Source organism: Oreochromis aureus, linkage group 22, assembly GCF_013358895.1.
Source record: "Oreochromis aureus strain Israel breed Guangdong linkage group 22, ZZ_aureus, whole genome shotgun sequence".
In the NCBI taxonomy this organism is placed as follows: domain Eukaryota; kingdom Metazoa; phylum Chordata; class Actinopteri; order Cichliformes; family Cichlidae; genus Oreochromis; species Oreochromis aureus.
In genome coordinates this window covers 23,483,903-23,548,876 of record NC_052962.1, presented here as the reverse complement: position 1 = coordinate 23,548,876, position 64,974 = coordinate 23,483,903, and the positions used below count along the sequence as shown (strand labels likewise).

Sequence of the window (64,974 nt, the reverse complement as noted above, 5' to 3'; positions counted from 1 at the left end):
CCCCCACACACACACACGCCATCTCACATCATCTATAATTGACTGAGACTCTCCTCCAGACACTCAATTCCTTTAACTTCCTTTAACTTTAAATATGTTTATATTGTCCATTCTGTAAAATAGTCAGATGTCTATTCATATTAATGTACAGAATTCACCTGCTGCTGCTTCTACTGCACATTCACCCAATGTATATACTATATATATATTTATAATGTTATCCTCTACCCCCCCATGTTTTTGCACATGTCGAGGAGCGTGTCAGGATACATTTCACTGTGTGTTATACTTGTATAACTATGCATGTGACAAATAAAGAACCTTGAACCTTGAACCTTGAACTTGTATTATGAGTCTGTGGTCTGGGAGAGAGCCCTATAACTCTGTCTGCAAAATACAGGATATAATGACCAATGTTGGGCAATTAATTATATAGTTACTACTTCAAAAAAGTAACTCAGTTCAAAGTTTTTTGCAGCTATTTATTTTTTTTAATGCAGCCAAGGCGTTTTTTTAAATAAACATTTCAAACTATTTACAGAACAATCAGCTGTTCTGCATCAAATCTGATGCCACACAAATTATTTGTGCCACTCCAAAAAATCATTTCTGTCCACTATGAGATGAAGGAGAACAACAGCCTGATACCTGCAGGCCTGACAACAGGAGATGTATCACTCCTGTAACACCTGTAACATTCAGCAGTCGCCTCATTGTTCTGACACACCAACAAAACTACTGACTACACTACACACTAACTACACACTAACAGTGTTGGGAAGGTTACTTTTAAAATGTATTCCACTACAGAATACTGAATACATGCCCCAAAATGTATTCTGTAACGTATTCCGTTACGTTACTCAATGAGAGTAACGTATTCTGAATACTTTGGAATACTTAATATATTATCATGCTGTTTACAACTACATGAATGTCCTATTGCTGTGATTTATTACTGTTACTGAAGGTCCGCGGCTCAAACGTAGTAAAGGGACCTCTGGCTAATACGTCGGGTTCGTGTCGGGCTGGTAGCCGAAAACTAGCTTTACTTTGTTGTCTGGGTCAACTTTGCTTGCGGGAGACAGAGAGAGTTGAAAGGCTTCTCCAACGGAACTTATTTTTTCCGGAGGAAAACACGAACACAGTGTACAGTTGAGTCTTAATAGCTTACTTACAGCTGGGCTCGTCAGGCACTCTTCTTGGCTGCTGTGGTTATTATTATATTTACATGCTTCCAGCTCCCGTTTTTGCTCCGTGACAGCTCGGACTTTTCCTTTCTCTCCCTCCCTCGCCACAGACACATAACGGGTATGGTAGTCCATTCTCCCTGCAGCACGGACTACACTGCCCATCAGGCTACATGCTTTAGGGCCATGCCTGTAGCATTCTGCCTTTTAGCTTAGCACAACAACAACAACAACAAAAAAGCGCTCTCTCACCCAGGAAACACGCAGAGAGAGAGCGTCACCCTGTAACCATGGCAACCGTAACGCTGCCGCCTGGAACAACAGAACATAGCTGTCAAACAAACCCAAACAGTCCTGACCATGACAATATGAAACAGGGAAGTACCGCTGTGTATTCCATTTATTTCAACAAAGTAACTGTATTCTGAATACCACCTTTTAAACGGTAACTGTAACGGAATACAGTTACTCATATTTTGTATTCTGAATACGTAACGGCGGTACATGTATTCCGTTACTCCCCAACACTGCACACTAACTACACAAGATTTGCGCTAAACGTCTCAAATCTCTCACATCTCAGAACACTGCCGTCACTCCTAAAACTTCCCCCCGTTTCTTAACAACTAGATGCCACGTTGCCATATCATTTTTTGATTGGTCGACACGGTACTTTTTTTGACCAATAGGAAAGGGTGGGGGGGGTTTTGGTTTTGTTTTTGCTCACAGGCGGAGAGTGCTTTCGAGCGCTTTTCCTTATAAAACCCGCTTTTTACCGCTTTCTTCCGCAGTAAATATAAACAACGATAGTATTCAGGAAGAAAACCAAACATTGCAGATATTTTTATCATAACTCTGGTTTTACGTGGCCTATCAACACAATTTAAAAACTGGTATAAAGTCCACACTTTTTCCGTCTGTCCTGCAGTGGCGTGTCCAGCGGGGTGGCCTGGGGGGGCACAGGCCACCCCCCCAACCAGACTGGCCACCCCAGGTGCCACCCCGAAGCTAAAACAATAAAATTCAATGAAATATCAAATGTACGATTATGTTTTCACAGTGAAGCTCAGATATCCGAGTGTAAGTGAATGCAGCATCGGCTTCTGCACTATGAGCATCATGTTAGCAAAGGTAGGAGAGCCAAGCACGAAAGACGGCACCGCAGAAAAAAATTTTTCGGTGACAGATTAACATTGCTGGACTGGCCATCGGGCATACCGGGCATTTGCCCGGTGGGCTGATGACTTCTTTATTTATTTATTTTGTAACGGCATGAACAATGAGAGGTGGTGGATTGTCCAGATGCTGGCCGATGTGTAAAAATAACTCAGTTGTTTGGTGGTCGCTATGTCGGAGCTTCCACAGAGGCCAGCAGGTGGATGAGGGAAGGGGAGGCAGGAGGAGGAGAGACCCGAGGCGGCCGCCAGTCCGAGTGTCAGGTGAACTGAACTTCAGGTAAGAAGTTATGACCTGCAGTCTATCTGAGTCAGATATAAACCAAGTTTAGGTGGAGTTTATTTTCGTTATGCTGACTTTTTACAGTCAGTTACAATAACTCGTACTGCGTGCTAGCTAGCATGACGGAGTTTCTATACAGCTGGGTGGGTGCTATGATGTTACTGATAGTGAACTTTATTTTATTCATAAGGTTAGTTAGTAGAGTTGCCAACTGTCCCCAAAAAAACGGAATCGTCCCGCATTCAGAGAAAATATTACACATTTCGTATTGAGCTGAGAAGAGACGCAGTTTGTCCCGGACTTTAACTATAATGAAAAAAAGACACAAAGCTGGAGTTATTCTGTCTTTATGCTGCACAGCTGCCTCTTCTCCTCTCATTCTCTCCCCTCTCTCTCCTGTTCCTACTTCAATCATGAAACTGATCAATGATCAGCTGATCGGCTTTTCTCTCGTTTTTTTATCGCCCACTTTGCGCCAGAAAGAGGAAACTGGCGGATGTCGCGCTAAACAACAGCAGCACGTTTAAGCTTGATCAGCTGTTAGAATTTAATATTAATTTCTAGTATCAGCTGATGTTTGCTGGACCCACAGCTGTAAAAGCTGCTGGTCATGATATCGGTTTGGATATGTGGTGAGAGGGAAACATGAAGATGAAACCAGGAGATGTCCTTACTGAATCATCAGAGCTGAACAGGTGATGGAGAAACAGGTTTACCTTTTAGATGACATGAATGGAGGGAAGTTATGAACTGTTTCTGAGAGACAAATAACACCAGGATCCTTTTCTAAGTAGCTGACAGCTGGTAGCTGTGCAGGGGCGGGTCTAGCAAAGTTATGCCAGGGGGCCAGGTAGGGCATTAACAGGGAAAGGGGGGCACAAAGAAATACTTTTCTTTCTTATTCTCCTTTAAAATATCTAGCTTTTATTAAATAATTATCTGAATCTTGCGAACAAAGTTTTTATCTGACATAAATTGTATAGAGATCATACATATACCAACAAGACAGTGTACATCACTGTCACAACAGCGTTTGTTTTCATTCAAAGCCTTTATGGCTTTAATACCTGGTGGGCCGGTCTGTAGTCAAAATGCCCGATTTTTTGTCCCAGTCCAGCCCTGCAGGTTAATACTGGCAGTGTCACCATGCCAGCTGACTGTATTTCATCATCAGCCAGTGTTGTTCTTTATACATCAGTATTACCAAAGTTACCATAAGGCAGCATAGAAAGTATTTACTTGCTTTCAGGTTTCATTCAAATGTTAGTCTTTTCATTTGTTTCCCCACCCTTTTCCTGTTCCAAAATCAAACACCAGTTTGTAAGAAGATTATCTTCTTTTTTTAATAGGCAGATAAAGTTTTGCATTGGCTAATTTGCCAATTGTTTGTTAAAAATGTTCGTATTTTAATATTCAAAAATGTTTTTGCCCAAAACATATGTGCCCTATATGTCAGTAAAAATACTACGCAAATATTGCTGTCCTTGAATGCTGAATAAACACTGACAAAGCACTGAGTGTATCTCTTGTACATTATCAGCGCAGTATCTAAAAACTTTGCACCGTAGTGGTTAAAATCTCATTCTAATAAGTTAAAAGCGCATTTGGTTATTAGGTTTATAGGGTTATTAAATTATGGTTAATGGTTGGTAGAATTTTTTTTTAACATTATCTGCCAATTACATCTGCCACCCTTCTCCAAATCTGTGCCCCTACCTGGCCCCCCCAACAAAGAATTTCTAGACACGCCACTGCTGTCCTGCTCACATCTCCAATGGTTGTACACTGTAACGTGCGGTGGAGATGAAGCCAGCCGCGGAGGTGTGCAGGTGGATAGCGAATGAGCAACAGCTTCTGACTTTCCAAAAGTACTCATTTATTTACAATATCAAAAATAAAAGTGTCACCTCTACCACACATTACTAACGAGCACACTAGTCCGCGTACACACGGGAGCATCCATTACAGGGAGAGTACGAAGAAGAACAAAAAGGGGGTGACACACCAGTCATGAGACAGAAGGCGCCGCCATGTGGTGATACACTGCATTACAACAGCAACTGTTACAACACGTCATTAATGTGGCTTCACTCCACGTCAGCCACGCCGCTTTGCTAGCTAAAACACCGGTGTCGGCACATAAGGACGCTGTCATAGCCTGCCAACAACGTTGATTGGCTGGGTATATACGAATGTGAATCGCATTATTGGTTGGACTATAGGATAAGGTGGCATCGTTCTAATCCCATACAGGAGCAGCCAGTCACTTACTGACTAACACTGCAAAACAGAATTGTTAAAGTTTTAATTTTAATTTCAATTCAGGTTAGATTTTTTTTGTGCGCAACGCAGATTTTCTGTGCGCAGAGACCGTGCCAGCAGTGCGCAATTGCGCACGTGCGCAGCTTAGAGGTAACATTGGTTTCCACACCACTGAAGTCGTTTTACCTCTCTTTTCAACCAACGGCATTCTTTCTTCAGCAGCCATTATCCTCTCCTCTCCAAATAACTTCTGCTTAGCTTTCCGAGCTTCCCTCGGGTCCTCTTAATTGTTGTGACGCGTGTTCGAAACGCAGAGAGGTACACTCGATTTGCCACACGGAGCAGCGCGAGAGTAAAGCACGAGGGAGGTGCTAATAATCGGCTCAGTCATTTTTAATGATCGTTGAAAACCCCAGATCGTAATCTAGATTAAAATTCGATTAATTGAGCAGCCCTAATTTAAATAAAAAAAACAACAACATGTCTATGCAGATGCCCAAAGCTTAACAACACAACCGCTATAACAATTTAACTTTTGTACAACTAGATTTTCATATACTTACTTTTAAAAGTGTTTTCCTCTCCTGCTTCAACAACCATCGTTATCAAAAACAAATCTCCTCTGTGACCCGCAATGAAGGACGCATTTCTCGCCACATTTTGAGTACTTGAATTCGGACAGCCCTCGTCGTGTCGCTGTGATGTCATTGCATCCAAATACGGCATTTTAAGCATCCTTCCTCTGAATTCGGACACAGTTATGAAGTGGCTTTTGAGGGGCCTGGAAAGTTTAAAAGCTCTTGAAATTTGGCCCACACCTCCAATGTGATGACGGCTTTCTTGTTATGTGATCATTTTCATGGAACATTGGAAAATGGCTCCACAGTGCCCCCTACAAAATTTCAAAACATCAGCCCCTGCTCTGCGTTTCATCTATGAGTCTGAAACCTGGTAAGCTTATGTAAGATATAAAGATGTACAAAAAAGTCTCTTGGAGCAGTATTCCAAATCCAACAGGAAGTCAGCTATTTTAAAATTAAAGTGTACCGTAATTCCTGGACTACAGAGCCCACCTGATTAAAAGCCGCATTCTCTAATTTTAGAAAGAAAATCAATTTTGTACTTTGTACCGGCCGCACCGGATTTTAAGCCGTATGTGTTTCATTTGTAATATGAGATATTTACACAGAAATATTACACGTGAGGATTTTTAATGTTTAATTTAATCCGTAAGGTGACATAAACATGGTAACATAAACTTTATGGTAACATACAAAAATACATACTGCAAATGCTTTTTTTCCGCGAACAGCGCCTGTAACACGGCTACCTTTAACGTACTATCAGTAACACACAAATTACGTTGCTTATGTTTTTTTTACGGAACAGTGCACAAACAACATTACAACGTCTCTTAACAACCGGTAGAAATATATGCTGTAAATATACTACTTATCAATTTTATTGGTCTACTGTTACCAGGCAAAATGTTTTTGGCCGCATGAAAAAAAATATGCATCATCATGTCAGTATAAGCCGCAGTGTTCACAGTGTGGGAAAAAAGTAGCGACTTATTACCCGAAAACTACTGTAATTTTTCAGGCCTCGTACTTTGACGAACTCTTCCTTGGGATTTCATCAAAATGACGTGATCTCTGGTGCATGGAACCTAAAGACCTTTGTGATGCTAATTTGCGAAGTTTTTTATGTTTAGGGAAACGGGATGGTCATGGCGGCACGTGGAGTTTCAATCACTCGCCAAAGAGCAGTAATCTGCTGTCACTCAAAAACACAATGTCCAATCTCTCCCAAACGTCGCAGGCATGAGTCGAGAGTCTATGGCGCCCCATAAGAGTCAAGCTCAGAAATGTTTAAAAAAGCGATTTGTCAGTAATGGTTAGACAGTGTTGGGAAGGTTACTTTTAAAATGTATTCCACTACAGAATACTGAATACATGCCCCAAAATGTATTCTGTAACGTATTCCGTTACGTTACTCAATGAGAGTAACGTATTCTGAATACTTTGGATTACTTAATATATTATCATGTTGTTTACAACTACGTGAATGTACTATTGCTGTGATTTATTACTGTTACTGAAGGTCCGCGGCTCCGAACAGTAGTAAAGGGACCTCTGGCTAATACGGTGGGTTCCGTGTACCGCGGTCAAGTGAGCCCTCACTTACGAAGTCACAGTCAAGCTAGCCGCCCCGCCAGCCGCACCTAAAATGTGGTTGCACTACTCTTACGTATATTACGGTACGGATGAAGACCTGCTTAGAAACGCAGTCTTTTGTGTCCTAACACTATTTTACTTCAATATCCACTCCCAGTTTTGGTTCATCTCCACTTTTCCCCTTGTGATCCACAGCCAAGATTACTGTACGAATCAGCGAAAATTAACAATAACATTTACCCAATATACAGAACTGTATTTTTAATATCTTCGTCTTTGACCTCAGATTACATAAAAACTGTAAGAGGTGACACAGATATCTCACTGGATTCTGACTCTGGGTGACCCCCACTCTTCACCCTGTGATCCACAGACAAATTTACTGTACGGTTTTTGAGAAAAGTGATAGTAAACTTTATGCAATTTACTCTACTGTACTCTATATATTCCAATTTTTGACCTCAGATTACAGGAAAACTGTAAGAGGTGACACAGATATTTCACTGGATTCTGACTGTGGGTGACCCCCACTCTTCACCCTGTGATCCACAGACAAATTTACTGTACGGTTTTCCTGAAAATTGATAGTAAACTTTGCACATTTTACTCTACTGTACTCTATATATTCCCATCTTTGACCTCAGATTACAGGAAAACTGTAAGAGGTGACGCAGATATTTCACCGGATTCTGACTCTAGGCCATCTCCACTCTTCACCCTGTCATCCACAGACAAATTTACTGTACGGTTTTTGAGAAAAGTGATAGTAAACTTTGCTCAATTTACTCTACTGTACTCTATACATTCTCAACTTTGACCTCAGATTACAGGAAAACTGTAAGAGGTGACGCAGATATTTCACTGGATTCTGACTCTGGGTGACCCCACTCTTCACCCTGTGATCCACAGACAAATTTACTGTACGGTTTTTGAGAAAAGTGACAGTAAACTTTGCTCAATTTACTCTACTGTACTCTATACATTCTCAACTTTGACCTCAGATTACAGGAAAACTGTAAGAGGTGACGCAGATATTTCACTGGATTCTGACTCTAGGCCATCTCCACTCTTCACTCTGTGATCCACACCCAAATTTACTGTACGGTTTTTTTTAGAAAAGTGATAGCAAACTTTGCACAATTTACTCTACTGTACTCTATATATTCCAATCTTTGACCTCAGATTACAGGAAAACTGTACGAGGTGCCGCAGATATTTCACAGGATTCCGACTCTAGGCAACCCCCACTCTTCACCCTGTGATCCACAGACAAATTTACTGTACGGTTTTTGAGAAAATTGATAGTAAACTTTGCACAATTTACTGTACTGTACTCTATATATTCCCATCTTTGACCTCAGATTACAGGAAAACTGTACGAGGTGCCGCAGCTATTTCACAGGATTCTGACTCTAGGCAACCCCACTCTTCACCCTGTTATCCACAGACAAATTTACTGTACGGTTTTTTTGAGAAAATTGATAGTAAACTTTGCTCAATTTACTCTACTGTACTCTATATATTCTCATCTTTGACCTCAGATTACAGGAAAACTGTAAGAGGTGACACAGATATTTCACTGGATTCTGACTCTGGGTGACCCCACTCTTCACCTGTGATCCACAGACAAATTTACTGTACGGTTTTGAGAAAATTGATAGTAAACTTTGCTCAATTTACTCTACTGTACTCTATATATTCTCATCTTTGACCTCAGATTACAGGAAAACTGTAAGAGGTGACACAGATATTTCACTGGATTCTGACTCTGGGTGACCCCCACTCTTCACCCTGTGATCCACAGACAAATTTACTGTACGGTTTTTGAGAAAATTGATAGTAAACTTTGCTCAATTTACTCTACTGTACTCTATATATTCTCATCTTTGACCTCAGATTACAGGAAAACTGTAAGAGGTGCCGCAGATATTTCACCGGATTCTGACTCTAGGCCATCTCCACTCTTCACCCTGTCATCCACAGACAAATTTACTGTACGGTTTTTGAGATTGCTGTGTTAACAGAGTATGACAGAGGCTAAGAAAATATACGGCCTACAATAATATGAAATTTAAGCAACAAATTAAAAATTTCCACATTTGCTGTCATTGCCATGTGTTCAGTAGAGCATTAAGTAGTCATAAAAAAAAAACCATATCTTTGAAATATCATCAGTAAAAGAAATACTCTCACTATGTAAGACATGTTAGCAAATTCAGTTAATAAATACTGTATCAAATCTATACAGATGTTTAAAGGCATAATGCAAAGCATGTTTGTTTCTTATGGCTCACAAATGTGTTTTCCTTTAACATAATTTACATTTCATTTGTACAGTTTCACAGACGAAACAATAAAATAAGTTTCCTGAACTGTTCTTCATGGCCAAGATTTTGAATCCTTTTGAGGGTGATGCATTATCCATGAAGGTGGGCAATTTGTTCATTGACCTCTGACCCTCGCTGACTCTGATGCCTCCTAATTCTGCTTCCAGCCTTGATGATTAATTTGTTCTTCCTTTTGGCATCCCTGTCACTGATGCTGTCACCAGTTGTCCACCAGTCTAATCTGCAATTCCGTGAACCCAGAATTACCTGTATCTTTGTAATGTTTCCAAAATATACACTATATGTTGATGGGCATTGTCCCACTTTTTTTCCTTTACAAGTAATAATCTCTATGGTTTTAATGACAATTCATATACAGATTGTGGAGGACTTTTTATTCAACACTAAAATAGTTCCTCATCAGCAGACTGTAGTACAATTTCAGCCTACCGTTAAAAACCCATCCAATGCAGCGTTATCAGAGAAATTATGCAAATGATATGTTTGCATGTACTAGTAATCTATTTATCATTTACCATGATTCCTGCTCTGATGATTACTTTCTTCTCCTTCTGTAATTTTAATAGATAAAGGATGTTGAACATTAAGCTCCAAACAGGATGAATGAGGAAGACCACAGAGGAGAATCATGGATGTAGTGAAAGAATACATGCAGATGGTTTTTTTCATGGTCGAGGAGCAACTTCTGATACTATCTTAACACTAGGTTTACTAAACCTGCGCAAATTTGCGTAACTTCCCTAAACCCAACACCCCCTAGAATTACTGGGTTTTTTATTTTCCGGTGCAAGTCCTGAGGTGTTAAGCACCCCTGCTGAGATTTTCACAGGTCGTCAGCTCGTTTCTCCTCCAGCTTTTGTTGTGCAAACCACCCATTATCCTCGAGGCCTGGCACATTTGCATTTGCTCACTCAGAGTTGCTCAGACCCAAGGCAGGCCAAACCTCTGTGTTACAACTTTCCGAAATGCCTGCCGTGCTGACCTGCAAATATAAAAGACACACATTCACAGCTTCCTTTACTCTTAGCCCAGATCTTCCATTGTTCCATTGTCACTGTGGATATGAGGGAGTGGCATTGCTTGACTACAGCACAGTGCTGTGCATAAAAGCAGACTGATCCAGGCGGGAGAATCATTTCTTGTTTGCATTTCTGAGAACACTTCAGGAAATGGACGAAGCAGATTCTGATGGAGGAGAGGTTTCATTTGTCCAGCAGGCCACTGATGCCTTCTCAGAAGAAGCTGAAAAGGAGACGGAACAAGAACCCAACATGCCTCCACGGAAGAGGCCCCGTGGTACTGGGAAGCCCAGCCAGAGCCACACAGCAAAAGACGGCACTGTGTGGGTTGAGGAGGACATTGGAATGCCCACTGCAGTAGCAAATCGTTCGTGCTTCACTGCGCAAGCTGGGTCCACAGAGTCTGCTGAGGTTTGTCACTGCCATAGTAGATATGATATTTATATAAACCCATTTAGAGTTAGGTTGATAAACTAAATTTACCATTTTCTATTTGTTTATCTTCCGACAGCGTAAGATTACAAGTGTGCTCCAAAGCTTCCTTTGCCTGTTAGACGTGGGAATGCTGCAGACCATCAGAGAGTGCACGGTACATCAAGCCCGCAGAACAGAGCCGGACCGGAGTAATTCTAGTGTTAAACAATGCCTTTTATTAGAACATAAGCATTTAAATGGAGTAATTGTATTTGAATTAGTTAAATATGAGTGGGCAACTCAGACCATGACAAGACTGCATTTGCTCTAAGAAATTAATAAAAAATTTTAGACATATTGTTGTCATTATTTTTAATCTTCAATTTTATGTTTTTTCTTTAAGATAGTATCAGAAGTTGCTCCTCGACCATGAAAAAAACCATCTGCATGTATTCTTTCACTACATCCATGATTCTCCTCTGTGGTCTTCCTCATTCATCCTGTTTGGAGCTTAATGTTCAACATCCTTTATCTATTAAAATTACAGAAGGAGAAGAAAGTAATCATCAGAGCAGGAATCATGGTAAATGATAAATAGATTACTAGTACATGCAAACATATCATTTGCATAATTTCTCTGATAACGCTGCATTGGATGGGTTTTTTAACGGTAGGCTGAAATTGTACTACAGTCTGCTGATGAGGAACTATTTTTAGTGTTGAATAAAAAGTCCTCCACAATCTGTATATGAATTGTCATTAAAACCATAGAGATTATTACTTGTAAAGGAAAAAAGTGGGACAATGCCCATCAACATATAGTGTATATTTTGGAAACATTACAAAGATACAGGTAATTCTGGGTTCACCGGAATTGCAGATTAGACTGGTGGACAACTGGTGACAGCATCAGTGACAGGGATGCCAAAAGGAAGAACAAATTAATCATCAAGGCTGGAAGCAGAATTAGGAGGCATCAGAGTCAGCGAGGGTCAGAGGTCAATGAACAAATTGCCCACCTTCATGGATAATGCATCACCCTCAAAAGGATTCAAAATCTTGGCCATGAAGAACAGTTCAGGAAACTTATTTTATTGTTTCGTCTGTGAAACTGTACAAATGAAATGTAAATTATGTTAAAGGAAAACACATTTGTGAGCCATAAGAAACAAACATGCTTTGCATTATGCCTTTAAACATCTGTATAGATTTGATACAGTATTTATTAACTGAATTTGCTAACATGTCTTACATAGTGAGAGTATTTCTTTTACTGATGATATTTCAAAGATATGGTTTTTTTTTATGACTACTTAATGCTCTACTGAACACATGGCAATGACAGCAAATGTGGAAATTTTTTAATTTGTTGCTTAAATTTCATATTATTGTAGGCCGTATATTTTCTTAGCCTCTGTCATACTCTGTTAACACAGCAATCTCAAAACCGTACAGTAAATTTGTCTGTGGATCACAGGGTGAAGAGTGGGGTCACCCAGAGTCAGAATCCGTGAAATATCTGCGTCACCTCTTACAGTTTTCCTGTAATCTGAGGTCAAAGATGGGAATATATAGAGTACAGTACAGTAAATAGTGCAAAGTTTGCTATCACTTTTCTCAAAAACCGTACAGTAAATTTGTCTGTGGATCACAGGGTGAAGAGTGGAGATGGCCTAGAGTCAGAATCCGGTGAAATATCTGCGTCACCTCTTACAGTTTTCCTGTAATCTGAGGTCAAAGATTGGAATATATAGAGTACAGTAGAGTAAATTGAGCAAAGTTTACTATCAATTTTCTCAAAAACCGTACAGTAAATTTGTCTGTGGATCACAGGGTGAAGAGTGGGGGTTGCCTAGAGTCAGAATCCTGTGAAATATCTGCGGCACCTCGTACAGTTTTCCTGTAATCTGAGGTCAAAGTTGAGAATGTATAGAGTACAGTAGAGTAAAATGTGCAAAGTTTACTATCAATTTTCAGGAAAACCGTACAGTAAATTTGTCTGTGGACCACAGGGTGAAGAGTGGGGTCACCCAGAGTCAGAATCCAGTGAAATATCTGCGTCACCTCTTACAGTTTTCCTGTAATCTGAGGTCAAAGATTGGAATATATAGAGTACAGTAGAGTAAATTGAGCAAAGTTTACTATCAATTTTCTCAAAAACCGTACAGTAAATTTGTCTGTGGATCACAGGGTGAAGAGTGGGGTTGCCTAGAGTCAGAATCCGTGAAATATCTGCGGCACCTCGTACAGTTTTCCTGTAATCTGAGGTCAAAGTTGAGAATGTATAGAGTACAGTAGAGTAAAATGTGCAAAGTTTACTATCAATTTTCAGGAAAACCGTACAGTAAATTTGTCTGTGGACCACAGGGTGAAGAGTGGGGGTCACCCAGAGTCAGAATCCAGTGAAATATCTGCGTCACCTCTTACAGTTTTCCTGTAATCTGAGGTCAAAGTTGAGAATGTATAGAGTACAGTAGAGTAAAATGTGCAAAGTTTACTATCAATTTTCAGGAAAACCGTACAGTAAATTTGTCTGTGGACCACAGGGTGAAGAGTGGGGGTCACCCAGAGTCAGAATCCAGTGAAATATCTGCGTCACCTCTTACAGTTTTCCTGTAATCTGAGGTCAAAGATGAGAATATATAGAGTACAGTAGAGTAAATTGAGCAAAGTTTACTATCAATTTTCTCAAAAACCGTACAGTAAATTTGTCTGTGGATCACAGGGTGAAGAGTGGGGGTCACCCAGAGTCAGAATCCAGTGAAATATCTGTGTCACCTCTTACAGTTTTCCTGTAATCTGAGGTCAAAGATGAGAATATATAGAGTACAGTAGAGTAAATTGAGCAAAGTTTACTATCAATTTTCTCAAAAACCGTACAGTAAATTTGTCTGTGGATCACAGGGTGAAGAGTGGGGGTCACCCAGAGTCAGAATCCAGTGAAATATCTGCGGCACCTCGTACAGTTTTCCTGTAATCTGAGGTCAAAGATGAGAATCTGTAGAGTACAGTAGAGTAAATTGAGCAAAGTTTAATATCAATTTTCTCAAAAACCGTACAGTAAATTTGTCTGTGGATCACAGGGTGAAGAGTGGGGGTTGCCTAGAGTCAGAATCCAGTGAAATATCTGTGTCACCTCGTACAGTTTATATGTAATCTGAGGTCAAAGATGAAGATATTAAAAGTACAGTTCTGTATATTGGGCAAATGTTATTGTTAATTTTCTCTGATTCGTACAGTAATCTTGGCTGTGGATCACAAGGGGAAAAGTGGAGATGAACCAAAACGGAGTGGATTGTGAAGTTAAATAGTGTCAGGACACAAAAGATTGCGTTTCTAAGCCAGTCGGCATCCATACCGTAATACGCGTAAGAGTAGTGCAACCACAATTTAGGTGCGGCTGGCGGGGCGGCTAGCTTGACTCTGACTTCGCAAGTGAGGGCTCACTTGACCGCAGTGTTCCGTGTCGGGCTGGTAGCCGAAAAATAGCTTTACTTTGTTGTCTGGGTCAACTTTGCTTGCCAGAGACAGAGAGAGGAGTTGAAAGGCTGCTCCAACGGAACGTATTTTTTCCGGAGGAAAACACGAACACAGTGTACAGTTGAGTCTTAATAGCTTACTTACAGCTGGGCTCGTCAGGCACTCTTCTTGGCTGCAGTGGTTATTATTATATTTACATGCTTCCAGCTCCCGTTTTTGCTCCGTGACAGCTCGGACTTTTCCTTTCTCTCCCTCCCTCGCTCACAGACACATAACGTGTATAGCAGTCCATTCTCGCTGCAGCACGGACTACACTGCCCATCAGGCTACATTCTTTAGGGCCATGCCTGTAGCATTCTGCCTTTTAGCTTAGCACAACAACAACAACAAAAAAAGCGCCTCTCACCCAGGAAACACGCAGAGAGAGGGAGCGTCACCCTGTAACCATGGCAACCGTAACGCTGCCGCCTGGAACAACAGAACGTAGCTGTCAAACAAACCCAAACAGTCCTGACCCGCGACAATATGAAACAGGGAAGTACCGCCGTGTAATCCATTTATTTCACCAAAGTAACTGTATTCTGAATACCACCTTTTTAAACGGTAACTGTAACGGAATACAGTTACTCATATTTTGTATTCTAAATACGTAACGGCGGTACATGTATTCCGTTACTCCCCAACACTGTGGTTAGAGCACCACCTAGTGGGACGACTATGATCATCATTGATCATAGTCGTATTTATTTGGGGTGGATTTGTTTCTTTTAAAGCAACGAACATCTGGGACCGCCGGGGGAGAGCAAGCCCTCAGGTGATAGTTGCATTGCGACCTTTTTATTGTGATGTTTAAGGCCTATTGCAAACCCTTTGTGTTTTCTTTTAAAATAATAAACTGTAACATATCTTGCTTATACTTACCCTCTTGTCCCGTTTATTCTGGGCTCGTTCCTGTAAGAGCTTTGGGGCTGAAAGTTTGCACAAGTAGTACAGAGGCCCTTATCGGTTACTCGGTGGCTTTCACTCACTACATTTATCTTATGTGAACAGTAAGATATTATTTTCCTCGCATTACTATCTTTCCTGTTTCACACAGAGCACATGGTGATATTGCCGACAGGTCACTGTTATCGAAATACATTGCCCATTCCTTTTTAAAATAATTAATAAAGTTTTGTTTTTCAAGTAATGATGTTTGAAATCTCCAGCTTCTAATTAGTGGTGTGACTCTTTTTGTGTGTGTCAGACAGACAGACGCAGGTACATAACCACTGATTGTGATGATAGTCATTGGGCTTGTTTTGCAGCCACAAGACTTGGGCACCTTGCAGTCATTAAGTTGACTAAGAACTCATCTGTATACCAAAGTATTCTAGAGTCAATTGTGAAGCCAATTGGCTGAAACTGGATCATGCAACAGGACAATAAATGTAAAATCAGCAGCAAATCTCCAACAGAATAAATGAAAAAGAAAAGACTCAAAGTGTTACAATGACACAGTCAAAGTCCAGACCTCAGCCAGATAAAAAAAATATTGTAGTGGCACTTTAAGAAGGCTGTGCAAAAACAAATGCCCACAAACCTCAATGCACTGAAGCAACATTGTAAAGATGAGTAGGCCAAAATTCCTCCACAGCAATGCAAGAAACCGATAAAGTCATACTAAATAGATAAAGTGATTACTTCAAGTTATTGCTGCTAAATGTGGTTTTACAAATACTGAATCATGGGTTTGTATATGCAGCAGTGCAACACACACTATTCAACTATGCAACAAAAGCTATGAAATAAACAGGAATGCAATATTATGCCCCAAGTATTAATTCATTCTCAGTCTTACAGGAGTTACTTAAATGTTACACATGCAAAGTCATGTGCAGTTATGTGCTGTATGTCCATGTCCTTTATGTTTTTCTAGGAAAATACATCACATACAACAAAAACAGAGTTTGAATGATAAAAAAAACTTTGGTATGACCACCTTTATTCTTTGGCATATTAGGGAAGCTTTCTAGTCAATTCTTTAAGTAGTCTTCAGGATTAGCTCTCCAGGTCTCTTTAATGACATTAAAAACATTTTGTGTATTGTTTTTCTCTCTATTGTCCATCACAGTTGTTGCAATATACCTTCCCCCTCTAATATTTGTGTAATTTAGTATAGCAGACTTTTCTCCTTGCTTATATCTTAAGAATGACTTCTTTATAGCTTCCTTCCACTGAGAATATTTCTAATGAGACTTTGGAGCCACTCAAAGGCCAGGGACACCTTCAGAAAGTCTGAAGAACTATTGCTCAAGACTGAAAAAAGTCTGGCTGTTTGGAAGCAAAATATGAAGAAATGAAGGTCGACTTAAGACTTCTGCACAGCACCTTATTTTTGCACGATAACAAGCGAACAAGGCAGAGTAGCTAATTCAAACAATCAAAAAAGTAAAGCGGTTAAAATAAGCGTTGAACACGTCACCACTTTTCTAAGTAAACATATTTCTAAAGGTGTTATTGATGTGAAATTCTCACCAGATGTCAGTAACAACCCATCACATCCACACATGAAATGTTTCTTCATGCATTCAATACTTTCTCCCTGTGTCATTTCTGAATATTACACATATCTTAATTCATTGTGTGATTCTTTTTTTTGTTGCGCATGTGGACTGAGTGGGTTGTTACCAACATATGGTGGGCAGAAAAACGTCTTTAGAAATATATTTACTTAGAAAACCGGGGATGTGCTCTGTACTTATTTTACCTGCTGTGTCTCTGTAAAGTTATTGGAGACTACGTTGAAACCTGAGTTAAAGCAAGAATATGTGACTTCAAACTACAATTACAGGGTAATGGAGTTGGCTAAAATGTAACATAATAGCAGCACAAGCAGAAACGTGTCATAAAGTCAATAAACTGATTCAATAATGGCCAGGGGTATCATAACATCACTGTAGGCCTTCAGGCTATTAAAGCTTCAGAAGGAAAAAAAAGACCCCAAATGATTCAAGGCTTGGGGCTCAAATGAGTTGCTAGTATTAAAGTAACTTCATGCAACATGTGTTTTGCCAAATTGAAACCCAGAGTGTGTTAAATTTAAGGATGTATGATATAAGGATGTTTTGCTTAAGAAGTTCACTTTTTATTAGTGAGATCAGGCTTGTGTTCTTGCTTCTTTCAAAAGTTTCTTCAGTGCAACTTCAAAAAGCCTCCTCTGGTAGATATTTTCAGTTTTGCATCTCTGTCAGCGTTGGTGACATACTTCCTGTCAGAACTTGCAGTGGTATTGCTCCTTTCCTGAAGACACTTTAGGAAACTTAGAAGATACTTCAGCTGCAAAGCATGAACTCTGCTGATAGAAACATTTTGATTTTCGAGGCAAACATTCTTGTTATCATAAGCCTTCCAAAGATTCTGCAATTGCTCAGTACTGGAACAAATAGTTCTCCCAGTTAATGTAAGAATGCACAAAATGCAACTTTAGTCTTTCAGAGAGAAAAAAAGATTTATTTTATTTTGGAGTTCAGTATAAGTTTGACTTCACTGTCATATATTTGTGTTTATATCTTCTTTAAAACAGCTGTCAAGGGACACTTCCTGTCACCGAACAGCAGCTCTCTCAGCTGGCCCCAAGGTGGCGCTCGGATCCTTATTTTCTGGAGACAAAGTACTCGTGGCACATCTCAGTGAGGCAGCAGACCATCCTGACAAACTCACCAAAGTCCACACTGTTGCTCTTGTCTCTGTCCAGATCATTGAAGATGCGGTCTATTGCTGCCTTGTCATTGGCTTTCTGTAGTGGAGAAAAGTGTTAGCTTGAATGTAGACACTAAGTGATCATAAAATAAAGAACTGCTCAGCCTACTTCTGCTCAAATAGTTGTGCAAACCACAGTGGAAAATCTGTGTATTTTCCACTCTCTCAAAGTAAAAGCTCTGCATCAGTACGCCAGTGTTTTCAGGCAACCTACTGGGTGTGAGATAGAAGGAGGATAGAGACCACTCACGCAAAGCATTTCTCCAAACTCATTTTGAAGAAGATCCTTCAGCTCTTCCTTGCTTAGGGTGTTTTTGTCTCCCTCCTTGCCAGAGTATTTATCAAAGGTGCTGATGAGCAGGGCCATAGCCTTCTGGATGTCAGACATGATTAGGGCTAGTTTAGGGAGACAGAAGGAAAACAAAATGTTACGTCTCAGGCTGCAGTGGTATTTGTTTTATGCAGGAAATCCAAACTGATTAAAGAAAGATGCTTCCTCTGAATAACGTTTACAAATAATTCTGCTATGACTCATTATCTGGTGCAGATTAGGCTGAATCACATGGTATTGTGGTCAAATTTGGGATCTTAACAAAGGACATCATTGATATTTGGAACACGAGGAATTATTTAGAAGTAAACGAGGGGAAAAAAGGGGAGTAGGCAGGGCCTGTTTGGTAAAATCAGAGTGAAAGAGACTGAGTCATTTAACCCTGTGAGGTCCATTTTAGGTTTGCCTAAAATAATGATGCAGTGAAGCTCCTTTCAGTTACTTTTGAACCACTTCTACAAATTAAATTGCTAATATATTTAAATTCTGGAATTATACATGTATACATGCAGTAAACCATATGCATGTGCAAGTGCATACTGGAGGTCATAGCAGAAAACAGTGGCTGATATTACTGTTTGTCTTTGCCAAAGTTTCTCTAGGTTCTCAGTGGAGCTTGATAAAAATAAACTCAAGATTTCCACCTGGGCCCCACCACTCTTACTTCCATTTTCAGCGGTCTCTAATGTAGCGTCTCTGCCAAGTGACACAGGCAATTGTTATGGCAACAGCAGAAGGAGATAAGGAAGCAGGTTACGGCTTAATTAAAGTCCCCAAAGCAACATCAGATGTCTGTTCTTCTAACGTAGTATATCTAAATTATGCGTTCTTTCCACTTGACTGTATAAACCCAAGAGATTTGCTAGTGGTTATGTTGTGAGTCATACAATGCTTTTCCCTCTTTGGGGAACACTAAGCTGAGGAAACTGTGGCATCAGAGAGTTTGGAAACAGAAGGGAGTTACAAGGAAAGAGAGCACAAAACCTCATTCCTTAATTAGGTTGCAGTTAAAGGTAAAAATCGAGGGGCACTGCTAACCAAAAAACCTTTAATGCATCCATAAAAATGAATTTCCAAACAAGTTAGTGGGATTCAGGCAAAATGAGCTCAGTCTTTTGCAGCATCAAGTTTCATAAGCAAGAAGAGAAGTTTAAGCATTAAAGTTCACATGGATGTGACAAACTTTGCAGTTCATCAATACTTTTCTGCTAATGCTTAATGTGCATTCATATACAACTAACTGTAATGAGCATTGCTTGATTAAAATGAACAAGCAAACACACAAAAAAACAAGCAAACAAAAAAACCCTGGAAAAGTTTTCAGAGTGAGTAAATAAAAGCAGATAACAAACAAAAAAAAGCACTTGTAGGATTTTCTACTCACCAGTGCTGAGGTTTAAGACAACTGGAGGCTACTGTTGATCTTGGTAGAGCTGTTGTGATGAACCAATGGGTGGCAAAGATGCTTTATACATCACCACACCCAGTATCCCTCCCCCCTCCCTCTAGAATACTCCTTTCATCTCCAACCACTCCTCCTTCCTTCATTTTTTAAAACATATTCTTTAACAAACACGACACTCGTGTGCTGTTACAGTGAATGTTTGCATTTGAGGATTTGGAGAATTCTAAAAACTTGCTGCATGTTTTACAAAATGTTTCTGACGTTATGATCTCAGGACTGCTTTTGAATCTGGAATTGCTGCAGAACAAAAGACAATAAAATATGAAATGTAAAGTTTGGGGTGCTGTGTCTTTAAGAGGACAATTAAAGTAAATGAAATAAATAATGGTCATGTAACAGTCTTACAAAATACCCTTTTTGCAGTGACGGATTCAAGACTATAAAAATGTTATGTTTATTGTTGATTTACAGTTTTTTATTTCACCCATTTGATTGACTTTATGTGACTACATTTTGGGGAAACCCTGTGAGCAGCATTTTGTGGCATCTCTCGTCAAGGCTTTTGCTGATGAAAGGAGGGAAGCAGCATTTACATGTGAACTGAATCACGTTTTGTGCTCCATTTGAAGGTCACTTTTGTTAATTCTGTAAAAGAAATTCCACAATTTGGTTCGTACATTTCATTCCGTCATAAACGAGTCTCTTGTGACTTTTGGTGGTGGAGTCATGGGACAAATGTTTGATCTGCTTTTAGAGATTTTAGAAGTAATTTTTACCCGAATAAGTAACTTTGATCTTTACAAGATTTCATACATGATTTTGGAGCATTTGTGCTATTATGTAAATGCCGTTTTTCTACAAAAGCATTAAAATTCTTTTTGACTTTTCTAACATGATGACCAAACGCACTTCATCTTTTTAAAATCTTACCGCTTGGCACAATAGGACCAAAGAAATGAACAGTTACGTATGTTTTAAGCAAAATGTGCATCGCAGGAACCTTTAATTGTACCAACTAATTTCTGCTGTGTTTCTTTTGTATGTAATTAAAAAGTTTCTTTTTTTATTGACTTGTTTGAGATGCACATTATGTTCAAGTAAAAACACGGGGACAGTGACTCACTAGCACTGATTGTTATGGTTGTGAGTGGATCCACTCTTCTTTACAATTTTGCAGAGAGGCTGTGACTCATGGTCATGTCCCCAAACCAAAGTCACAGAGTCCAAAAAAAAAAAGAAAAGAAAGGAAGGAAGAAAAGAAAAAAATCTGCACTGTGGCAACTCTGTTTGCATGTTTGTTTCTCCCTGTCCGTGTGGCCTGTTGCATAACTTTGAATTAGATATTTCTGGCATTGGTCTGGGCATTGTTTAGTCCTGTAATTAACAACTTCAAAGCGCAGCTGAAAGCAGATGATAGGTTAGAATTCACTGTCACCATCATTCACAACATTTTTAAACATTGTGCCATCCTTCTTCACTGTGTGGAAATCGTGAGTCACACATCTTCCTGTCGCCTTTTTCTCGATCTTATTCACTCACTCACATTTACCAAATAATGGAGGGAGTATCCATGGTCACCACATCCTGTGTCATATCCAGCTGTGATACACACAAAACTGTTTGTTCAGTACAACTGGAGTGGATTTAATCACACTCACTCAGACCAATTTTTAACACTATAATTACAGATATGTGCCATCTAGTGGTTACAAACAAACATTTTTAGTGTCCAGCTCCAGCCATGTGTGCTGTAATGTAAGTTGTTTCTTCAGAAAGACATACCTCATGCAAATGCTGCATAGTGAATGTCACCCTAGAACCTTGTAGCTAGGATTATAGAAATAATGAAGTCATGAATCTACAAGTACCCGTAGAGGGAAACTATTTGGCGGTATGCAGCAGAGACAGTTTAAGACACAAATCACAGGAAATGACTGGAGGAAGTATTCAAGAGCATTGTTAAGGTAACACTAATAATAGAAAAAAAAAAGTCCTCAACAGAACTGCACTAAAAGATGCTCTAAAATTATGTACGCATATGTGCATCTGTCATCTTCATTGTATCAGCTGAAGTATCAAAAGTAAAAACTGAAGTGAAAGGCTACAAGACATGCATACTGTTATCGTTCATATGTCATGATTTTAGTTGGAGGGAGTAAATGAATGTTTCCATGTATTGATGTTCAAGGCCTTTACAGCCAGTCTGGTTGTTGTTCACTCAATTAATAAGTTTAGTGCCTCATTTTTAAAACATTCATTTTCATGCACTAAATTTCTTGTAACATAAAAAACCTGTATACAACACTGCGCTAGAAAACCTTGCCTTATAAACAAGGTTTTTTTAAGGTGGGTGAAAAATTGCAAATTCTTCAAAACATACTTAACTAGAAGTACATGGTTAGATTTAACCATTGCCTAATGTTTGCAGTTTGCATGTATGCACCTTTGCATGTATAAACCTTTAGGTCATAGGCTCTTTATTTTGGTAACCTGTTTTGGTGTCAAGTTCTTTCAGTTCAACTGGCTCAAAGCACCCTCCGTGTGTCTATCAATAAAAGAACAGAAGAAAAGTGAAGCGGCAGAATCAGCTTATAAAATACACAGCACCAACAACAACACCAACAACACTAAAACCACTGACAGGTGAAATGTATGGACCCTGTCTTTTCAATGTAACGCTCTACCCCCTGTTCTGCCTTCACTCCCTGAAGGCAGCATCTCAGAATAATGATCCCTGCCTCTGTAAAAACTAAATCAGAGCAGTTGCAGGAGCACAGCAAAGAGGTCACACATACCCAGACTCCAAACCCAGATTGCAATTTGAACAAGCTTGATTCATCGAAGCCCAGCCCTGCTGTGGATACTTCGTGTCCTGTGGGCTGCTGGGCTGGGCTTCGATGAATCAAGCAGGACACAAAGTTTCCTCTCCCAAACACGCAGGTCCAATGGGACAGAGCTGTACTGGCAGCTTGAGTAGGACCTACAAAATAATAAGCAGGTGATATTAATGTTGTGGATAAAGTGCCAAGTATAGTGGAATTTAAATGTCTATTGGTTTCTAACGCTCACATTTGAACACTGGGGGTAAAAAAAACATTCAACTAAATGTAACTGTGAATTGAATCAGTATCAGGATCACAATAGTTATTTCCCATGGCAACATCTGCTTGCAAACTGGACGTTGGGGATGGTTGGTATGTTTTGGACATTAATGTTATTGTTTAACAAGTTTCCACAGTGAGGGGCTTTTTTTGGTGTGTCCAAGATGGGCGTGGCATGCCACAGTGAATATTTGGTAATCCCCAAACTCACACCACAGAACGCCCCCGCCAGGAATGACTTGAGCAACTTTAAAACCAAAAAGTACGCAGGATTATTTCAGTGAGAAAAATGTTGTGACAAATGTCATTATTACTATATTAGAAAGTCTGTTAGAAAACTAGACATGCCACGTACAGTGGTGTCACCGATCAGTGTCTGGTAACTTGCCTCAAGCTCGAAGAGTAATTCATCTAGACAAATGATGATTTTCTTTTCTTTTAGGCAACATGATAAACATATAGCCTGCAGGAGGCACTAAATACAAGGAAATGCACTGAAAAAGCAGCAGTCTTGGAATCTAAGCTGTGGGTCACATGGGCGGGGTGCTTCTGTAAACCAAGTGGTGCAAACTCTAGCTACACACACACAGACACACACACACACTTAAGAGTCATCACAGAGTCACATAGCAACTTCAGTGTTTTCCCAGTAACCATGAACACTGACAAACCAGTAGTTAAGCCCTGCCCAAAGCGGTGTTTGCCAAGAGCTCAAGAAGACCTCTTCCTCCTGGGTTTAGCCTTTCAGGCAGGCTTTTCTCAGGCAGTAAAAACTTTGATGACTTCACTGGGATCGGCAGACCATCATAGTAAACAGTGGCTCCCAGTCTATCTGCACATCTATCAATAACAGATTTGATTGCTGGAGCATGCGTGAGAGGTAGGGCTGCCTGGAAGACTTCGTTTTAGAGCAAAGATATTTGTTCTGTTCAGTAAGAATAATGAGAGACGGGTGGTGAAGGGGTTATCCTGTTCCCCTCTCTCTTTCTCTGGTGTTATTCAACTTTCACCAGACATGAAACACAGTGGGATTTTTGTGATCTGCACAAGAACAGTGATGTGCTGTTCTTGTGAGTCAGTTGAGGGCTTGCAAGATACAAATCAAACTGACTAGGCAATGTTATCACCTGTTTTATTCATAGAGTTGCAACATCCTCTGAGAGTTTATGCCTCACTGAGAGAGGTGTGTTCATGCCTACAACATTCAGCAGATTCCTCAGAGCAGTGATAAAGCAGGGACTTTGTCAGGGAGGGAGTGGCTCATCTGCCCTTTAACACTCGGGGAAACATAAAGTACTCACTCAGTTACAATGCCAACAGAGAAAGCTGTCTGGATTAAGCTTTACCAGCTTCTCAAATGGAAATGGTGCTGGTGCTTGCTTACAAAAACACATGTATAAAAAGTTGAAGATTTATAGGCAAATCTGTCTAACTTAAAGATTACATAGCTAGGAAACACAAGACACAAGAGGTTTAAAAGGATTCAGCACTTTTAATGAACAAAACTTTACAAAAAAAAAAAAGCAATGCTTTTTGGTCTATTCTCTTCCACTGTTGTACTTCCTACTTCTTTCCAGTCTTCTTCATTTCCAGCTGATAGCACTGCTCACAGGCAACAGACAGTCCAACAACCAGAGAAACAAACTCCTCAAAGTTCACAAGACCATCACCGTTGGCATCCAAGTCTTTCATGATCTTGTCCACAGCAGCAGGATCTTTTTGACACTGTGTTTAAAAAAAGGGTGTGTGAGGATACATCAGCAACAGTGAGGTTGCACACGAGGTGGCATAGTGTTGGATTACAGTGTGTAAATAATGCGCAGCGTGATTGTACAATTTACGTTTTGGTCTCATCTCACCTTAAGGAAGCTGGAAAGCTCAGCCTCCATTAGCTGTCTGAGGTTTTGCCGGGTGAGCGAACCATTCTTGGCGTAACGGTGGAACACCTTGATGAGTCCTTCCATGCAGTTTTCCAGTTCTGAAGGCATGGTTGCTGGAATGTGTTTAGACTGAAAAACAATGTTCAGATACAGCAGAAAATGTTGACTATGACAAGTGATAGCAATCCAGTTTAACTTCAGCTGACATTTTCCAAACAAGTCCTTAGAAAGCATTTATGAAAGCTGCTTTGGCTGTGACGCTGTTAAACTCGTCCATTATTGATGGAGCTGACACATTTGGGTCTTTGTTGTACTTCCCACTGATGAGTGATGCTCGTGGGACGACAGTAAAGGTATGTCATTGAAATTTTAGTAAACCACTGTGCAAAATACAGAAAATCTCAACATTTGAATTACTGTCTTTGTAGCTGTAAGAGTTAAAAGAAAGGAGAAGTGGGAGGGAGGGTGTGTTATTTGTGTGCAAGAGAATGGAAAATGTGAACAACTTGAACTGAAAAATGTGAGACCCAAAATGGTGGGATTCAATGTGAGTAATGAGATAGGACACTGCAGGAACAAGCACATGTGTACATGCCCACACCCAACCCAACCACCCAACCACACCCTTACAAAGGCTTATATCGACTATATGGAGACCTAGTTAACTGTCTTAAATGTGAATCAGAGCTTAATGTAAAAATGTTAATTATATATTTTATTAATAAAAGTAATTAGAACATTGGAAAAACAATTAAAGTGTAATTAATGTGAAAGATTGAAAACAAGAGAAAGAAACACAATAAACTAACTAAAAGTTGCAGCCTAACTTAGTTACAGCAGAGGAAATACACAGATCCGTTAGAAACCGTTAGAAATTCACAAAGAGGGAGCTTCAGTAAATACAAAGCAGTGACTGGGAGCGGATTAAAGTAGGTTAGACAATATGAAACACTATTCTCACACCCAGAGGGTCCTAGCTGTATGTCTGTATGTTTGAGCAACTAAAGTTTATATTAAAAAAAAAAACTCGTGGCAAAGCCACACCTGTAGGACAAGAGCAAAAAGTTTCTTACCGTACAGTTGCTGGGACGTGGTCAGCAGAAGAGGTGCGAATGTTCAGACGTCTGCAACAAGCAACAGAGATTTTATAGTCAGGCGCCGCCCTGGCTGTGCGCACTGACTCACACTGTGGCTGTGCAGACGCTGGACTCTCTGAACAGTTAATACACTGGAGTAATAGGAGAGTAAATATATCAGTACGACTTTAGCTTAAGTTCAGTCATCTGAATTAAAAACAAGGAAAAAGTTAGTATTGTTGCTGATAGAAGAGCTAAAAGCCGTTTTTGTGGAATTTAAGATAAATTTTCATCAAAGTTTAGGCTACCGGTTTAACAGACCCCCCGCCCCTCTCCACCGCCCACCTCCCACACACGCACTACTTTTCTGTGTTAATCTCCATAATAAACACACCTTAGGTTTAAAGGATTTTTAAAAACTATTTACTGTAATTTCGTAGGCTGGAAAATCTGTAATTTACCTGTTAGACTTACTGATACCTAAAGGAGTATTCATACGACAGCTAAAGGCCCGAGATTTTCTGTCTGGTATTGTGAGACAAAATACAGAGAACAACAACAACAACAACAACAACAACAACAAATAGCAACTAAAGAACAGGATTTTTGATAAGCACAGGAAAACATACACATCAGCAGAAGAGCCAATCAGCAGCATTCTGCTGAGTACAAGCTCAATTCTGTAAACTATCGCTATCATTCACAACAGAGGCAATCCAGCCAGTGTGGTTTCAAGGACTGTTTTGTCTCATATTATCTGCATTTATATTCCTATCATAAGGTGAACCTTTACTCCTATTATCCTGAAATGCTTTTTATATCAAAGATGGACGACAGATAGCTGGATGGATACAGTGCGCCACATTGTGGTGAAAACAGGGTATTACAAATGGTACGCTTTGGACCCAGTGTTAAAGCTGTGTCTGAATAACAAACCGATCCGTTTGTATCTCATTTTATTAACAAAGGAGAAAAAAAAACATAATTTAACATGAAAATCACCAAAATACTTTATTGCAATGTTTCCTGCACTCAACTTTTTGTTATTTTAACCTATTTGATCTCGCTATGTATTAATGTTAGGTTTCATGTTAATCTCATAGCTGATCAAAGTGGAAGTGCTTTTTACTTTATTAGCCTAATCCTGTAATCCTAATCTGTTGTCCCATATAAAGGACAGTAGAAAAATGTGTAAAAACAGACATACACAGTGCTTAACAAGAAAACTAAAATATTGTAAACCTGTTTAAAAAGTTTATTAAGCAAATAACAAACTGAATATCTATCTATCTATTTTTTTTAACCCAAATTTCTGCCAGCACACTTTTAACCTCTACTACCTTTTTTAACCTCTACCTTACTATTTTTCTTGCTGTTATCCTTAAATATATCATTTTAACTGAAAGACCTACAAATACAGTACTTGACTAACTCTCTTTTTCTAATAACTCGTCAGTCCAGATTTCCAGTTTTGTTTCTTGGTTAAACCAGTTCTCTTCTTATTATCAGACTCCATTAGTAGTGATTTCTTGAAGCAGTTTTCTGAAAAGGTGATCTTTTGCAGGGAGGGTTCGAAGAACCGTAAACACATTATGGCAGAAAAATGACTATATCAATTATTGGTGTATAGAGTGGAAGAGTGCAGGGAAGATATGGACAGAGACAGACGATCCAAAGAATGATCCTATGATAAGGGTTTGAAATAAATACTTCATTTCATCTGAAAAAGTTGAAACCAGGACAAACAGTAACAAGTTTCACACAGATTTGTTGCCAAAAAAACATAACCAGCAACTGAGTACACCACGCACGTTTCCATCCTGCACTTACCTAAGTCCTTGTGCTTTACTTGGCTTCCATATAATAATAATTATATTACTGTCAATAATAATAATTCTATTAATAATTAACCACTTATCCAGGTCAGTGTTGTGGTTAGTCTGGAGCCGAGTTTTTACTGGGTGAAAGGCGAGGTACACCCTGGACAGGCTGCTAGTCTAACACAGGTTAATGTAATAAAATTATTAAAGTGACATTACACAAGATGTCATTTTGTTTATTTTGGATACTTCAAAATACATTTTGCTGGTGCTACAGGAATGTGGGACTTATATTTAAGCTATATATTTAAATTAAGGCCATAGTTCTTCTTAAGAAAGGCTTGAGTAATTCCTGGCAAACATCAAAATCGTTGTCATTAGTCTTCTAATTCTCACAAGTGTGTACTGAAAAACCTGACAAACCAGGTCTCCACATACCCGTCGTAGGAAGAACTTTACATCAATATTTGCACTGTGTCTACAGCCATAAAATATGGTGGTGGCTCTGTCATGGTCTGGGGCTGCATTTCAGCCTCTGGTGTTGGGGCTTCTTAAAAGTGATAGATGTACAAATACAATATAAAAAATAAAATTAAATCATTGGCCCTCATAAGCACGAAGCAATAATAAAATAAGTAGTGTACTAAAATACAACTGAAATATAAAAAATAGAATATTTATTCAAATAATGAATGATTAAGAACATATGCTTGGTCTAACTGAATGTATACCATTCAATTAAACTACACAGTTTACCCTGAAAACAAACGTTTTTGGAAACAAATGCATTTCCAAAAACTGGATTACTATCAGTTATCGACTGGCCTCAGCCCCCAGACCTGTACCTTATTGAAGCAGCTTTGGATCATCTTTACAGAGCAATAGGCAGCCAACATTCAAAGAATAGCTTTGAATGTCCTTCCAGAAGCCTAGAGAACTAAAGACTATGTAAATTACAAGAAAGCTTGTATTTTGTTGAATGTCGTGTCAAATAGTATTTTTGGATAGAAGGAAACCATTCAGAAACAGGTCAAGTCAGGAATTCAGAGGTTTATCTACTTCTTAGTAAAAAAAAAAAAAAAAAAAAGGTAGTAAACTTTATGGCTTTAAAAACAATCTGGGTGGATCTTATCATCCAGCAGTTTCAGTGGTTTACATATTTCACATTCCTATAGTCCTGAAAGGATTACCTATAATCAGAGATGGGCAGTAACGCGTTACAGTAACATGTTACAAGTAACGCGTTTATTTATTTTCTGCTGTTTTACACTTGCATCTATTTGAAAGAGTGGGTGTAAACACAAAACATTTTATTTTATATGCTGGAATATGCAGAAAATAGGTTTAAATGTTAAACAGATTTCTTAAGGTCAAAGACTGTTGCATATAATTTAATTTTTGCTTGATGCAATGTGCATGAAGTTATGATTAAAATTCATTTGATTACATTTTATATGATGGACTATGCAGAAAAAGTAGAATTGGACTAAAAGATCTATTGCTTTATTACCTTTTCAGGTTGTGTATCATGTTTTGAAAGATTAATTACTTATTTTCAAAAGTAATCAGTAAAGTGACAGGATTACTTTAAAGTAATAATTAGTAACTTGAACACTACCGCCAATAGGCATAGTTTTCTAACAGTAGATGGCAGCATTACCTGAAGGAGGTACAGTGGACACAAACATCAGTGTTATATTCTTAAGCCCATGTGAGAATAGGGGGCAATATGGGTATATCCTAACATGGAACAACTAGTTCAGAGGTGTGAATAGGCAACTAGCAAACATTTCTATCCATCCCTAAGACAAATCAAGTTAAAGAAAAAACAAACGCAGTCTTTGACTTTGACAGACTTTGTTTTGATGTGAATCCAGGTAAGGCCTATATTGGGTTTCTTTCCACATCAGCAGTGCTTTACTTTGGGAAGCCTTTTGAATCCAGTTCTTTCACGACCTTTTGGAGGGCGTCATGGCTTGCACAGGCGCAACCAGCAACCAGTGAGGCGAACTCTTCAAAGTCCACACGTTTATCATCATTGTTCATTTTTTCCCTGCAAAGGTGAAACAAACATTTAATAACTTTGAAAATAAGAGCCTGTGAATGTAAAGCATTTACCATGTCTCTACTTAACATTACAGGTGTTTAAGTTTTGAGCCAGTCGTTTATGTTCATTTCATTAAAACAAAACACAAGAAAAGGGCCGAGTTTAATAATACTTTGTTTTTTTAATTAATTAATTAAAAAAAAAAAATTGTATCTCTTGGTTCATGCTTTTAGTCAGGCTGTTATGAGAAATTTGCAAACTCAGATTTGTGAGGCTAGTTGATTTTAATGCTAAGCTGTGCCTTAAACATTTACATTGCACTTTAGTGACATCGAGACACACATTTAAGGTTACTGTGATCATTTGCAGTGATTTACTACAGTGTTTTCCCTTACCTCACCAAGTACGGGTAGTTCATCCTTCACTAGTTTTAGAAATTGTTCTTTGGTCAGTTTTTTGTCATCTCCTTGGTAGGACATGTAGACACTGAACATTGCAGCCAATGCCATTTCCAGTCTTGTTGGGTCTGACATTTTTGCAGCGCTGTACAAGAATCTGGACAAGAAATAAAATGGATCATGAAATATTATTTGGCATGCATCGGCAGAGGGACAGAAATGTAGATGGACTGCACTTACAATAATTCTTTACTTTTTAAAAATGTGATTCTTAACTAAAAGTTTTACATACCTTTCAAAAGGAAGAGCAGCTTCACTGAAACAAAATACATGCAGTTAGAGTAGAACCAAAAACCAGCCAGTTTAACATAATTACAGATGAATCTTCAACCACAAGACAAAATTTGTCTAGTTTCTCTCTAAACAATAAAAGTCATAGAAAAGTCTGCTCCTACCTGGATTCAACGGAGTCGACGGAGTGAAGAGAAAACCACCTCCATAGGGTTCAACAGGGTATTCGTGACACTCACATTGGCTGTTTTCAAGATTCCTGTTTAGCAAGTTTGTTTGCTTTTTTTTTAATTTTAACTGCTTCCATCCTGGAGGCCCTCGCACACAGGCAAATTCAATAGGCCACCTTCTACTGCAATCACTAAAATAGGTATAGCTTTCTTATACTTGATTTCTGTTGCAGGACTGGTAGCTTCACTTTTAGAACTGGTTTACTTATAGTGTGCCTACTTATTGTGGTATGGTTGACTTTCCTTTTTGCCATTTTGACCAGGTGTGGGTAATAATGGTCTTTCTTTATTGCAGTTATAATTCTTCCCCTGGCCTGGTGTTGATCAGCACACTTGCACAGTTCAATAAAAGATCTGACGAAAGACGAAAAGAAACACTTTCTGATTGCTAGATACAGCTTGAAGTAAAGCGGCTGTTTTGTAATAAAAACAGATTGACCAAGTCAAACGCAGGTGAGGCATGTATATCTCATGTTCATTGTTCAAACAGGAATTTTAATATGAGGGAGTAGTGTACACACCCAACAGAGAGCTGGTTAGGTCTTATTGAACACAGCTGTCAGGAAACTTTCCACCTGTGGAAGAAACACTGAGACATGTGAATAGCTACGGCGGTCTTTTTGAAGAACAAATCAGTTGTTGCTCATTGCATGTTAAATCCAAATAAGTTTTCTAGTAAATTAAAATCCTTTGAGCACCAAAACCAGCATGCACTGCAGAAGACCTCTGTTTATCCGTTTATTTATTTTCAACCAGAAAATTGATTCTTTTGAAAAGAATACAATAGAATAGAAAAGGCTTTTATTGCCATTGTACTTGCAAAGCAAAATTGTGGAATTAGGCTGAATACAGTGTGTGCTGTGACAGCATACTCCAACCTGCCTTCATTTCTTTTGATCCCAATCAGCCACACTGGCAACACCTGGGCCCAGTGTGCCAGTGCTCTGCAAACACTGCATACTGCACTTCTTCATTCGTGCACTCACTCACGCCACTGACAGTACTGACTACACACCCTGACTTCACATGTAAGTTTCTTAGTAGAAGTTCATTATTTCTGTACTGTAAATTAAAGCAGTATCATGGCTGCACAGCCCAGTTGACTACAACTGACATCAGTTTCCTTTAAATTATGAATTTAAGTTCTGCTAATAATACTGAATATGATGTCAAAATATAATGATGGAAACTACAATCAGTTTTATTTCATACATGTGTAGTTTTGCTTGAGCAAAGGAGTTGAATACCTCCATGGCAGACAATAAACATAAAATGATCAGTCCCCGTAAATAATTTAAAGGATTTTTTTTCTCAAGTGTTTACCAAGTGCTTTTAAACAGAGGAAAGGATTTTTGATATAACATTTCTAAACATGCTATTTTTCTTAAAAATGTTCTACTTGCACACAAAACAGAATAAGAAAGAAAATAAACAAAACGACCAGTGTCACTACTGAAAAACTGACTTTTTTAACTGACCTCTGTTGGTTTGTCTTTTAAGCTACACAGAATATAAAATCTTCAGCAAAGGTTTAAGCTCACACCTAAGAAAGCATCATGACGACAACAAAATAAATCAGTTTAGACTCGAGAAAAATAATTTTTGATTCCAAGAAAGGAGATGATGGGTATGCAAAGTTATCACTCACTGGAGTGACAAGTATCATCAAGAAATTCAAAGAGAGACACTTGGTACAGAACAAGCCAGGCAGAGGTAGGAAGAGAAAGATTTCAAAGACTCTTGGAAAAAAAACAACAAGTGAGAGATGTGTCTAAAGACTCCAGAACAGCTGCCAAGATCCGAGTGAGTGACTTCACCAAGCTTGGAATCTGCAGGCTACAATATGCTACTTCAGATAGTAGCTCCTACATCCATGTTTTGCATTCTGTAAAGTTTAGTTGTTGAATTTTCTGAGGATCCTAAAACATGAAAAAAGTCATTTCTGATGTTTCTCTTTATTTATTTATTTGTATGTACAATATCTTTGCTTAGTAAATAGCCTTTAGTCAACAGGAGTTATGAAAGAGTTTGTATATAAAACACAAAAAGTAGCTGCTTTCCCAAGTATATTTATGACTTTGTGTTGTTTTACCTACTCTTATGTCTGCATTGCCGTCATCATATATCTTGATTTATATTATCATTGTAGAACTGTTAAATTTGTTGCAATTTCTGCTATCCTCTTGGCCTGATCACTCCTGAAAAATACATTTTTATAAGTCAGTGAAAGTTTTTGGCCTGATCAATAAAAGATATATAAAACTCCCTTTGCCAAAAGCTGGTTGCAGCTTCTATCTTATGACATGATTGTTTTTTTCTGGCTTAAACTGACATCATCCACGAGAGATGTCTTCGACAGAGTCTAGGCCAACGACTCCTTTACAACATTTTAAATCCCGGAAATCAGTTTTAAACCGACAAACACTGTTTTTTCCCCTCTACGTTCTTGAGTTATTAAGGAATGGGTTCCTGGATTTACAGCGATTTTCCCTGTGTTCCGCATCAGCTGAGGGCATCCGGTGCAGGATGGGAAGGGAAACGTAGGGGGAGGGATGCCTGCGTGAGGAATAAAGCCACAGGCATCTTTTAGTAGTAGCTATTCGGCGTGGATGTACTCGTAAATTAAGAACAAATTCAGATTTTTGTTTTCAGAAAGCGTTTTGTTTAAATGCCTAAAAGCGTCACACGGTGCTTCTTATCAGTCGTTAATTAACGCGCGTAAAAATGTCCAAATTAAATATCTAATAAAAAAAAATAATATTAATATCCAAAACGCTTGTATATTCGAGACATATTTTCGGCATATTTCGCGTTCTTAATATGTGTTACATGGCCATCGGCCTGGACACACCACGATCTATTTCCAGATGATGAAAACAGGGGGAAGCTATGCTCTTAAAATGGCAGAGATGGATTTAAAAACAGCCACATCAGCGATGGAAGCCTTGGTTCGCGCCACCGTAAGTGTATATCTGTGACATTGTGCTGTTAGTTGATATACGCTGAATATAACGTGGAGTATGAATTTGTATTTATTTATTTATTTATTTTAAATAAAGAGTAGCTATCGTGTTTTAAAGGGGAAAACCGAATTATCGGCGTGGATGGCACCTGCCGGAGTGTCTCTATCACATGGGCCCAATCGTTGTACTATCTGTTTCTGATCCTCAATTAAAGTCCACTGAAATAAAATAAAAATAAAACATATTTTTCTTATCATCTTTAGCCAATTAAATATTGATCTTCTTCGATTTTTGCTTTAACGACATTAATGAGCTATAGTCGGTAGCCTACATATCAGACTTGAGCTTAACCTCCATTCAAATGTGGCAATTATAATAACGTCATTAAAAAAATAATAGCATGGGTGCAGACACGTTTCTTTTTTTGGCAATCCGGATGCTCGTTTCCATGGAGACGAGATACAGGACTCGGGGCTGCTGCTGAGACAAATATAAAAACGTGTATCGGTGCATCTGGGAGCATCAAGCATTGCAGGGTTAAAACCTAGAGGTAATTTTTAGACACGGCTCCAACAGAGCGTGGTGGACTGGTCTTAGAGGTGCACACAGAGCGCGTTCAGCAGTCAAAGGCAGTCACGTGCGTTATCTTTTCCGTCGCCATAGCCCGTTTCCTCCAGAGCCCATCGTACCTGCGCCAGGAGGTCGTTGTAATCGCTCAAACCCCTCCCCTCTTTGCACTACACAGACACTGCTCTGATCCTGGAAATGCTGTCATGGCGCCTAGATTCCAGGTGAAGGTAAGGATGCGCTGCTTGTTTTTCCGCGCCGGCCTCAGCAGCAGCAGCAGCAGCAGTGCGGACTGTGCATGTGAGATGGAGGTAGAGAGCCACAGTTTGTAGCTGTGCGCTCAGCCTGCAGGAATCGGAGGTGCTTGAAAATGCGATAGGCTAAGCTGCTAGAGGATGAGAAAAAGACAGGCCAGAGTTGACATTGGAGAAAATGACTGAGGTGGACTGAGGGAGGAAGGAGGTTATTAGCATTAATCCAGTTTCATGCTTCAATGCAGGTCGTCGCTATCCGCCAATTCTCTCCGTGTAATTCTAATTTGACTAAGGTGGTGCTCTCTGCACATTGGGTAGATGGTGCGCTATCAGCCAGTATTTGCACTGATTTTCACATCCGGCTTTATTGTATGAATGTAGAACTCTCCTTTTTATATTCCTTTCATAATATTCCAATTGTTCTACATCCCTATGCATGATCTTTGTGTTTTAACTAGCCCTGATGGTGGCATCATATCATATCACAGTGACACAATCCCCAAATCCCCTATGCAGCACTGTCAGTCTGTTTGCCTTGTCCTGGTTTTGAAGTTAACTCATAATGTCTGTGATGCCCTGCAACCAGTTTGGTAGAAGGTTCTGTGTCAAGGGCATCCACAAAGCCTGTAAAGGGACAACAAATTAAATATTCTTATTCTTAACGTCACTGGACTTAAAATCTGTGTATTTTTCACACAGACCAGGATGTAATGAGAGTGGAATTAATCCTTTATCAGATCAGAGTGACTGCAGTGGTAAAGTCACAGGTTTATGCAACAGTCAGTGTCCTTTTCTGTCAGATCAATGTCCTTGAGCAGAGCACGCGTTAAGTGCTCCAGAGGTGCGAGTTTTGATTCGCCATCCAGGTCTGTTTGCTGTAGTTTCACAAAGCGAAGGTGCTGCATTGGCAGTAATGTATAGAAAAAGACAAATGCATTATCAAACCTGATTTTGCGTGCTAATATATTACACATTATTACATATTTTTACAAAATTGCGTAGAAAGAATTTCTGAGTCATAAAGAAAATGGCTCATGGTCACATACATAGCTGTGATTTAAGAGATGGAAGGTTGAATAATTAATGCCTCATCTTAATCCATATTTAACAAGATTGGCACCCTGTGTTGCCTGTGTGCGACATCTTTTTCACATTGCTAAGTATTTCTCAGGGTATGTGCTGTGAAGCTGTTTCCCCTCAGTTATACATCTGCAAGTCGGACTGGTCTAAAACGTGAATGCTGTTCTGGTACTGAGTAAAAATAAGTCTATAGAAGTAAGAATCAAAACTCTTAAGTGTAAAACGACATTTGGCTGAGTCATACTCTTAATTTTGCATCTTTATGCTATAATTGGATCGTTTTAGATTTTAATCAATTCCATTGCCATTCATGTTTGAGAGCTTTTTCTACTGCCTGCAAATTTTAGTTCCATTTATTCAAGTTAAAAAATTTTTGTGCACAGTCGGTCGTCTGTGTGCTGCATTCCTAAACACATTCATCTTCGGGATGTCTGGATACTCGGCCTGTTTTTCTCTACAGCACCATGTGCAGATAGTCATCCTTTGCTTGTTTGCTTCCAACAGTCTAACATGAAGAGCCTGGAGCATGAGTTGCATTGCCCCGTGTGTAAGGAAATAGTCAAACAGCCTGTGGTCCTGCCATGCCTGCACAGCGTCTGTCTCTTGTGTGCCTCCGAGGTCTTGGTAGCAAATGGATACCCGCCTCCAGAGCTTCCACCAGAACCCAACTCACCAGCCTCCACACCCAACACCCGTTCACCTCGTCAGGCACGCAGGCCCACACCTAAAAATGAACAACGGCCCATCGACCGCGTGCTGCGTTCAGGTTTGTAGTAGCTCTCTCCATTTATAACCTAAACTAAATCTTACAAAGAGAAGAGGGAGGGTGTTTTTGCTTTTGTCAGTGAGGCATTCTTTCTTTTTTGGTGTAATGTGATTGCATTTTCATGCCATTGAAAAAGAACTGGAAACCATGATTTTCCTTAAGTTTTTACTTTTTTCTTTGTTTATAACTGGTTTTACTTTTGTGTTTAAGGTCCACACCCCCCTTCACCATCCATGCCAAGGTCTCCCGGTTATGGGACGTACCCAGGTAGACGCCGTAAGGAAGGTCCACCCTTGGTGATGATGTTCCCCTGTATCCCCTGCGGCAGAGATGTTGAGCTGGGAGAGAAAGGCCTTACTGACTGTCTGCGCAACCTCACCTTGGAGCGTATAGTGGAGAGGTAAGTATAGACTCAATCTGCAAACAGAAGATTGGGAGCTGTGGCTCAGGTGGTCGAGCAGGCCATCTCAAAGTCAATGGATCGATCTCCAGCTCCTTCAGATGAATGAATATTAGAAAAATGACCGTGTATGTGACTGGGCGAATGAGACTTGTAGTAAAAAGTGCTTTCCGTGTTTTACTTGAGCAGAAAGATTCTATGAGATTAATGACAAAAAAGTTAGATAATCCTACAGAGTGATGATGTCCATCAGTGCTTATGATGTTTATGGACAAATGTAAATAAGGAGAGGACTTGGACCTGAAAAGCAGAAGGTATGGGAACAGGTCCAAAACTTATTGTCAGTATTCAGCAGCTGAACCAGCACTGAGCATGCACTGCAACATGCTGTAGCTACCCTGGCTGACTGCACGTTTCCACAGCTTTCCATTCATCACCTGCTCATTACCATTTGTCTTAAGCTTACCCATGGGCTCGAATCACTCTTTTTTTTTTATAAACATTTGTGTTCCTTTAATGAGAATTTATTTCATGTCCAAATATTCAACTCATTACCATAATCCTTTATTTGCTTGGTTGCCAGGTCCCACATCATAAAAAAAAAAAGGTGGAATTAAAGCTGCAAGCAGCGATATGAGGGCCCTCGCACCCCGGCGCGTCGAGCCAAGCCCAACACCTAAAACCAGCGCTTCCGATCTGATGTCACATTGATGGAATTCATGCATTTAACCACCAGCTAAAATTTCATCTCATTCAACCATTATTATAGTCGTCCCACTAGGTGGCGCTCTAACCATTGCTGACAAATGGCATAACAAACATTTCCGAGCTCGAGTCTCATCACGCCTGCGACCTTTGGGAGAGATTGGACATTGTGTTTTTGAGCGACAGCAGGTTACTGCTTTTTGGCGGTGATTGAAACTCCACGTGCCGCCATGACCACCCGTTTCCCTGAGCGTAAAAAGCTTCGCAATTTAACATCACAAAGGTCTTTAGATTCCACACACAGGAGATCACGTAAATCTAATGAAATCCCTTGGAGGAGTTCGTCAAAGTATGAGGCCTGAAAAGAGGGAAAATGTCGCCAAATTTACACATTAATTTTAAAATGGCTGACTTCCTGTTGGATTTGGGATACTGCTCCAAGAGACTTTTTGTACATCTTGATATCTCCAATAAGCTTGCCAGGTTTCAAACTCATACATAAAACACAGAGCAGGGGCTGTTGTTTTGAAATTTTGTAGGGGGCGCTGTGGAGCCATTTTGCGCTGTTCAAGGAAAATGAACATATAAAACAAATCCTCATCACATTAGAGGTGTGCGCCAAATTTCAAGACTTTTAAACTTTTCAAGCCCCTCAAAAGCCACTTCATCTTTCATGGTGAACTGCGTTGCCACCAGGGTGCGCCGTTCAGTTTATAGTCACAATTTTCTCACTGAAGCATCAAGAGGGACTGATGGTGATATTCACCGCTTTTGAGGTGGCCACGATGAACCTGTGAAAATCAGTACAACAAAATGAAAGACATGACATTTCCTGGTGCCACTAGGTGGCGCTCTACGTATTCCTGACAATGGGCATATCAATCTGTTCAGGGCGGGTCTGACATCATCCCTGTAAAATCTGGTACTGATCAGATTGGATTTCATTGAGTTACACTAATTTGTTTCTTCATGGCGAGACCTCAATGTTCGCCATGCTGCTGAGGTCACACCCTTCAGCGAAAACTCACAGTTTTCTCTGTAACCCAAGACCAACTCCTTAAGGCTTTCCTGGAGAAATTTGAGGCTGCAGATGTCACCCATTACAATACTGTACCCCAAAGTGTAAAACATGACATTTCCTGTTCCCACTAGGTGGCGCTGTCCCTGATGTCAAATATGGCAGTTGAAATATGTTCAGGGGTGGAGCCTTATCATATGTGTCAACTTTGGTCAAGGTCGGACAATGTATGACAGAACGAGAGGCAATAAGATTTTCATGGCGAGTCATCGAAATTCGCCGTGGCGCCACGGCCTCACAGTAACCCGAAAACTCAAAAGCTCCGCAATTTAACATGGCCCTGGTGTGTAGTTGAGACTGACCAAATATGAAGCTTGTACGATGAAATTCCAATGAGGAGTTCGCAAAAGTTCGAGGCATGGAAATGGCAAAATTAGAGCCAAAATGTCACCTTCACTTCCAAATGGCGGACTTCCTGTTGGGTTTAGGACATGGCCATAATAGACTTTTATGTGCGTCTCCGAACGTTAGATATGTGTTCGAGTTTTATACATGTAGGTCATACCCATCTCGGGGCTCGCGTTTCTCATTTTTCTAGGTGGCGCTACTGAGCCAATTTTCCCTGGACATGTCTACGGACATTAAAATACGTAAATTTTCACCAGACCTGACGAGTCTGCAAAATTTCATGAGTTTTCGAGCATGTTTAGGCCCTCAAAGGCCGATTCATTTGCCGAAATAATAATAATAATAATAATAATAATAATAATAATTAAAGCTGCAAGCAGCGATATGAGGGCCCTCGCACCCCGGGCGCGTCGAGCCAAGCCCAACACCTAAAACCAGCGCTTCGATCTGATGTCACATTGATGGAATTCATGCATTTAACCACCAGCTAAAATTTCATCTCATTCAACCATTATTATAGTCGTCCCACTAGGTGGCGCTCTAACCATTACTGACAAATGGCATAACAAACATTTCCGAGCTCGAGTCTCATCACGCCTGCGACCTTTGGGAGAGATTGGACATTGTGTTTTTGAGCGACAGCAGGTTACTGCTTTTGGCGAGTGATTGAAACTCCACGTGCCGCCATGACCACCCGTTTCCCTGAACGTAAAAAGCTTCGCAATTTAACATCACAAAGGTCTTTAGATTCCACACACAGGAGATCGCGTAAATCTAATGAAATCCCTTGGAGGAGTTCGTCAAAGTATGAGGCCTGAAAAGAGGGAAAATGTCGCCAAATTTACACATTAATTTTAAAATGGCTGACTTCCTGTTGGATTTGGGATATTGCTCCAAGAGACTTTTTGTACATCTTGATATCTCCAATAAGCTTGCCAGGTTTCAAACTCATACATAAAACACAGAGCAGGGGCTGTTGTTTTGAAATTTTGTAGGGGGCGCTGTGGAGCCATTTTGCGCTGTTCAAGGAAAATGAACATATAAAAAGAAATCCTCATCACATTAGAGGTGTGCGCCAAATTTCAAGACTTTTAAACTTTCCAAGCCCCTCAAAAGCCACTTCATCTTTCATGGTGAACTGCGTTGCCACCAGGGTGCGCCGTTCAGTTTATAGTCACAATTTTCTCACTGAAGCATCAAGAGGGACTGATGGTGATATTCACCGCTTTTGAGGTGGCCACGATGAACCTGTGAAAATCAGTACAACAAAATGAAAGACATGACATTTCCTGGTGCCACTAGGTGGCGCTCTACGTATTCCTGACAATGGGCATATCAATCTGTTCAGGGCGGGTCTGACATCATCCCTGTAAAATCTGGTACTGATCAGATTGGATTTCATTGAGTTACACTAATTTGTTTCTTCATGGCGAGACCTCAATGTTCGCCATGCTGCTGGGGTCACACCCTTCAGCGAAAACTCACAGTTTTCTCTGTAACCCAAGACCAACTCCTTAAGGCTTTCCTGGAGAAATTTGAGGCTGCAGATGTCACCCATTACAATACTGTACCCCAAAGTGTAAAACATGACATTTCCTGTTCCCACTAGGTGGCGCTGTCCCTGATGTCAAATATGGCAGTTGAAATATGTTCAGGGGTGGAGCCTTATCATATGTGTCCACTTTGGTCAAGGTCGGACAATGTATGACAGAACGAGAGGCAATAAGATTTTCATGGCGAGTCATCGAAATTCGCCGTGGCGCCACGGCCTCACAGTAACCCGAAAACTCAAAAGCTCCGCAATTTAACATGGCCCAGGTGTGTAGTTGACACTGACCAAATATGAAGCTTGTACGATGAAATTCCAATGAGGAGTTCGCAAAAGTTCGAGGCATGGAAATGGCAAAATTAGAGCCAAAATGTCACCTTCACTTCCAAGTGGCGGACTTCCTGTTGGGTTTAGGACTTGGCCATAATAGACTTTTTGTGCGTCTCCGAACGTTAGATATGTGTTCCGAGTTTTATACATGTAGGTCATACCCATCTCAGGGGCTCGCGTTTCTCATTTTCTAGGTGGCGCTACTGAGCCAATTTTCCCTGGACATGTCTACGGACATTAAAATACGTAAATTTTCACCAGACCTGACGCGTCTGCAAAATTTCATGAGTTTTCAAGCATGTTTAGGCCCTCAAAAGGCCGATTCATTTGCCGAAATAATAATAATAATAATAATAATAATAATAATAATAATAATAATAATAAATTAAAGCTGCAAGCAGCGATATGAGGGCCCTCGCACCCCGGTAGCGTCGAGCCAAGCCCAACACCTAAAACCAGCGCTTCCGATCTGATGTCACATTGATGGAATTCATGCATTTAACCACCAGCTAAAATTTCATCTCATTCAACCATTATTATAGTCGTCCCACTAGGTGGCGCTCTAACCATTACTGACAAATGGCATAACAAACATTTCCGAGCTCGAGTCTCATCACGCCTGCGACCTTTGGGAGAGATTGGACATTGTGTTTTTGAGCGACAGCAGGTTACTGCTTTTTGGCGGTGATTGAAACTCCACGTGCCGCCATGACCACCCCGTTTCCCTGAACGTAAAAGCTTCGCAATTTAACATCACAAAGGTCTTTAGATTCCACACACAGGAGATCGCGTAAATCTAATGAAATCCCTTGGAGGAGTTCGTCAAAGTATGAGGCCTGAAAAGAGGGGAAAATGTCGCCAAATTTACACATTAATTTCAAAATGGCTGACTTCCTGTTGGATTTGGGATATTGCTCCAAGAGACTTTTTGTACATCTTGATATCTCCAATAAGCTTGCCAGGTTTCAAACTCATACATAAAACACAGAGCAGGGGCTGTTGTTTTGAAATTTTGTAGGGGGCGCTGTGGAGCCATTTTGCGCTGTTCAAGGAAAATGAACATATAAAAAGAAATCCCTCATCACATTAGAGGTGTGCGCCAAATTTCAAGACTTTTAAACTTTTCAAGCCCCTCAAAAGCCACTTCATCTTTCATGGTGAACTGCGCTGCCACCAGGGTGCGCCGTTCAGTTTATAGTCACAATTTTCTCACTGAAGCATCAAGAGGGACTGATGGTGATATTCACCGCTTTTGAGGTGGCCATGATGAACCTGTGAAAATCAGTACAACAAAATGAAAGACATGACATTTCCTGGTGCCACTAGGTGGCGCTCTACGTATTCCTGACAATGGGCATATCAATCTGTTCAGGGCGGGTCTGACATCATCCCTGTAAAATCTGGTACTGATCACATTGGATTTCATTGAGTTACACTAATTTGTTTCTTCATGGCGAGACCTCAATGTTCGCCATGCTGCTGCTGGGGTCACACCCTTCAGCGAAAACTCACAGTTTTCTCTGTAACCCAAGACCAACTCCTTAAGGCTTTCCTGGAGAAATTTGAGGCTGCAGATGTCACCCATTACAATACTGTACCCCAAAGTGTAAAACATGACATTTCCTGTTCCCACTAGGTGGCGCTGTCCCTGATGTCAAATATGGCAGTTGAAATATGTTCAGGGGTGGAGCCTTATCATATGTGTCCACTTTGGTCAAGGTCGGACAATGTATGACAGAACGAGAGGCAATAAGATTTTCATGGCGAGTCATCGAAATTCGCCGTGGCGCCACGGCCTCACCGTATCTCGAAAACTCAAAAGCTCCGCAATTTAACATGGCCCAGGTGTGTAGTTGACACTGACCAAATATGAAGCTTGTACAATGAAATTCCAATGAGGAGTTCGCAAAAGTTCGAGGCATGGAAATGGCAAAATTAGAGCCAAAATGTCACCTTCACTTCCAAATGGCGGACTTCCTGTTGGGTTTAGGACATGGCCATAATAGACTTTTATGTGCGTCTCCGAACGTTAGATATGTGTTCCGTTTTATACATGTAGGTCATACCCATCTCGGGGCTCGCGTTTCTCATTTTTCTAGGTGGCGCTACTGAGCCAATTTTCCCTGGACATGTCTCACGGACATTAAAATACGTAAATTTTCACCAGACCTGACGCGTGTGCAAAATTTCATGAGTTTTCGAGCATGTTTAGGCCCTCAAAGGCCGATTCATTTGCCGAAAATAATAATAATAATAATAATAATAATAATAATAATAATAATAATAATAATAATAATAATAATAATAATAAGAAACAGAGCAGATACAATAGGGCCTTCGCACTTTTGTGCTCGGGCCCTAATAATAATAATAATAATAATAATAAGAAACAGAGCAGATACAATAGGGCCTTCGCACTTTTGTGCTCGGGCCCTAATAATAATAATAATAATAATAATAAGAAACAGAGCAGATACAATAGGGCCTTCGCACTTTTGTGCTCGGGCCCTAACAAGCTCAATAACTTGAGGCTAAATCAGTCTGTCTTACCTTACCTTTCTCAGGTACAGACACACGGTGAGTCTGGGCAGTGTGGCTGTGATGTGCCAATTCTGTAAGCCGCCTCAAACTCTGGAAGCCACCAAGGGCTGTGCTGACTGCAGGTCTAATTTCTGCAATGAGTGTTTCAAACTCTATCACCCATGGGGAACGCCACGGGCGCAGCATGAGCACATCCAGCCTACACTCAACTTCAGACCAAAGGTAGTGAAACACTGACACACACATACTGTTCATCCACATTGGCTTGTGATAAAATAAAGTCTAAGTGATAGCAGACATGAAGTCTTTTGTTGCACTTTTTAACAAGACATGCTTTGCTGAGGGTTTATAAGTATTAATTGTATATGTTGTTAAATAAGTGGTAAACTGAGTGTAGTTATATTGCACTGCATTATATAGAAAGTGTGATTGCCATGCGAGGCACAGTTCAAGTTGCATAAAGGATAGTAATTGTACATTACTGTAAGACTGCATGGAAGAAACAGTTATGGTTTCTTTCCATGTGCAAAATATGGATTTCTGACCCACTTAGATTATAACAACACAAAGAAGAAAATACAGAGACCCCTTTACATTTACTTTACTTTTGTTTTTCAGAGCCCTCCGCTGGCTCTTGGCTGCTTAGCAAAAGGCAAAGCAATAAATTACCCAGGCATCCTCACACTTGTGTGCTACATTCCTCTGTTTTCTTCCACTCAGTAAAAACGTGCCTCAGATTAAATTGTTCTCATCTGTTTTGCCTGTCTCGCTCAGGTGCTGACTTGTCCAGAACACGACCAGGAGAAGCTGCAGTTCTATTGTCGGTCATGTCAGCGGCTGCTCTGCCCCCTCTGCAAACTGCGCCGCATTCACACCGGACATAAAATCCTCCCAGTGGCCCAGGCGTACCAAGCGCTGAAGGTTTGACTCACAATCTGACATCTATCTCTGTCCCGCACAGTGAAAGGTTTACTAGAGGCAGGAATACACACAAAGCAAACATGTAGTAGTGGAGCCAGCGTATATGTGAATAGTGTGACACCTTCCATTTCACACATTTCACAGTTTAAAATAATATATTATAGTAGTCAATGACTGCTTCACTGCTTCCTCTGACAAACAAACTGAAATCAGCTGATTGTTGCACAAGTGCAAATGCAACCGATAAGCAGGATCGATCGGCAGGCAGACTAACAATTCCAAGGAATTGGACTAGAGAACCGGTTCTTGATTCCCGTCCCTATCTATCCTTCCATCTTCTTTCACTTGTCTGGAACACCTCACCCAGGTGCCATCTGACAAGGTCAGATAAACAACCTCGACTAGCTCCTTTTGATTTGGAGAAGTAACGACTCTGCTCCAAGTCTTTCACGCAAGACTGCAGAGATAATATTCTGAGCTATCATGGAGGAATTGTTCCGCCACTTAGACTTAGTCTAGATTTCTAAAATAGTTTTGCACTTCTCTAACATTTGAAACGCAACCACCGAATGCAATGAAGGTAAAGATAAAAATGATGCTGTGCTGTTTAAAAAGCTACAGTAATGCAGCTTTAACTGTTAGACAAGCATAGTGTGCAAGATAATGCAGATGTGTGGCTGTGTGAAACTGATAATCCGTGTGCATTTGTTGTTTCTGTGTCGCGTATTTGGTGTTAATTTGACAGGAGAAGATTACAAAGGAGATGAACTACATTCTGTCCAACCAGGACACAGTTCTGGCTCAGATTACCCAGCTGGAGAGTTCCATCACACAGACTGAGGTGATTAATACTTCTGGCCCACAAAGTCTCCCTGAACATGGGATTAAAATCAGTCAGCAGCTACTGCAAGTATTTGTTCAGCCTGGCTGTTTAGGATTGGATACTATGTACAACTGCTGCATGTTTCATGCATGATCCAACCTGTTTGACTCTTTTACAGTAAACCTGTTACCTACTATAGCTGGCATCCCTAATCATATAATTACAAACCTATGTAACTCCAAAAATGTGTCTTTTCTCAAAGTGTTTTATTATGTTTTTTGGGCCCTTTTTAAGAATCTATCAGCAGAAGCCTGATGTTAGTTCTCCAAACTTGTCTTTGTGCTTTTTCCTCACCAGGTAAACAGTGTGTCGGCCAGAGAGCAGCTGGCTCAGAGCATCAGGGATTTGACGGCCGCTCTCGCCGAGCGTCACGCTTCGCTCACCCAGGCTCTGGAGGGGGCACGGCAGAAACGAGGCGAGGCACTGGCTGCTCAAGTGGCGGAGAGACGTGGTTTGTTGGAACACGCTGGGCTCATGGCGTTCACGCAGGAACTGCTGAAAGAAACAGATCAGCCCTGTTTTGTGCAGGCTTCTCGCCAGACTCATAACAGGTTTCCTTTTTGTTTACGTTAAGTAATCACTCTCTGATTTGATAGAATAGATCTTAGATTAGCTCTTTCCTTCTTTTTTTTTTTGAGGGGAAATCTTCAGAGACTTCTCTTCGTGCATTCTTCTCTGTGTTGTTTGGCTTCAGGGTAGAGGAAGCAAGCTTAGAATGTATAGGAATCATAACTTCATTGGTTCCAATGTAGGATTCATGTTTTATAATTGACTTGTTTTTCAGCTGATCATCTTATATATATATAATACTAAGCCCCTTTGTTATTTTCTTTCTGTAACAAGCTGTTCTAGCTCCCTTGCACCTTTGGGCCTACATTCTTATGACTGGCTGCCTAATTTATTAAATTTACTGGGATTATTTGTGCAGACCCTTAACTCATTATTAGAAAGTTCAGTTTATTGTTGCATCTGTTATTGTAAAAGTAAATATCCATCAGAGAGGAGGCAGGGAACACCCTGGCTAGGTTCAAATGTAAATATGTGAAAGGGAATAAGGAAAGCCCCACATACAGCACAGTATCTGGAAATAAAAACTGAAGGGATGTCACTAATGTGCTGTTTATATTTTTTTTTATTATAATAGAAATATAGATTAAAAACAGTCTTATCTTTTATTTATTAATTTTTTTTTTGTCTTTCATACGTCCTTTAAAACTGTGAGTCTTCCTCACTGTCCCTCCTGAAAGCCTTTGTTGATTCCTCTGACGCCGCTCTCTCTGTTTTCACTGCACTAGGCTGAGTAAAGCAATTGAGAATCTGCAACATTTCACACTAGCGGCCGACCCATCATTCAGACACTTCCAGCTGGATGTCTCCAAAGAACTTAAACTCCTGACAGAGTTGAACTTCATCCAGGGTGAGGAGGGTTGTAGTTGAATGGTAAAAAAGATACGAATGAAATAGAGTAAGAGCGGGTTTTCTATTGACTTTCTAATTAAACATTCACTGTCTAAATAATTTCATACCAACTACATGTGAGCGGGTTATATAATTATTATTATTACATATATAACATAACTTAAAAATTTGATCTAATCATTATGTTATTGCCATAGTGCCCTTGGCTCCAGTGATCGATACCCAGCGTAGTCTGGCCTACGACCAGCTGTTCTTGTGCTGGCGACTGCCCCCGGAGTCTGCACCATCCTGGCACTTTTCTGTAGAGTATCGCCGTCGTGGCGTAGTACCAGGAGGAGCGTCCAGAGGTGGGATCAGAGGAGGACTGGCTGCTGCACGCTGGGGCTGGCAGCGATTGGATGAAGTGAGTGGAAGCAGCGCTGTGATTGACAGGTTGGAAATGGACAGCGTGTACGTGCTGCGGGTGAGAGGCTGCAACAAGGCGGGCTACGGAGAGTACAGCGAGGAGGTGTACCTGCACACCCCGCCTGCACCAGGTGAGGGTACACACCGAGCTTCTTAGTTGTCCTTATTAACAACTGAACAGGAAGACTTTGTCACAGTGTAAACACACCCAAACAACATGGCTGTTTGAAAAAAAAAACGAAACATGTCAAACTAGTTTGAGGTGAGGTTGCTTACATGCATGTCACGGATTATCGTGGGAAAGCAACCACACCTTGAAACTGGACTACAACCAGTTTTGTACCATGTATATTTTTGGGATTCAATGTTTTATTTATAAGATAAAAAAGATCTTATCTGCCGACTCAACATTTACCCCAATTATAAATCATGACTATGACACCAAGCAATCCAGCTTTTGCAATACCTGCCAGTGAGTGGTTCTCCCAGTCAGTCCGACTCTGGAGGACTTTTGTTTTAATTCTGCCAAACTGGAGGGTTTTGCGTGTCACACTACCACAACCATGTTTGACTGTTGCACAGAGCGCTTTTATGTTACTTTTAACCTTGGATTTTATGAGCAGCAAACCTTCAAAACCTTCCAAAAAGTTCAACTTTAGTCTCGCCAGTCCACTGAATATTTTCTCAAAAGTCTTTGGGATCATCAGTAGGTTTTCTAGCATTTTTTTTTTTTTTTTTTTGGCTGGCCACCAGGTTAAAGACTGGAGGAGGACTCTGTGGTTTGTTGATGGCCCAAAGTCTTAGAAATGGCCTTGGTAACCCTTTCAAAACCGAGAGAAAGGTCCTGATTTTGTTTCTCATCTTTTTCTTTAGATTGTGGCATAATGTGTTGCTTTTTCAGATCTTTTAGCCCACTTCACTATCAGACAGCTTCTTTTTAAGTCGTTCTTGATTCAACAGGTCTAGCAGTAATTGGGCCTGGGTGTGGCATGTGAAATTAAATTCATCTGTCCAAAAAATGTTGTTAATCAGAGTTAATTAAGGATTTAACAAGGGAGATAATTACTTTTTCACACAGGTCCAGGTAGCTTTTTCCACTTTAATGAATGAAATCACTATTTAAAAACAGCATTTTGTATTTACTCTGATGATATTTTTCTAATATTAGAATTTAGTTGATGATCTAAAACATTTAATTGTGATAAATATGCATAAAACTAAGAAATCAGGAAGGTGGAAAATACTTCAACAGTACATTCACAGCACTGTACATAATCTGTAAATGTGTTAGACAAGAGTCACATTTTAAGTCACTTGAAAAGCCATAATGTGAAAAACAGTTGCTTGTTATGTACATTCCACGAGTAGTTTAATTTACCTGACCTGTGATAGGATTCCCTTGAACACCTTTGGGTTAGGCTCTTATGCAGAGCTGGTTTAAAGGAGCAGTCCAACCTGATTTTAGTCCCAGCTCCCAACATGGAAGAATCGTCAGGAGACTCTTAGCACACCTTAATGAACTGCATGTGTTTTAGTGTCATTCACATCTTGCAAGATTAACAATGTGCGCTGTACAAACCATAATCCCAAAAAGTATGGAAATATTGATACCTGAAACAAAAGCAAATGCAACAAATAAATGAATAAACAAGAAAAATGGTGTAAACACAAACCCCACTTTCCTTGGTGAAAGCTTTATTATTTGGACTTTATTTTCTGATTTATTTTGCCTGTTTCTCTCGCCATGTAGGCACATTGCTTGTAACAGAAACACAGAAACTGGCACCAACATTAACTTAGCTCACAGTAACTGTGCATGCTGGAGGTAAAACTGTAAGAAAACATACCCAGAGCACACCCAGTAAACAGTTCTTGGCTCACAAAGTCTTTTGTTGCAGGCATTTTGTGCCTAAGGTGTTTTTTAAAAAAACAACAAAAAAAACAGGCATCTCTGTTACTCTTACAAATATGTTTGCTGTACCTAAAGACCTCAAGCTCTTTAGACAGTATCAAATATAATTACTCAGAAAAGGGGATATAAATTCGGATGGTTTATCCCTCTGTTGAGTGTAAAATGCATCATACACACTTGACACGTTCACCACATCGCACCCATTTTTTGTTTTTTCATTTAAAATGAAAGCATTGGAATGCTTACTGTGGTGAAATGCTTAAAAATCCATTCTCTTTTCTTTTCTGTCATTCCAATTTTCCTTTTTTCCTTTCTCACCTATGTCCACTTCTCTCTCTCTCTTCACTTTTGAACCATCTTCACTTTCTTACTCTTTATTTCCTCATCTTTCTCTCATGTATTATTTCCATTTCACAGCTTTCTACTTGTCATCCTCAACTGTGCTACTTCCAAGCTGCCAAACTACTTGCCTCCTACAGAACGTAAGAAGTGCACTCATACGTATCCTCTCACCAACTCTCTGTACCCCATACCACTAAATTATTTGGTCCCTTCCCTGTTTCTCTTTATGGTCATCCCACACATCCTCTGTTCTTCCACCCCTGCTTAGACACCCACTCATCCCTCCGCCTCCCACTTTACCTCCTGTAACGAGATCTGTCTCAGTGCTGATGAGGTTTGCGGTTTGTTAAGACCTGAGGCTTAACAACATGGATCTGATTCAGATCTAGGGCTTTTTAACTATCGATTTGAGTGATTGCTGAATTCCTTGTGTCCTTGTTGGCTGTTGTTTCCTTCCTGCTATTGCGTATCTTCCCACTGTACTTCCTGTGGAAATACTGCGCCTAACGCTGCCAAAGCTTCTGTATTTTACTTCCTGAGTCATCAGTGGGTTGTGTGGACCAGTGTCCTTTTCTCTTCCAGTGCTGGTGGAAGGAGGTGCATGCCTGCTCTGTGGTCCTCTCCCTCTAGGCTCTCCTCTCAGCTGCTTCTTATTTCCTCACTGTTTTTCTCTTTGCTGTTTTCTGATTGTAAATCTGTCTGTCACCTCCTGTCACTTCTAAAAAACCCCATGTGTCGGCTCTGTATGCACCTGTCCCTTTGTTTTCTCATTTCTCCCTCTTTCTTGCCTCCATTCTCTTCTTCTCTCCCCTCCCTCTGCTGTGTCCTCTGTCATACTCTCTCCTCCCAGTGCTTAACTTCTACCTGGACTCTCGCTGGGGTCTCCATGCCGACCGCCTGGTGGTCAGCAAAGAGCAGCGTTGTGCCCGCAGCGTTCCCGGTCTCTCTCTGCTGCAGGCTGCCGACCACGCCCTAACTTCCTGTCACCTGACTTCTGACCTACTTGTAGGGGATGTAGCCATTACACAAGGACGGCACTACTGGGCATGCTCAGTGGAGCCTGGGTCTTACCTTGTGAAGGCAAGTGAATTCATGTGCATACATTTCAAAAATCATTGGTTATTATTATTCTTTGGCTTTTTTCCACATCGTGTCTCTGTCCCGTCTTCCTCCCCTCACCCCCAACCGCCCCCACTCCCTGAGCCTGGTTCTGCCAGAGTTCTTCCTGTTAAAAGGGATTTTTTTCCTCCCCACTGTTGACAAAGTGCTTGCTCATAGGGTTTAATCTGATTGTTGGGGCTTTCTGCTTTCTCCATATTATTGCAGGACCTATACTTATAATACAAAGTGCCTTGAGGCCTTGTGATTTGGCACTATTTAAATAAAACTGAATTGAACTGAGCACTTCATGAATACGTACTGCTAGGTCATAATTCCCATTACTGTGTGTGGAGTATAGTATAGACTTTTTTCAAAAAATTATAAATATTCCTGATTAAAAATGCTTTAATCTTCTTTTTTAAAAAAACCCAATTTGAGTCCTGCTTAAGGCCCCAGGTCATCAGATTAAGAAAGACTAATAAAAACAAATGTGGTCTGTGAAACTCAAGGAAAATAAAACTTTTGAGTTTTTAAAGCAAGACTTGACTCGGCCAAATAGATTTCTTTGGGCAAATTTCAGAGCCCTGGGGTCCTGACTGCAAACTACCTCTTAACAGTTTCTACTTTAGTTTAAAGAAGAGCCCTAGAACAGACAAAAGGCCTCTTTGTCCAAACGATCTCAAAGTACAAACTGGCCTGTATGATACCGAGAGGTCCGAGATGTAACTTAGAGAACTTGCAAGCCATGAAGTTGTGTAAGCCATGAACGGCTTTAAGGGTATTAAAAAAATCCTAAAATCTAAATTTAAAATGTCCTCAGAGCCGGTGTGAGGAAGGTTCAATGGGAATGATGTGTTAATGAAGTTAAAGTGTGATTTCATCAGTAAGTTCAGTCTTCTGTCATTACATTCAACCATAATGAAATGAAAAAGTGTGTGTAAATGTGTGTGCATTTAAACACACTGTCTGCCGCCTTCCTTTTTCAAATGAGCCCTAAACCTCTTATAATGGTGACAGGAATCCAGAGAACACATAAACCCACCCCCCGGACTACAAGCAGTTTGTTCTCATTTTCGTGCCTCACTCTTGCTCCGTTTCCAATTTATTCACCTCTCATTAGTAGATGGGGATCTGCCTTGTCTAGGAGGCAGATCCCCACGAGGCTTTCCCCAAAGTGGAGCTGTGGAGCATACTTGCGCCATCTGCTGTTATCTACTAGAAACGCTGTCGAATCTAAATGAGGAAATGGTCCCAGCTTGTGAAATAACCAAAACCATTTTAATTAATATACTGAAACTAATATACCTAATAATTGTAATTCTCCTTTTCTCCATGGGTCTATTTATATAAACTCCAGAGTTTTAACTACTTCATTTATTTTCTTAATGCCTATTCCAGCTGTTATAGATGGAGAGGCTAGACAGGTTGACACACACAGAGAGGCAGACAACCATTCACACCTATGGACAAATTAGAATTGCCAATTAACTTAACTTACTTGGGAAGACGTCGGAGTAGCAGAAAGGCCCCAGCCAATATCAAAAACTTGAGTATTTCCCCCCATAAGGGTGACATACAACAGCTTCCCCTGTATTTTTAATGATGGGTTTTGATACCTCAGTATATATATTAATAAAGATATTGTCTGATGAGCATTAGAATAGTTTCCAGGTTTTTATCAAGGGTAGCTGCTCAGTTCAGAAAAAAGCTTCAATGGTTACTCCTATTGTTTAAGCACATGGTAGCACATTCAGTCAGTGCACGTTTTTATATCAAGAAGTAATGGGGTAAAGCTTAGTGTGAGGCTTTGGCCTTCAAAAAGAAAAAAATGGATAACTTAAATAAGGTTTGCTATAAAAACGAGTTCTTTATCAATTACACAACGGTTGTTTCTTTTTTCTTTTTGGAACAGGTGGGAGTGGGCCTGGAGTCCAAACTGCAGGAGTGGTTTCACCTTCCACAAGACATGGCCAGTCCCCGGTGAGCAAAGAGAATATGAAAGTCACAGACAGCTCCAGATCCAGCCTAATAGATAATACTTCCAGCAGTGATGATCATGCACATTATGATTTACTACAATATTAATGCTTATTTATCTGTGTTTAGGATCCACTCTTCAAATAGGATTACAGATTAGGTTTAATTGTATCTACTTAATATAAACAAAATCTTAGGTATGCAAAAAGTAGGAGGGTCTAAATACTTGACCTGCAAACATTTGTAACACATGCTGTGACTGAGACGCCACAAAAACTAGTTTAAAGAAAGAAAGACAGTGGTCAGAAAAGAACTTAAGAGCTCTCTCTCTCTCTCTGCAGCTATGACCCAGACAGCGGCCATGACAGCGGAGCAGAGGATGCCCTGGATTCTGCGCCGCCCTTCTGCTTTCTGACTATGGGGATGGGTAAAATCTACCTGCCGCAGCACAGCTACCACCATCAACAGCGGGACCCCATCACCAACAGCAACGGCCATTCATCGCCCGCTGGCCTCACTTACCCGCTGCCGCCCCGGCTCGGTGTGTGCCTTGACTTTGAGAAAGGGCGCGTCACGTTCTACGATGCCCATTCCTTGCGGCCTCTTTGGGAAGGCCACGTGGATTGCTCCGGCCCCGTGTGCCCCGCTTTCTGTTTCATTGGTGGAGGGGCCCTACAGCTGCAAGAGCTGGTAGCCAATCGCAACGCAGATCAGACTCCAGTCAGACGGGTGACCATCCAGCCGCGAGTTTCCAATTTAAATAATGGCTGATCTGAAGTTGGTAATCTGGAATGTATTTGGTTAATTTGTGAAGTATTTACAAAGCTAGAGCGAAAAGTTAGACATCTCAGCGATTTTGGTTTGTATTTAATTTTCTTCTACAAGAAAATGTTTCTATAGCAACAAATATGCAATGTAATTATGTTTCTTACATTTTTGTTACATGCAGTTTTGCAAGAGTTACTGCTTAAGAAGTGTCTGGACTATCCAGCACCTGATATGTAATTATATCTTTGATGCTTGCACTTGTAGCCAGGCTATACTGCATACATTTATAAGGCTAATGTATACATAGCTTCACACAGTGTCGTCTTTCATGTAGAAGCTTTTACTCTGTCATTTCATGTCCTTAATGTTCCTCTTTTGTTTCAGAGATATGAACATTATGTGAATACAAAAGAGCTTTTATTGCATCTATAACTAAATCTGTGTTTAACCACAGCTAATGCTAGTCATTCAGCCATTATGATCCCAACCAAAGTGATTGTTTTTCTGGGATGTAAATGTGGTAAATTAGAGGTAGAGAGGAACAATGAGGCAATACTGTAATTAGAGGCTCCAATTATACCTCTGCTGCACAGCTAATCACTAGTTTCCACACTTCTGTTTGTGCATCGCTGTTTTGGATTTCAAATAGTCTGATGTCTGTGTGTGTGTGTGCGTGAGTGTATGTGTGTGCATTTGGGTGTTTAATTCCCTGTTTTCATGGGGGCGTGTGGCTTGACTGATAACGGCACCGACTGGCAGATAGTGAAAACTTGTTTTCTCGCACACAATACTTTTGATTTTTTTTCCCCAACCTTGCTTGATTGTAAGTTAATGAGCAGCGCTTCTTATGAAAAGAACAGAAGATTAACGTGTAAACTTTGTCTGCTGACAGAATGTTTGCAAAAGAAAAATGGATTAAGGAAGTAAACACTGAATAAATTCAAATTGTTTAAATTATTACAGACTCACCTTCTGTTTCATTGTGTTGCCGTGGTTGTTAGAATTCAATCAGCGTTTCAGACTGTTCTTAATCGGCTTCTTTACTGTGCCCCGGCAGTGAAACGTTAGCGCTGTTTCAGCACTAGGGGGCAGCAGTACTCCGTCTGAGCAAAGCACTAGAGACACATGCAGTTACTGTAGTGGTCTGATTACATTTATTTGGAAAGGAGAATCACTAAGGCTGTTCCCCATATATTATTTGGTATGTGATACTGGTAAACAAATGACTGAAATGTGCTGGTAAAAAAATTTTCTAACCTTATTCTTAAATACAAAAATAAATATTTGCCTTGTCTTTCCTTTTTTGCCATATAAAGAAAATATCATGATGATGAAGGTGATGAAGAAGAATTAAGGAATTGTCAAACTTAGTTAAAAAAAAATAGATACAGTTGCGGATGCTTCTATTAAACAAATCTATCAAATTATGAGGCCAGCTTATGTATACAACCAAATGCGATTCAATTCACTTTTATTTATATAGCGCCAATTCACAACTACAGTTGCCTCAAGGTGCTTTATATTATAAGGTAAAGACCTTACAATAATACAAAGAAAATCCAGAAAACCCCAACAATCATATGATCATATCTATAAGCAAGCGCTTATAGATAGTGACAGTGGGAAGGAAAAACTCCCTTTTAACAGGAAGGAACCTGGGGAAGAACCAGGCTCTGGGAGGGACGGCCATCCGTATGACCGGTTGGAGTGAGGGGCACAGAACTCTTTCAGAGTTTTTTCTACTCTTGGATCTACATGAAGTGTTTCTAAAATGACTATTGATGTGATGGTGAGTTTGAAGGTTGTCTGTTTCAAGTTGCCCTGCAACAAACTGGCGACTTATCCAAGATGTACAAACCTCTCACCCTACTATACCTTAGCTAGGCATCAGCCTCCCACGAACCTGAATTGGATAAGTGGAAGAAAATGGATGGATGGACGGATCTGTATGATGTCAAAAAATGGGGATAATCTCTTTAAAATGGTCACCTTGGACGCATTTCTCTGACTGTCTGAACACAGCAGCCCACTCACATGGTGTTCAAGCTCTCTGTTTTTGAGGGGCAGCCAATCAGAAGAAAGTTGGCATAAAGGGAGAGTAGCAGTTTGTTTCAGACCAAGTCTCGGTTTAAGACGGATCGTTTAGAAGTGTAAGTCATGCAAAGCTACTTTATTAAAGGGAAAGATTTACAAATGAATTTTAAAATGAGCATGTTTAAAATTCACAGCTCACCACATTAGCATACTTGTGGCATATATCTACATGTGGTTGTTTAGCATAATACAAATTATTCATCTATTTGTTAAGGGGCCAAATTGATGCCAACTCACATTCAATGTACATAAGTGGCCTGAAAATCTTGAAAAACAAATGCACATGGGAGGACACAACCAGAGAGCAGCCTTTGGACTTTAAACCATTACACCTCTAATGATTTGCTACACTTTGGCCACTGATAGATGTGACATTAAATCATTCACTTAACAGCACACAAACCTTTACACGTTGGCTAATCTAACTCATAAAGTCTAACCGGATCACTCATGCCAAGTTCCTGAACTCCACAGAAAAAGCATTCACTGCCAAATGATCTCTTGGAATTATTTGCTGTAAAGGGTGTGTAGGATGTACCAGTAAATCAAACTTTACTGTTTACACAAATGCAATAAAAAGTTAACTTATAACAGACATTCTGTACATGCCCTTTAGACCCAGGCTGCTGCTAACATAGTGACTAAGACAGGAGTTTACTCCGATAAAGCAAAAAGGACGCCACCTGTTGGTTGAAACAGACTGGTGACTCGGTAGATACCTCAAATACTTCCAAATGTTTAGATGTTTGCCCCATCCTCATAGAAAATAATAGGCTTATGTTTTTTTTCCATGTTTCAAAAATAACATCCCTGCTCGTGAGATTCTTTTGGTCAATGAAACAATCGGGGTGAGAGCAATGAATAGAGATGACCATCTGCTTTTGATAGATGTATTAACACCTCACATGTGCAGGCACTTAGCATTCCTTATGTAAATGTAATGTAAATCACTGCCGTTTACCTTTTATGAGCTTCAATATGAAAATCCACATATGTGTTTAATTGGACCCACATTCAAGGGGAAGCTGTATGGGGATTTGGGATTGCCTCGACCACAAAGGGAAAATAAAAAATGAAGGAGAAAAAGAGAGATTGAGAGAAAAATAATAAAGCGTATAGCCTTGACACAAGCCAAGGTTCTTTCTTTTCTTTTTTTTAACGTCCTTATACACACAGATAAAAATACAACCTCCAAAGGGAGATTTAGCTCTGATCCCCCATGATATAGAAGAAGTGGAATGTACTGTAAAGTATGAATATGGCCCGCGCAACCCTCCACCTACCCCCCTGCTTGCTTGCTGCACCTCTCTTCTTTTAGTCCAAATCTGTAACAGATTGGGTTTAGTCTGACTGGAGGTATGCAGCCACAACACCACATGTAGGGGTCTGCATAATCCCTCCTTTGAGTATTAAGCACACAGCATGGGCATTCTTTTAAAGACCTGGCAGGAATTACTAATACATAATCTCCATGATCATCATTTAGTACAGTTCAAGGGGAGAGGATGGGGGTGGGGAGGAGGCAATCATTTGAATTTATGAGGGATCTCGGGGGTATATACAATCTGTGAGAGACAGTGTGTGGTGCCATCTGGAGAACACATAGGACTCGGTCTGCTGGAATCCCCAAACCCAACCAACATGGAGCTGAACGTCATGTTCAAGAGGCCTGAGATGTTTGTTTAATGCACAGAGTGGTTTCTATAGCCTGAGGGGGAATACATTGTTTAAGAGGAGCCAACTTAATGCTATTCTACTGAGTCAAAACTATTACCATGGTTCTTTGTGATGGAGGCCGGCACTAAGAATTAAACAGACAGGGGGTTGAATAATTTTTAAAAAGACATCATTATAATGTCATTATAATCAAACTTGATTTTGCCAGCTCCCACCAAAACACAGCCGCAAAACTTTTATGTAATTGAAGAAGTACATTTATTCTTAAACGTCACCGGACAAACTTTTTATATATATGCAATCACAACAGGCGATGAGTCCTCCTCCATGTGACACAGGTTATTTGGCAAAAGGATTGAATCACACTCAGATCATTCGCTTCTTTTACTGAGTTTGCGCCGCCTTTAAATTTAATAACGCTGCCTTGATATTTTTCTTCCAGACGCAGTGATTGCTGAAACATTTATGTTCCTTTTACTCGTCCATCCATCTCCACATGAGACTAAATGGAATTAATAATATACAACTTCCTGCTTTTATCGCATTGATGATCTAAATCGAGGTAGGAGGGGGAGAAAAAATCAATCAGCGAAATGTTGGCTAAGAGGATTTGAGGGGCATAGCGGGGCCATCTCTCCTCACTATTCTAAATGAGGGGTGACAGTAATGCTTGACGGAGCCCATATGGCCACTGTAACCCACTGCACTGCAACTGTGAGGGAAGACACAGGGCTAATTCAATTTAATGTTTACACTCCGGTGGCATATCCCACTCTATTGGATTTGTTTACTAAGCTTTGTATTCTCAATTGAATGATACAATTAGCATTATGCAATGAGTGTGTGGTGGAAGGCGTGACACATACTGCATACACCGCACAGCCCTACAACTAGCATGTTTTTGGCATGATACTATACGCTACAGGCCTAGATGTTAAGAGTTACCACTCCCATGTACGTCTGTTAAATATAAAGCTGAAGCTTTTTCTTGGCTAGAAGTAGTGACTCCTTAGAGAAGGAGCCTCAAACATATGGAGCCAGAGCCAGCCTGCCAAAGGATCCAATTGGACCCAGCGCATGGTTTTGCAATGTGTAAAAGTGCAGCAAAGTCATTAATAATTACAGCACTTCAAAGGAAAAGAATGCTATTGCTGAAAATTAGGTGATTCCAGCATTACTGCAGAGGTTGGGAATGTCTGGGTAATTTTACAAGTTTTGAAAGATGTTGACAAAAGTTATTTGACTCATAAAGATGTAAAATTTGGTTGTTGTTTGGTTCTAAGCGGCCTACTTCATGTGAAGATGATCAAATGTGAAAAAACTGAGATGTACTGTTGAATTAAGCTTAGAGTATTTTGTTTTCAATGAGACACTTCAGGCTGTTCGTCGTCTGTTTTGTAAAAAGCTGGTTCATTAAATGTGAGCTTTTTAACGTTTCATTTCACTGGGGAAATTTTCAAGGTTTTTCGTCTTATTATCGTCATTATTATTTTATACATATTATTATGCATGGGTTTTACAGGCCAGTGAACTGGGACTGCATGTGGTCCATGAACTAAAATGGGTTTGACACATATGACGCCCCTGCCTGAGAGTCCTTTTTGAAACTGTGAGTGGAAACCTCAGGTATACACAGTGGCTGTTTCCTGCTGTTAGACACAAGATTTGATCTTTTAATTTAATTTTTGACAAGAAAGTAAGCGACTGTATTTTGCATAATGCTAACTATCACTCTAACCTCTTAAACCAACAATGCGAATGCCTCACGTTGCAGATTGATTTTACGCTGACCTGAAAAGAATGGTTCACTGGTTAGAGCCATTAAAATCCCATCTTTTCAATCAAGTGAGTCAAGTGAACCAAACTTTATTGTATAGCTTTTGGCCCTAAGGTGTAACTTTTAGGATGGCGTAGCTTCAGATTTAGTATGTCTGTAGTCTCTGCCTGTAACTTAACAACTTGGATATTACTGTTTCCATAAAACTGAGGCGTGGGAATAGCATTTTAAAGAAACTAATGGTACAGAATCTTTGTAACAAATGGTGTGAGCAGGTGTGGGGCCAGTGCATGTGTGGTAAGAAATCAAGATTTTGGATTGAGCTTTACAGTATGTACTGTGACATATCCACTCAGTAAATCAGTCAGTCAGTCAGGATGCAGCACACTGAGATTGGTTTTCCACCGTGGTCAAACATGCTGAGTCGGACCTCAATGTCCCCTGCACAGTAAAAATTCCGGGTTTCTGAAAAGGAAAAAGGCAAGTCAAATCAGCGTGTCAACAGGGGATCTGTAAACCACACGTTTCCTGGACGGCTCTGTCAAGACCAGCTGTGCATACATCATAACCTGTCTGATCTGTGTGTGCACTGTTAAAGAAAGATGGACATGAAGGGGAAAAAAAACGCAAAAAGAAGGAGACGTGGGAAGTAATACCAACAGACACACTCAAAACATGTAATAGAGAAGGGCGAGTAGGTATTTAATCTGTGAAAACAAATAGGACCAGCTTTCTGAAGTCTAATGACTCCTTAGGCCTATCTGTTACCACCCTGCAACAGCCCACCCTGGCCTTCGTGTCTGTGCCTCATCACCTTCCAGATGCTCACCCAGTGAAGGGGTGAAAAGTTGGCAGGTGCCTTAAGGAGCAGGGAGGAGCCTCGGGGTCAGATTTCTGTGAGGTTGAGCAGTCGTGATCTTTGGGTTGAGAGGGGTGGCGGGGCAATATGGCTTGTGTCAAGATGGGCATGACTGCAGAGCAGCAGTCTGACCCAATCAACTTCATTTATGGGTAATGACAGACAGACAGCCTGTCTGATGTGGTGGCCTCATTGAGCTGCCGCTTCCCGCCCCAAATCCATAGTCCTCCAATCCTTGACCTGTAGCATTTCAACATAAGGTCAATGGCAGTCACCAGCGGCATCAACAATAGCGTTTCTTTGTGTGGTTTCAATTGCAAAACTGACCTGTAAATGTGAAATAAATGATTTACTTCACCTTTCAAGCGCCAGGCGCTGATTATATTTGGCGTAGTGCGCAATAGCTTAACTCTGTAGCCGCTATAAATGCATAATTAGTTTGTAGAGTAAATCAATAACATATGGATTTGTGCTTGGATGACCAAATCTATGCAATTTCCCCACTCATGCAAAGCAAGAAAAGAAACAAGAAAGGTCATTCTCTGCATAATGAGACACCGAAAGCGATATCTTGAATGCAGTCAGTGATGCTTGCATCCATCGACTGGGCGTAATTAGTTTTTTGTCTTTAACTTGATGTTCAGTTTGGCAGATCTGCCTATTTAATGCTTGTTTCAGTTTATCCCAGGCCTCCTTAATACATCAGTGAAATAAAGTTTGCCATGTCTACACTAAAATCAATGCGCTTTGTCTTCCTGATGGTCTATAGCTGCATTTCATTTAGCAATACAGTAGCATCTCCCAAAGAGCTGTTTGCATCGCCTCTTTCAAGGGAAAACAATGTAGTGAGCAGATCGGACTACTAGACAGAATTCCCCCTTCCTGCCATTACCATCAATTATGTAAACACAAGACGAGGTCAGTTTATTCCAGTCTAGACATGCAGCTCTCCATCATCCGCCCCTTGCTGTGTGCACAGCACTGACCCACATTAATACATTTATAATCAATACCTCCTCGGGTCCTGTGGGCATACTTGCCTATCAGATGTTGAAGGAAATTGTGCAGTCCAATTTAAAATGGCCGGGGGGTGGGTGGGGGAACTTTCATAGCCATGTGCCAATTAGTTCCACTGTCAATAACGGTAATCCTAAAGGACATTGTGTTTCAGGGTGAGAGGAGAGAATGGATGGAGGGAGGAGGGAGACATCATCAAGCTTATGCCCGTTGTTCATTGTTAATGGCTGTTACACTGACAAGAAGCATTTGATCAGACACTCACACACACACACACATTGACACACACACACACACACACATATTGTGGCCTATGAATGTGGCTGAAGGGGTTGTGTTATGGGGCAGAATTACACATGAAGATAACAAGTAATGACGTCTTATAAAGGTCAACAAACAAAGCACTAGTGGGACAAACGCAGGCTGTGTGATGAGATTCATTAGGACAGCATTGATAGCGTGGAGAGAGAGGAGAAGAGGGAATGGGGGGCATGGGAGGTGGAGGGTGAAGGGTGAAGGGTGGGGGCCACATTCCTCCACTGTTTCACTGCTGCCATCACAGCAGCAGCTGAAACAGGTGTGTCTCTTTACTCGGGCCACCGAGGGCAAGTGCTGGTCTCACATGGTTAAGGATGGTCACACTTGACCACACTCTGACCTTACGCCCAACGGAGTAGCCTGAGACTTCATTAAGCGGGCCCTAAGTAGCGTAGGGATCCCACAACTATTATGTCTGCAATTTAATACAGGTGCTGGCTGTCCATAAATGATCGCGGCTCAAGGGTATTTATGAGCTGTGTGCTTATCAATGTCAAAACCTTCAGGAGTCCCACTTTAAGTCCAGGACCCCCGATGAGAAGAGTAGCCGGGTCCTCCACCCTGATGCCCCTACTTTGATTCATGGCCACCTCAACTGTCTGAAGAGCCTCTTCTTAAACTTTAAAGTTAGCAGACAAACTCAGCTTCACTCGTTATGATCCATCTGGGCACAAAGGTGCCATTTGAAGCCGAAAACAAAGGAGACAACTGAGAAGTAGTTTTGTTTAAGGACACATCAACACAGGCCTGACCTAATGGTGTTATTGGGATAACACACACCTTGTTGCACTGAGACTTGAAACCATTATTCATGATGTAAAAATTAACACTTGAAACTTGATCTAACACATATCTGCCTAAAAATGTGACTGAAAACAAAGACATTAAAGCTTCAGGTTGTAGTGACAGGTAACAGTGACAGTTAGTGGCAGGAAGACCTAGCTAAAAAATTGTTCTTCATCTGATTCTTCTTTCAGGTCATTTCAGTTCATTTATTGTCAGTTTAAAATATAAGAAGTCTATTCTATCTCTCCGTGCCTCTCAAAATCTTTCAAAAGAGAGGATTATGGCGGTGCTCCTCACTGAACATCGAATATGGAGTTGGAGGCTCCGCTGTAAGCTTTTTAGCATTTAGCCATTTAGCATTTCATTTTGTTACTTTTGTTTTGTTCATGAGACTTCTGACATCTAAAGTTTAATACTCAAAGCGTTACCCTCAAGGACAACACTTTTTCTGACCTCTCTTTGGACGAGCGATGTTGCTCTCATTGTGTTTCAGGGTTGTCAGCCACGCCTAAAGGTCATCAGACCATCATTGGGGCTGGACATCATGTCCCACTCATCCTCAGAGTGTCATCTATTGTTGAGCTTGTTGATAAGTATCCTGTTATGACCCCGGAATACTTGATAACTCATGGGTGGCAATCTGTTTCTTGCTTTCCTCTTCTCATGTTTTTGTGGTAACATCGGAAACAATTTGATTCCATAGACCAACTGAGTTTTGTTTCCCTAGGCGTTGTGGGTTTTCTTTTCCTTTTATTTCTTTGGCCTTGGAAGACTCTGAAACTTATCTGCTTCCTTTTGTTTTTCGCACTTGGTTTGTCTTTGTTAATTATCTCACTGTAAATAAATGTCATACTTTAATACACTTAAGAGTGTTTCCGCTGTTTTTTCCCCTTGTTGCGCTTGGTCCCATATTTCCAGTAACTCCCAGTGTTCCCCTAGACATCACTTCAAGGCTGTGGCACTGACATAAATTACACTTAAACACTTAAGTAAAAGAGTAGATTAAAAAAAAGGCAATTCAGTTTTATTACTAAAAACGTAAATACACTTCACAATTTTCCATTTCTAGTGAATGCACTGTAAAAGTTTTTAATGAATATTGCAATTAAATTAGTTCCTGAATAGGTTTAAAGAGAAATGGGCCATGCTTTTTCCGATGATTCTTCATCTTTCATCAGTAAATCTGAGGTTGATGAGCTCTAAGCCTTTGCTAATTGGTTTAGCATTTTCCAGCCAGGCTGTACTGATTTTTAAGTTGATGTTTTCCAACCCACGTTTTCATGGAAAAAACCCTGAGCTGGAGAGATTTCATCTTGTTTTACCCCTTGTTTGGATTCCCAGACACGTATCACTTCTTCTTGTTCTTACACCAACCAAAAAAAAAAAAAAAAAAATCTCTGCATGGAACCTGGACTGGACTGTAGGTCACTCTTTGCTTTTTCTCAAGCACATCAACACTCATATCTAATGACAACATTACACACAGCTACAGTCTCCAGCTCAGGAAACAGAGGGTTCCTGTTTTTGAATCCAGGCTCTATTGTTATCTTAAACAGCATTTTGACAGTCCACACACACTCGCCCCCTCCTCTCTCCTTCTGCCTTTTTTTTTTTTTTTTTTTTTTTTAAATCTACCCAGCTTGCTTCACACAGTTGAGATATTACACAATTACTATCTAGCCAATCTAGATCCTTATATAGCTTTGTAGTAGCACACATTCTTATCTGGACCTTTCACTCGGCTAATATTGACAAAGTCAAGGAGATAGAGTCAACACAACGCTCCATTACCACTGTTCCTGTTTTATCTATGGGCCTTATCCTTGCTTTCTGGCTGGAGTCACACAATCACTGCAGTTTCTGCTCTTAAAGATCAAGTATCTCCTCAACAATCACCGTCTCTGCCAATCCCTGTCACACACCATCTTTATGCTTTTGTTTCTCATTCCTTTTACTTGCACTGCTATATATATATATTCACTCCCCATTGTGGGAACTGAGATGCCTCATGCAGGTTTTTGTGCCGCTGAAGGTGTTAGAGGGATTGAGGAAAGTCTGGATAAGCAACAGCTGGATTTAATGCACCATTAAGGTCATTGGTTGTTCAAGCTGCACCTGCAAATCTCCTGATTTCACCCCCCCCCGTCTAAAGCTTTTTCCCTTGTCTGCTCCCTCCCTCCCCTTATTTTTTCTGTTGCCCTCTCCTCTTTCTTTCACATACTTTGTCAGCCCTTTCTTTTTTATTTGTGGTCCTCTCAGCTTTCTGTGTCTGGTCCTCTCCTGTCCTATCAGCTTCGAAAGCCCCCACCCACCCCTTCTTTCTGGTTCTTTTACAAAAATAACTCTTTTACTACACACCCCCTGTCTTCCTATATTTTTATTTTTTGCTTTATTCTGCATATCCCACTCTGTTTCTTTTTTTTTCCAGTTTCAATATCTCCCTCTCATTCTCTCAGTTTTCATGCCCCTCCTTCTCACAGGCTGTTGTGTTGTGTCTGCCAGGCCTGCTCGATTGGAGGACAGGTTTCCTGAGTACTGGAACGGAACAGGAGCTGGCAGGGAGATACACTGAGAAAAGCCAGCTCGACCGTTCCCACTGAGAGTCACACGCGCTCACAGCGCTGCCCATACCACTGTATTCCAGGCAGGACACGGCACACGCTATGATGTATGTAATGATGTGGCATGTCATGGGTAATTCCACCAGGATTCACTTTATCATGGCGATGGAGAAACTTGACCTTGGTAGTCTGGTGTGTATCATGTCATGTCTGCTTAACAGTAACAAGTGCAGGGCCAAATGCAAAAACAGGATTAAACTCCAAAGACTGACGGTGCACAGACCCTGTCTGCTTCTTTTTTATTATTTACCCAAATAGATCTCATTTTTGAGAACCGAAACATGAGTTTTCCAGATCATCTCCATATCAGGTTGCCTCCATAATTGTTAAGTCTGAACTTGCCCATGATAAGATGCGAAGCTTTTGAGTTTTCATTGAAGGCCGTGCCCGTGGTGTGATGGTGAATTTCGATCAGTTGCCATGAAACTTTAAGTTGTTGTAAATAACACATACATTATCCAGAGTGGCCCAAACTTCTCATGTTCAACAGGAAAACCAGCCCTAAGGACCTCTACATTTTTGTTTTAATGATGGTTATAGTGTCACATAGTGACAACAGAAAATGATCTGTTTTATATGTTGATGTGCTTCTCCAAGCTGGTTGACCAGAACCACATGAAATTTGAAAACTATTGAGGAGCTGATGTTGCTTTATTGTGAAAACTGCCAGTTTTCATGAAACGGCGGTACCCTAGTGACATGGCCAGTTTTGATATGTCAATAACCCAAATATACAAGTCTGACCCATAGACAGCAATAAAGATGGACATATAGCTACCACAACATCGCCTATTGGCTAATGACTTGCGATTAACAACTTGTATCCAATGAATGTGCAGTTTCTCCAT

At 40.4% G+C, this 64,974-nt stretch overlaps 3 protein-coding genes and 1 long non-coding RNA gene across 10 annotated transcripts; 1 reads left to right on the top strand and 3 right to left on the bottom strand.

Annotated features, from left to right (window-relative positions):
- Nucleotides 1-17,816: 17,816 nt before the first annotated feature.
- LOC116320005 (ictacalcin-like) lies at nt 17,817-19,882 on the bottom strand. The gene is made up of 3 exons (XM_031739503.2): nt 19,805-19,882; nt 18,340-18,485; nt 17,817-18,126 (listed from the first exon to the last, which is right to left on the bottom strand). Exons 2-3 carry the CDS (start codon nt 18,475-18,477, stop codon nt 17,983-17,985), a joined length of 282 nt encoding a protein of 93 aa, XP_031595363.1. The 5' UTR covers nt 18,478-18,485; nt 19,805-19,882; the 3' UTR covers nt 17,817-17,982.
- Nucleotides 19,883-24,398: 4,516 nt separating this feature from the next.
- On the bottom strand, nt 24,399-26,032 carry LOC116320046 (protein S100-A10-like). Its single transcript, XM_031739554.2, has 3 exons — nt 25,880-26,032; nt 24,786-24,935; nt 24,399-24,651 (listed from the first exon to the last, which is right to left on the bottom strand). The coding sequence occupies exons 2-3, from the start codon at nt 24,912-24,914 to the stop codon at nt 24,490-24,492; spliced, it is 291 nt and encodes a 96-aa protein (XP_031595414.1). The 5' UTR covers nt 24,915-24,935; nt 25,880-26,032; the 3' UTR covers nt 24,399-24,489.
- Nucleotides 26,033-29,151: 3,119 nt separating this feature from the next.
- LOC116320021 lies at nt 29,152-30,785 on the bottom strand. The gene is made up of 4 exons (XR_004199422.2): nt 30,603-30,785; nt 30,440-30,463; nt 30,145-30,304; nt 29,152-29,755 (listed from the first exon to the last, which is right to left on the bottom strand). It is a non-coding gene; the product is annotated as an uncharacterized LOC116320021 (long non-coding RNA).
- A 354-nt stretch (nt 30,786-31,139) lies between these two features.
- Nucleotides 31,140-53,934, top strand: trim46b (tripartite motif containing 46b). Of its 7 annotated transcripts, none has more exons than XM_039606101.1 (12): nt 31,140-31,696; nt 36,037-36,298; nt 36,509-36,698; nt 43,273-43,471; nt 44,024-44,170; nt 44,916-45,011; nt 45,351-45,604; nt 46,349-46,470; nt 46,670-47,008; nt 49,982-50,211; nt 52,145-52,212; nt 52,551-53,934. In XM_039606101.1, exons 2-12 carry the CDS (start codon nt 36,043-36,045, stop codon nt 52,978-52,980), a joined length of 2,331 nt encoding a protein of 776 aa, XP_039462035.1. In that variant the 5' UTR covers nt 31,140-31,696; nt 36,037-36,042; the 3' UTR covers nt 52,981-53,934. The 7 variants fall into 7 exon arrangements, 6 of the variants coding, with proteins under 6 accessions (XP_039462035.1, XP_039462036.1, XP_031595417.2 ...); XR_005610016.1 differs by lacking the exons at nt 31,140-31,696; nt 52,551-53,934 and adding exons at nt 32,937-33,628; nt 49,207-49,271 and having other exon boundaries at nt 52,145-52,202; XM_039606102.1 differs by lacking the exon at nt 31,140-31,696 and adding an exon at nt 32,937-33,628 and having other exon boundaries at nt 50,141-50,211.
- Nucleotides 53,935-64,974: the final 11,040 nt, after the last annotated feature.

Bases quoted from the DNA above. Each gene is read 5' to 3' on its own strand.
- trim46b (XM_031739557.2), top strand. From the start codon at position 33,536: ATGATGAAAACAGGGGGAAGCTATGCTCTTAAAATGGCAGAGATGGAT. The intron at 43,472-44,023 runs GTAGTGAAACAC...TGTCTCGCTCAG, and splicing joins CACTCAACTTCAGACCAAAG to GTGCTGACTTGTCCAGAACA. The intron at 50,212-52,144 runs GCAAGTGAATTC...TTTTTGGAACAG, and splicing joins CTGGGTCTTACCTTGTGAAG to GTGGGAGTGGGCCTGGAGTC.
- LOC116320046 (XM_031739554.2), bottom strand. From the start codon at position 24,914: ATGCCTTCAGAACTGGAAAACTGCATGGAAGGACTCATCAAGGTGTTC. The intron at 24,652-24,785 runs GTGAGATGAGAC...TTTTAAACACAG, and splicing joins AGCTTTCCAGCTTCCTTAAG to TGTCAAAAAGATCCTGCTGC.
- LOC116320005 (XM_031739503.2), bottom strand. From the start codon at position 18,477: ATGTCTGACATCCAGAAGGCTATGGCCCTGCTCATCAGCACCTTTGAT. The intron at 18,127-18,339 runs GTGAGTGGTCTC...TCTCCACTACAG, and splicing joins AGTTTGGAGAAATGCTTTGC to AAAGCCAATGACAAGGCAGC.